Consider the following 72,089-nt stretch of genomic DNA (forward strand, 5'->3'; position numbering starts at 1 on the left):
GTTGAAGAAGTAATTAATATGTCTCGATGCTGATTTTTCTCTCCTTCCAATCCGTCCATATACCATTCCTAAATTTTCTGACTAATTATGCAATTTCTTATGTATGTCCATGCTATATCAATTTGTATTTCAATGTATGTGTTTTGTATAGAGTCAATATGACATGTTATTACTTTAACCAGCCGTTTTCTGAGAAAAGCCTTTGTGGCCGAAACATGTGTGAAGCCGAGAAGGGGACAATCTTTTAACCATTATATGTTTTTATGAAATCACCCAGATCTATGACATTTTCGTTAAAAGTTCTAAAAAATTGATGAGAACAAAATTGGAAATAAAAACGAAATAATTCTAACAGAAATGATTGTTTTATCTTTTTCTGCCTGGCGCACCTACTGCGTACATTGTATATCATTTATAATGATGGCATCATGGACTGGCTCATGCAAGAAGAAAATGTAAAGAACTTGTAAATCAAGGCGTTATTCCATGAGCACAACCAAGATAGACAAGTGATGGCTGCACCTTTGGCATTGCTCCGGTTCTTCACCCTGCAGAAGGGAAAAGACCATATGCACATTTACCAGATTCCATCCTGCCCAAACCGTGAATTTGCATCTCTTCTGCATGAGATCACAGTGAACCACAGACAAGTTTCAGCCTCATTGGGAGGGACATCATTTGGAGGTTGCCAGGGGTCGCACCTGCAACTACTGAGGTCTCCCTTGCTAGTCCTATGGTTTTCCTTGCTACCAGGCTTTGACTGGCTTGTAGGGCAATAAGTCCATGGCCAAACCAAAAACGCAAAATGCTTGTGTGGGCCAGTTCTTTGGGTCAAAGTGGGGCACGTTTTTAGCCAATCTGGGCCAGTTTGATGAGTTACTTCACTCTGCGGCTAATAGTTTTGACCAGTGCTGCTGAATAAATATTCTTTAAAATGTACATTTTACCACATTTATCAAAAACCTCCCCCCTTGGGTACTATTCAAACAGTGTCACAAACGGAATGAATTCTCATTTGCAACTGTGGGCCACTTTTTCATAGGTGCCTGAGACAATGTTATGCCCCAGTCCGACCCTGCTTGCTACCCCTAGTAAAAATGCATACATTAAAAAAACAAATGCTATTGACTCTCCTGGGCTGTGGCCAACGCCATGTGGGTCTTATTTTTCTGGAGTGGTTGACTTTCTTGTTCAGGCCCCTTAAAAGCAGCAAGTGTAACACTGTGAGCGGTCACCCTAATAAGAGAGAACAGGAATAACAAAATGTTTCTTTCTGGAATTCTATTTTAGGCACACTTCAGGGGGTGAGTCACTGATTTAGTCTCTTCTTAAACACCTCAAACACACAATGCAGATACAAGTTGCCAAAAAGCATTTAGAGTAGAATAAGCATCCATTTCGGACAATGTATTTTGCTTTTCGCAAGTTGTATAGCATGTTTTTTTTCTACCGTTGTCTCTCTTATGGTCATCACAAGACATTCCATATCGGTGTCCTCTGACACTTTCCAAACTCCTTGTGCCTTAAAGCTTGCGTAGAAATGTTGGACCATAGCACATAAAGTGGCCCTTTCATTTCATTGTGCCACAATGATTGCTTTGTTGTAACGTTTCTATCTTTCCGATCTCCATGGCATGTTGTTCAGGATGTTTTATTGCATGTATGAGCTAATGAGCGCCCAGAGTATGGGATGCCGTGTGAGTGTGCTGCTTTCTCTGAGCCACTATAAATTCTTTAATACAAAGTTAAGAACCCTCCCACTGGTATGTATTTTTCCAATCTCTGAAGCCTAAGAAGTAGATCCATGCACTTTAAACCAGACCTGCAAATGAACTAGCCTGTTGTTAAATCTCAGTTACCAGTTTAATAGTATCCACTAAAGAATGTTATTTGCTTTCTGACTTTGAGAACATTCAGACATGTAATTGCTCATTTTACTTTAGCTGGTAAAATAGCTATAGCCAGTAAGATAGCTCAGTGGGTTGATCACTTGCTGCTGCAATGTGTGTGTGATCTGCAGGTTGCAATATGAATCCTGGCAAAGCCAACTCAACCTTTCATCCTTCCGAGGTTAATGAATGACTACCAACACAGGTTGAGTGACATTGTATGTATATTTGTTCTATAATGAAGTGCTTAAGTGTAATTGCTATTTAATAACACATTATTATCATTTAGCCTCGGACGTCTACTTGCATTCACAGTAATTTGGTAATATGGGTCTATACACACTGATATTAACGATACATATGGTCATCCATTCTTTCACGAGATGTCTATCACATTACAGTGATATCGTAACCATATTTTTCGTACTGTACTTAGGAACAATACCATGTGATGCCACTTCCTGGTGTGTCAAGGGGTGAAAGGTTGTGTTCCATCGCTTCAAGTGATGTCACTTCTGGGAGAGGTCACATGACATCACTTTCTGTAATGTCATCAGAGGTCAAGGGGCTTGTGATGTCACTTCCGCTACCCCAGGCATTTTGGTGAATTTACGTCCTTGTTCATTGGGCATCATCAGTGACTTGCAGCTTGGGTTTCTAAACATGACAATCTTGGGACCAATGTCTGGGGATACCCACTGTGACAAATCAACTTCCAGGGCACTAGTGGTCCAGGGATGAATAACGGTTTCTAAACCATCACTCAGACTCCCCCCCCCCCCCTCTAGTAAACCAGAAGGGATCCAAACAGGTTGGAAGCAATTGTAAACCTCCTTGTCCGAAAGGTCATGGATCATTGGTTAGTTGCAACACAGTCAAAATACAATTATTACCCAATGATAAAGTGGACCAGTCAAGGTTGTATACAAATATTTTCTTTATTATTATCACAACAGAGTGTTCTAGCATACTACAAAATACAACCCACCCTGTAAAGGAATGCAGAGGATAGACAGTTTCAAGAACAAACAGGAATGCACTCGGGATACTGACAGGAGGGTAGTCTGTAAAGTAATTAATCACAATAGTTCAAGGACACTTGGCTTAAACACAAAGGGAGCAGTGTGTCGTACAATATCAATAGGAGCCTTTGGAGAAGGACCAGGGAGTCAGAACCACAATGTACCTTGTGCTTGTAGAGGTTCGTTGTCGACGGTGTAGATTTGATTTCAGAGTGCTTTGCACCTTCTGCGACATAGTTTAAGATGGGAGACACCTACAGTATCAGTCAGTTCTGCGAGAGAGGCTTGTCAGACGGCTGCAGGCTGGCCTTCATGGTGGCTCAACATCAGGAATCGTGTCAGTGACGGTCAGCGCCTCTAAAATTCTGGTCAATGTGTCTTGGATGGCATGAGTGACCGCAGCCTAACAACAATCAGTGGTGCAGTCGTTTGAAGCTCGAGGAGCTTGACTGGTTCAAAAATGTCCTATAAGGCAGATGTTGGTTGATGTTTGTCGATAAACTCCTTCTAGCTTCTTCAGTGGGCTCATGACGTCCTTCATGGTGGATGGCCCAAACCTGAGGGAGTGTTGCAGGCAATGAATGGCCTTGTCCTTTGTTTGGTTTAGAGACTCTCTACCACTTTCCACCTAGGAAGCGTACTTGCAGAGCCCAGCAGGGCATGCTGTGTGCTGTCTAGTTAGCGGTTATGGAGAAGCTGGACGGTCCTCTGGATTCAAGATCTCCCTCTTTTCTCAGGGAGATGTTTAGGGGAGGGATATTGCTTCCCTCATTGGAAATCCTGGCCTTCCTTCACTGGCGGAAGCTGTAAGGCAGACTGTACCATCAGCCAGGGTCCAAATGAGTTCTTCTTGCTACTCCTTGCGAGGTCTTCGGATGATCTGCCCAAAAGAGGAGCTCAACACTCTTTTAAAGCCAAATGGGTGCCAGTGATTGGTGCAGACTAAGACTACCCTAATGAACCAATCCAGGGTCCCCACCAAAAATCTCCTGTATGCTTGAGGTCATAACCATAGTGCTTTGCAACATAAAAGGTAAAGAGGGAAAACATGTAACACTAATTCCCACCCATCTTCCTCTCTGTTGTAGATCAAAGGGCAGGTTTCCCTTGAAGCTGTGACAAGACCAGACATTTGTTTGCTGTCAATCCACAAACTCATGCCTTCTGAATTGGGTCCCCCAGAGGAGATGACTAGTGTAAATACATTGTGCCAGACATGGCAGATCACTGCCCTTGATACTGAGAGACGGGAGCTGGCTTCAGGTTCACAAAGTGCATATCAAATGTTGTTTTGGTTTTCTGTCTCCTTTGTTTTAGCCACTTAGAAGTATATTCTATTAGTATTTTCATTATGTTAATTGATGCCACTCTCTGCAGAGGTAAACAAAAGGGCAGGGTGGATCCATGGAGCCTTTGATAGTTAATTAGGCTGGACATGATAGGTGGATGGTGTTGGCCCTCCCCCTTTTGATATGCTTTGTTAACTCCACCTCTCAATTCCCAACTAAATATGACAGCGAGGACTGCACCTGTATCCACCTAGAGAACACAGGTCTATGTGTATGTCTTTTGGTGAGCATAGGAAAATGTGTGGATTAGCCCCACACATTTTCCAGAGGTTGATCTACCATCTCTCAATTTCATATACAATTTCAAAAAAGCCCAGGTGAGTGCACACACACCGTGCAAATGGTCGAATTCCTCATTTGCCCCCCAACCTCGACATGTGAACCAGCACCCTACTGTGGGTCTAGGTCATCATCAAGGTGAAAGTACTGCCTGAGGCCATCTGCATTCTCATGCTGGTAGCCCGGCTTGTGCTGGATGTCCATAGCTAATTCCTGTAGGGAGATGGCCCAACACAAAAGCTTAGGGTTCTCCCATTGCATGGATATTAACCATGGTAGAGGCTGGTGGTCTGTCTGGATCGTAAAGTGTGACCCAAAGATGTAGGGTTTCAGCTTCTTTATGGCCCACAAGACTCATAAGCTTCTTTTTTACTTTTTTGTCAACCGCCTGCTAATGTAGGCGACAGGTTGCTCTACCCCTTTAGAGTTCAGCTGCGATAACACTGCTGGTATACCAAAATCACATGCGTCAGTATGTTTGACAGGCGGGGGTCCAAGTTACCTTCTTCGGCATCTTCTTGGAAGTTACATCATTCAGGACATGGAAATTGTCCCATACCCCTGTTTGAATGACTGGTAGTACCCAGTGAGACTTAGAAAGGCCCTTACCTGTTTCTATGTGGTGGGGATGTCCCAATCCACAATCTGAACCTTCGCTTTGAGAGCTTGTTTCTTACTCCACCAACCAGGTGGACTGGGTAAGTCGTGGTACCCTGCGCTATCTGGCACTACATGGCATTGATAGTCAGGCCTGCATTCTACAGCAGCTGAAGCTCTTGTTTTGGGTGGTATAAGTGATCCTCCATGGTGTGGCAGAGCACAGCAATGTCCAAATAGGTGACACTGAAGTTTCACAGACCAGACAAAACCTGGTTAACCATGCGCTGAAGAGTGGCAGGGGCATTCTTCAATACGAAGGGCATCATAGTGAACTGATAATGTCCTTTGGTGGTTGAGAATGCTGACCTCTCTCTTGCTCAATCTGTCAAGCCAACCTGCCAATACCCTGCCGTTAGGTCAAAGGTAATCATGTACTTGGCAGCGCTGTGTTTGTCAATGAGCTCATCTGCCCGAGGAGTGGGGTGAGCATCTGTCTTTGTGCCAGAATTGAGCCTCCTGTAGTCCACACAAAAGTGAACTTTAGACTTTCCACCTTTGGTCATTTTACCAGTACGACTGGGCTAGCACAGGGGCTGTAGAATGGCTCTATTACTCCTAGGGACAACATCTTGGAAACGTCCTCCTTCATCTCATGTAGGGGATGAGGGGTTGCCCTCCCATCCCTCTTTCACGAGACTGCAGAGACATCGCACAGAGTGGCCAAATAGAAACGAAAAGGGGCTAAACCCTACTCTATTCTGCGTCACCACCCTGTAGACGAACAGGAGGCATGGCAGGAGAATATCCCTGAGCTTTGTTATGGGGTTTTGGATTAATCCAGAACCCTCCAGAAGTCATTGATTTGTGTTGTGTAAATCCAGTGGAACATCATTATTGCAATACCAGAACAAGAAAGATGTCAGGGCATATGCACCATTGATGTTCTTATACAAGGGTACTTAGGAGAGCTTTAGACTGGCAAGTGTACTCATATTTCAAAATCCCTTCATCCCCACAGGTCACCTCGAGGGAAAGACCTCACAAATAAATCTGTCATCTGATTGTTTGGCATCCTATGATTTAGCAGCACTCTTCTCCCCACAGTATCGGACCAGAACCATCAGATGTTCAGGTGGTTTGTGGTTGAGGCACAGCATTTCCAGTACCAAGCCATTCTCATTCGGCTAACCACTGTTTTGTCATCAGCGTGAATCAAGGTCTTTGAAACTCTAATAGGTCTTCTTAACAAGAAGGCCAGGTTAGCATTTCCATGCCTGGGCGACTGGCTCATAGTGTCTCCCAGATTGTCTCTCGTTAGCTTCCTGTAAGGAGTCCACCACAGTCAGTGTGCCCAGATATACAGAGGCATAGTTTAGCTGTAAAGTGGACAAACGCTCATCTCATGCTTTGCTTTCTCTGGAACTATTGACGTTCACGTGAGGCGGGAGGTCGTCATGTGGTTCTTCTGAAATTAGATATTCTATTGGTAAAGTTTGGTCTTTCATGTCTACGCATGAAGTGCTCCTCAGACCCTTGCATCAGGTGGTACAGGTGACCAATCCTTATAGCCTGGACCCTAATCCAGGTTCCCCTTCCATGAGGGATTCAGGGGAGATCTACAAGGGTTAAGGGTGCCTATTGGATTGAGACTCTGGGCGCTCCACTAATAGCCATCTGCATGGCGGCAATGTGAGCCGCTCCCATATATCACAAATCTTTCTACACTATGGCATCACTGTATGTATCCAACTCTATAAACCTAAGTAATCTCCACTCGGCCCCCTCGTCTACCCTTGTGGCTCCTTCCCCTCCATGTGTTTCCACTTGCTTCCGCTCTTTCTATCTACTTGCTCCACTTGCATTGAATTCTCTTCCCCTGGACATCAGAGAAACAGTCCACATGGATTTCTTCACAACCAAATTAAGAGCCTACCTCCTTGCCTCTGAGGTACCCGTTAAAATAGTCTGCCTGCTAGCAAACATTTTTCCCTCGCCTCTAACTTGCCTCTGTACCTCACTTCCTTTGGCTTCATTCTAGTACTTCACCCATCATGGTCACATCCCGAGCAGAGCTTGCCATGCCTCCTACCTGCACTTCAAAATGTCCAATATTGCTTGTCCTTAATCTATGGATGCTCACTTATGTATTGTCTCTGGTGATTGTCCCATTTACTCCCCTCCACATCCTGGTCAGATTGTCCCTCAACTCACCCCATTGTAAGAAGCTCACCGTTCCCCGTCAAATCTGATTTCCTATCTGTTGTATGTTCTTTTGTGATCAAAAGAGCTTTGTTCCTCCTGTTAAAAATATTATCATCACAGCCTTAATGCCCTACCCACCCTCAAATCATAAAATTAGCTTTTTGAAACTTGAGAACTAGAAAACTAGACTCAAGGTTTCAGGGTTAACATTTCCCCTTCTGGGTTATGAAAGAATGCCCGGCAACCGATCATAGAAGATGCAGTTGGCTATTTTAGAGTTTGAAAATGGGACTGGGCATTTCAGGGTTCAGGCTTCCCCTTATGGGGTATGAGGCAGTGGGGGAAAGGGTCTTAGTCTAGTTGAGCAGGACTGTGACCAAGAAGATGGGGCAAGGAAGCATGAGGATTATAGGTATGTGAAGGAATCCACTACTTTCTCATCCGTTTACCCCCAGTGGTGCATTGCTTCCTCATCAACATGTTCCTCCTGTAATAATGTATTCATCCCTCCCCCACCCATGCAATCCTCCCCCCACCTCTAACCCCACCTATGCAATGCTCGCTGGTCCAGTAAGTATTCCGGGTGCACGTCATCCATGGCCATGCAACACCCCTCGCTCATCTATTCATTCATCCATCCGTTTATGCATTCATCTCCTGCCAATCAATGCATAGCTCGTGGATGCATTTACTGATCGGCCAAGGCATCGTTTGGCCACTCACCTTTTCGCTCACTGCTCAGTCACCCAGTCATACCTCAAGTTTCCCAGTGGTCCCCGCACAGGGGCCATATATTGCCAAGCAGTGCAGTGCACACTGGGCCGGCAGCCACAGCACGACAGGCTACTTGAAGGCAGCAATAAAGGCTTGTAACAGAGAAGCAATGGACCCGCAGCCATAACATGACAACAGCAAACATTTGCTGTAAAACAATCAAAAACCCGCGGTGGAAAAGAGACGTCCTGCAGCTACTGCATTGCCAACGACTAACCGAAGCTGTGATGGCTTTCATGGGAGAACAGCTGGACCTGAAGCTGCTTGGAATAAGCAATAACCAGTGAGCCACAAGGCACCCTAAGACCCAGCAGGATGTGAGTCTTACTGAAAGCAGTAACGACGTGCAAAGGGAGCTCGCAGCCACAGAGTTGCAAAATCGCACACACAATATGTTGAGTCTACTGTCCTTCTTTGGTTGCGGTTTCAGTATCACTCACATTTAATTCAAATGTAAGTATTCCCAAACCTACACAATAAAAGGAGAACACCTTTTATTCGGAATGAAGATCTACAATTAGAAAATACACGTGGATGTCATTTTCCAGTGTTTATGATCCGCCCCGGGAGAACTTATTTGCTCAAACCCTGAATCCTCTGAGCTTTGGACGATTCCACCAGGTAAAACATGAGTACAAATTGAATTGGCAAGACATTCAACAAAGTTCAACCTCATAGGCTATAGGATGGCCCGTGTGGTTGGTTGCAGTTCATTTTAATTCAACCTCATGGGCTATATAATTGCACAGGCAATTGGTTGAAATTCACTTTAGTTCAACCTCATGGGCTATAAAAGGTAACACATGCTTGGAGTTTGTTTTTAGTCGAAGGCAGCCATCAGAGATGTAGGCAATTCTTGCAAGGGGCAGCCCCAGGACATTTGGGACAAATTAAACCAAGTGGAGTTGAAATGGAGTTGTCAGATAGCAGATGGGCAAGGGGAGGTAGTGAGGGACTGGTGACACTGAGAGGTAGATTTAGGGTAGCTTTCGTATAAGCTTCGTGACATATGCAGTGATTTGAAGTGGTTGAACAATGCAAGTGCCATCTGGTTAGTCTTGGACGAGGCAGGAGAAGGTAGCACCCATTCTGCGGCTGTAAGTGGCTTTCAGCAAAACAAGCGGCACAAGAAAATGGTCCTGTTTTAGCTTGACATTTGTGAGTGTTCGAAGAAGCAGAAAATCACTGGGAGCAGTTACAACAAAGGTCACACTCGTGAGAGGTGGGCAGTGTCATACTGTTTCATACCTAAATTGAATAAACAAGAAATGTTCTATTAGATGATTCTTGGGAAGAGCAACAGTGGAAGTCCAGAATCATTAAGGGCAGCTCTTTGATAATTAATCTTGCATGGGATTTGTGGGAGAAATTATCAGATATTCAGAAGCGTGGGAATCTGAGTTCTTGTCTTGAAGTGAGATGATACACGTGCCTTTGGCAGACACTTGACCTTTCTGATGCTTTCAACACTGTCGATCACTCTTCACTCCTCTCCATTCTCCAGGATCTTGAGTTTCTAAAAGCTGCTCTTGCCTGCATCACCTACTACCTGGAAGATCAATCCCTTGAAATCTTCTGGAACTCAGAAGCCACTGACCCCACCCCTCTCCTTATCGGAGTTCCATAAGGATCAAGCTCTTCTCCCTCCGTGGCTCTGCCATAGGAAGACTTTGCTCATCCTTTCGCTTTCACTATGACTTTTTTGTTGATGACATTCAAATATGTTTCTCCTTGCTTTTCTCCCCAGCCATCTCAGAACAGATCATGAGGTGTCTCGCTGGATGGCTTTCTGCTGCCTCAAACTGAACATTTCGAAAACAAAAGTCCTCTTTCTCCTGGTTTCCAATGCCATCCCTACCCTCCTGTAACCTATCGACTTCATGCCTCCCCTTCTTGCTCCCTCACCAAATGCTCTCAATATTGAGGGCCCTCTTTCTTAGCGACTTCTGACTGCAACAATTCATCGCTATTACTGCCTCTTCTGCTCGCATTAACCTCTTCAACATTCATACAATATGTCCTTTTCTTACTATTCACTCTATAAAAATTGTAATATCCACTCTCACATTCAGAAAACTTGACTACTGCTCAATCCTATTCCTTGGCCATCCTATCTACTCCTTCCTCCCTCAAGACAAAGTCCCCAACTTTGCTACCCGCACTCTCCACAACCTACCCATATCTGCCCCCACTTCAACCTACTGACACAATGCTAGTTAACTCTCCATGCACAAACACTGTTTTCAAGTTCCTTCGCCCTGTCTACAAATCTATCAATGGTCTTGCTCCTCAATACCTGTCTGATTGTATCTCAGTTTACTCAAAATCTCATTTTCTCCAATTCTCCTCTGCAAAATCTAACCATCCCATACCCTGCTTGTGCCTTCATTAACTTCTGCTTGTTCTACTCAGTTCCCCAGTTCCACTGGAACCCACAGCCCATAACAATCACTTACCCTGTGGCTCCTTGCCCTCCCTGTGTTTCCTCTCACTTCTGTTCTTTCTATTTACTTGCTCCACTTGCATGGAATTCTCTTCCCCTGGACATCCAAGAAACAGTCCAAATGGATTTGTTCAAAACCAGTCTAAAAGCCTACCTCTTTGCCGCTGAGTTACCGTCTTAACGTTAACCTCGTCTGCCTGCTAGCTAACATTTTTCCCTCACATGTAACTTGCATCTGTCACTCACTACCTCTGCCTTCATTCTAGTACTTCACCCATCATGGTCACACCCCGAGCACAGCTGGCTGTGCTGCCTACCTGCACTTAAAAATGTCCAAGGTTGCTTGTCCTTAATCAATGGATGGCCACTTATGTATTGTCCCTGGTGACTGTTCCATTTACTCCCCTCAACATCCTGGTCAAAATGTCCCTCAAACTCATTTCATTATAAGAAACTCACTGCTTCCTGTGAAATCTGATTTCTTGTCTCGTGTACGTACATTTGTGATTAAAAGAGCTTTGTTCCTCCTGTATATAAATACAATATATAAAATAATATAAATATATGTTTATTTCATAACGGCCCATAACCTCCTGCTCACCCTCAAATCATAAAATGTCCTTTTTGTAACTTGAGAACTTGAAAACTGAACTCAAAGTTAACACTTCCGCTTCTGGGTTGTGAGAGAATTTCCGCCAACCAATCATAGAACATGCCTCTGTCTATTTCAGAGTTTGAAAATGGGACTGGGTGTTTCAGGGTTCAAGCTTCCCGTTATGGGGCACAAGGCAATGGGGGAAAGGGTCTTAGTCTAGTTGAGCAGGACTGTGACCAAGAAGATGGGGCAAAGAAGCATGGAGATTATATGTATGTGTAGGGATGCACTACTTTCTCATCCGTTTCTTCTCAGTGGTGCATTGCATACTCGTCAATATATTCCTCCTGTAATAATGTATTCATCCCTCCCCCACCCATCCAAGCCTCCCCCACATCTTACCCTGCCTATGCATTGCTGCCTGGTCCAGTAAGTATTCCGGGTGCTCGTCATCCATGGTCATGCAACACTCTTCGCTCATCTTTTTATTCATCCATCTGTTTATGAATTCACTGTCCGGCAATTAATTCATAGCTTGTGAATGCATTAACTAATTGGCCAAGGCATCTATTGGCCACTCGCCTTTTCATTCACTGCTCAGTCACCCATTCATACCTCAAGTTGTCCAGTGGTCCCCATGGAAGGGTCATACATTGTAGTAATAGGTTTTATATATTTATGTGGCAAGTTATTACGTATACGTGCAGTGCTGTATTATATAGATATTTATTAATTATGAACATTAAGTTAATTATTGGGATAGGAGGGAGCTTGTCTGAGCGCTGCCTGGCTCTGGCTCAACTGCTTTGTGTCCGCTCAACTTGTGTTCTCTGTTCGATCACGTAGTCCTGTTAGACCTTCTCGAGCTGTCACGATCGATTAGCAGCTCGCAGCGTAGATGAAATACTACACATCTTCCCTCCTTCACTTTAAACATGAAAACAAAAACATGAAAAAAAACAAATTGAACAATTGACTGTAAAGTTCTCATGAGGTCCACAGCTGGAACACATTTACACAAAGTCTTCCATATGTCGTGGTTTGTGACAGACTCTTCCCCATCTTGACTTGTGAGGAACATCTGGGGTGACATCTGGCAAGGAACATTCTGGTCCCTTCTTTGCATACCTCTCTTTTTCTCACTTGGCAAAGAAGCTCTTGTGACATTCTCCATTCCAGATACTCTCTTCACACATCCTCTTTCGCTTACAGCATTACCGTTCATTTGTCTACCAGTAACTTTAATGCTATTGTTATGTGGCTTCACAACACACACTCTCTCTATATTCCATATTCTCCCATCTAATGTTTTAATGGCATGTTTGAACACCTCAATGACTTTAATAGGTGTTGACCACTTTCCCAAACCACTTCTCAAAACAGGTGGAAGTTTAATTCTTACCTCATTACCTACTATAGGTTCTGTGACTCTCCTACCCACAGAGAAACGTTTGTCATAAGCACATTTGTTCTTCAACTGAATTTTCCTGATATTCTCAAACACTGACTCATAATATCCCTGTACATCGGTTTCTTTATCCATCCATGCTTGTACTAATTTAGTGCTAGCTTTTCTCCCCCTGCTTAACTCAAATGGAGACAGGCCTGTGTAAGTGTGTGGAGTGAAATGATGTGAAACCACCTTCTCTCTTACAGCTTCCTCCCAGTCTAAACCATTCAACCACGTCCACCCAATGGTCTCCTTAAGCACTTTGTTACATTGTTCCACCACTCCATTAGTTTGTGGGTGAAAAATCACATTCCTTCTATGCTCTATGGATTTCTTGCCACAGAATTCCTCCAATTCTTTTGAGTGAAATTTGGTACCATTATCAGTCATGACGATCTTCGGAAACCCCCTCTCTCTCACAGACTTCTAGCAGAAAATTGGTAACTGTTTTTGCAGTGATACAAGGACTAATCAGTATTTCCACCCACCTGGTCAAAAGAACAATCACAACTAAACAGAACTTTTGCACTCCATTACTACACAGGACCAAGTACATCCTTACCTAATTCATCCCATGCTTTCTTAGGAATTCTTGTTACAACCATTGGGTGTCTTACACCCACACACCCTTTCTCACTTTCATTACAAATAATGCAATCACAAATAAATCTCTCTATTTGGAGGTCGGAGCCAGGCCACCAGAAGTCATTTTGTATTATCTGCTTTGTTTTCACTATTCCCTGGTGACCTTCATGTCCCAAATCAATCAGTCTTTGACACACTTTTGACAGTGGAATTATTCTGTCAACTCTCATGAGCATGTTTCCTCGAACATAAAGTTCATCTGCAACCTTCCAATAATTTGCTAGATTAAATTCTTCAAATTTCGCTTTCGCCAAAGGACTTTGACTTCTAATGAGTTGTTTTAGATGTGTTATAGAACAGTCTTCTGCATCTGCTTCATTCCATTCATCCTATGGAATGGATGTTGTCACTATGTTTAAAACTACTTCCAAGTCATTTTCACCATCATCTCCGACTTCAGACACACTGGTGAGACAAGATAAACAATCAGCGGCAGTGTTTTTAGCTCCTGGAACATATCGAACAGTGCAATTAAATTCTTGTAAAAGTATTACCCATCTCTTAATGTGATTAGATACTTTGTCTAACCCTTTATTCATGATGACATTGACCAATGGTTTGTGGTCCATCCGAAATTCAACCTTGACACCCCAGATGAAACTTCCAAACTTTTCCGCTGCCCATTTTATGGCTAGGGCTTCTTTTTCTATTGCAGCATACGATTTTTCAACTCCTTTTAGTAATCTCGAAGCAAAAGCAATTACAACTTTCCATTGGTTTCTTGGGTGACTACAGCCCCCAAACCCACATTGCTTGCATCAGTAGTGATGATTGTCTTCCTGTCACTTCTGAAATCTTTCAACGCTGGGGCTTTAGACAGGGCAGACTTAATGAACTCAAATTCCTCGTCATATTCATTGTTCCATTCAAATGCTTTCTTCTTAAAAAGCTCCCTCATAGGACCAGTGTGAATCGCAAAGTTGCGTATAAACCTAGATTAATATTCTGCCATACCAATGAAAGTGCATACTTCCTCCTTAGAATTTGACTTAGGCATCCTTTAGATGGTGTCTACTAACTGTTTCCTTGGTGATATCCCATTGGCTGAAATTGTGTGACCAAGGTATTCAATTTCTGAACAATTGATCTTACATTTGTCTTTGCTCAGAGTCATACCTGCGTCATTGAGTTTATTGAATTCTTGTGTCAATCTTTCATCATGTGTTTTTTGATTATTCACATATATTAATATGTCGTCCTGGAAACTGTTACGAAGATGTCAATATGCACAGTTAAGTCTTCATATATGAGTTTATTTAAGTTAGACAGGGAAAAGACCCCCGACAACAACAGAGGCTCCTTACACAAACACAGAACAGGATCAACTGACAAACTTGGAATACTGAAAGCAGTGTAATTAAATACAGCCTCTATGACTTCATCAGAACCTGATGTAAAGAACATTCCATGTCACCTAGCTTTACCATCATAACACATCTCCCCTTTTTTTTTTAAAACCCCTTCACAAACAACACATTTCACACATCACCTCTTTTCACTGTGGCAACTCTATTTTTATTCCAAACTTGGCCACCAGCCACACGCACTGCACCCTTCAACACAGCAACGACCCTAACTGGGTCGGAGTATAACAGATCTTCCATCTTTCTCACCACTCCTTTCTTTATCCTTACCCAGTCACCACACTCCACACGCAATTCCTTACTTCTTCTCCTCTTGTTTTCCCGCATGACCCATTCACTCTTCTTCTTCTTGAGGGACCTTCTCACCTTGTCAACAACCACATCAGACTCCCTGCTCCTGCCTAACCATGGCGGACACGCCATGGAATAAGGTTTTCGACCTCTCATGAGCTCAAACGGACACAAACTGGTGGTAGCGTGAGGTGCCATGCGCAACGCCCACATCCTATTTTGAATAGTTGCCAATTTGTCAAATCCACACTCTTCTCCCATGCAAATGCTTTCCATCACACATCTATTGAGTCTCTCAACTACTCCATTTGTTTCAGGATGGTAAAGGGCTGCTCTCTTATGACTCACACCACATTTTTCTAAATACTTGGGAAAACACCCACCGGTAAATTGCGTGCCATTGTCTGTGAGGACACTTCCTGGGAGACCCTCACTCGCGAAAACCTCTTGCAGTACCTTAACCATGCTTTCTCCCGATATTTCTCTCACAATTCCAAAATCTGCCTAGCTGGAAAATAGATCAGCTACCACAACAACAAATCTCCCCGACCATATCCCAAATCGACAGGTGCCAGTATGTCCATGGCTACATCACTCCAAACCCTGGACGGAACTCCAACATCAACCAGGGGTTGCTTCTTAGCTTCGACTCCCTTCCCGCTTCTCATGCAAAATTGGCACTCACTCAAACGAGCTTCAACTTCCTTGTCAAATCCTGGCCACCAGTAATCTGTTCTCAATACCCCCTTTGTCTTTGCAATACCAATATGACCACTGTGCGCCAGATCAATAATCCTTCCTCGAATTGCCACTGGAGCCACTGCCCTTTCCCATCTAAATAATATTTCATCAGCAACTGACAGTTCATCTTTCACCTCCCAAAAAGGTTTTTCTTCCTCTAGTAACGCATATTTATTTGGCCAAACTGTGGAGACAACATACAAGATCACCTTACTCAATACTGCATCCTTCCTTATCTCATCCAACCACTCTTGCTTGGATACAATGCCTTCTGTACTCACAAACACCATCTCCATGTTATCACCCTCTATCCTGTCCTGAGAATGAACCTTTTCCCTTGACAAACTATCTGCTAAGGTGTTCTCTTTCCCAGGGATCACTTCCATAACAAATTTGTGGGCTTGCATCCTGGTAACCCATCCAGCCAATTCTACACCCCAGACAAAGTTTTTAAAACTCTCTACCGCCCAATAACATGCGAGGGCTTCCTTTTCAAGAACCGAATAACGTACTTCCGCACCTTTCAAAGCACGTGATGCATGAGCTATTATAACTTCTGAACCATCATCTTGCTTCTGAGCCAGAACAGCTCCCAGGCCGCCCTCACTAGCATCTACCGTAATAATAGTCAACTTCCTCGTATCAAAACATCCCAGAGGTTTAGCCATATCTATTTCCTCTTTGATTCTGGCAAACTCTACATCACATTCACAAGTCCATACAAAATCTGCACCTTTCCTCAATATTTTCCTCATCTCCATAACCGTAGCTGCATAGTTCTCTACAAACTTTTGATAAAACTCTGTCATACCTAAACATTTTTAATAAAAAATTTGGTTGTCGGCCTCTCAATTTCTTTTATGGAGTTAATAATGCTTTCCTTGGGTTTCACCCCTTCAGATGATACCTCGTGACCCAGGTAATCTACTTTGGATACTGCAAATTTACACTTCTCTTCCCTCAAAGTAATGCCTCTCTCTTCAAAAATCCTCAGCACAGCATTCAGACTTCTGTCATGCTCCTCCAATGTCTCACCACATATTAGCACATCGTCTTGGAAACAAAACACTCCCTTTACACATCAAAGCAACCAATCCATAATCTTTTGAAATACTGACGAAGCTGACGCTAACCCGAACGGCATTCTTCTGAATTGAAACACGCCCTCATGAGTTATGAAAGCTGTAACCTTCCCACATTCTTCCGTCAGCTCGACCTGATGATATGCAGACGCCATATCAAGTTTTGAGAAAATCTTCCCCTTGCCCACCATAGTTAACATCTCACCCATGTTTGGCAAAGGATGCCTATCAACCATCACACACTTGTTGAGCTTGCGCATGTCTATGCACAACCTCAGATCACCAGAACTTTTTTTTACTACAACAACCAGTGATACCCACTCGACGCCTCCTGCTCTTTCAATCACACCCATTTGTAGTAATTGCTTAAGCTCATCTCTCACCCCTTCTCTTAAAGAGAATGGTACAGGCCTAAGTTTCACAGCAACGGGCAAGCTACCCCTTTTTAGAACAATCTGGCGTTGAAACCCTTTCACTATCCCCAAACTTTTCTCAAAAACTCCTTTATGCTTTATCAAATACTTGCTTGACTCAGTGCACGGCAACAACACCTCGAGCACTTGTTCGGGATGATTGGGATCTAATTGGATACCCAGGCTCTTCTGTTCTGTCCACCCCAGCAATGATTGCCCCTTCTTAGTAACATATACTTTGCCTTTACACCTCCTTCCCTTGAACTCAAATTCACTCCACACATAACGCAGCAATTCAATTCTGTCCTGATTGTACCCCCCGGGATTGATATCCGGGTCTGTCAAACGATCTACCGCTCCACTCATTTCCTTCTCAAACCCACTTCTAGACACTAAAGTGATCTTTGAGCCCAAATCCGCCATCATGGAAACAGCATGACCATTCACGTTCACAATCGCATACGGTCGCTCACAGTCGTCTCCATCACCGTCCATCACAACATTAATGGTATTGATGATGACATTCTTCATTGGAAGCATCACTTCCTCGTCTGACGATCTGCCATCCTCTTCTTCATTGACGTAAAGAACTTTCCTTTGACTGGACTGTCCAAACTGGTAGTTCTTACAGCAGTTCGCAAAATGACCTCTCCTTTTGCACTTTGCACATGTCGCTTTACGGCCCGGACACACGATGGATGAAGAAAAATGTGTGCTACTCGCACATTGAAAACACAGTCTATCCTCTCTTCTTTCAGTTCTCTGCACTGGCTCTTGGTTTTTCTTCTCCTCCCCGCCAACTTTATTCGACTGCTTGCTCTTTCCCCTTCTTCTGCTCTTGTCATCTCCCACATTTAATACTTCACTCTTGACTTCCTTAGAATCATTTGTTTCACTCTTTGACAACTTCGCGACAAACTCTAATGAGTGTTCCACGCATTTCGCCAGATCCAAAACTTCATCCAGGTTGGGGTCATCCCTCAGCCATAGTTCTTCATGTATCTTATTAGATCTACAGTGCGTCATAAATTGGTCACGAATATGTTCGTCGAATGTTCCTTGAAACTTGCAAGTTAATGCTAAATGTCGCAGGACTGTCACATATTCTTCAACCGACTCACCCTGAGCTTGCACCCGCAAATGCAAAAATTATATCGTTCCAATATTGTGCTGGTCTTGGGATTGAAATGCTTGTCCAGCTTCAACAGAGCCACATCAAATTTATTTCCAGCATCACCATCACTACCATCTCCTGCTGGTTGGGGAAGAGTCTCATAAATTCTTTGCCCTTCATATCCTAAAAAATGCAACAGTAGTGCTAACTTCCTTTCGCTAGAATATGATGTTCCGCCGGCAGCCTTTATATAATGTGCAAATCCTTTGCGCCACTGAGCCCATGGTATCTTTGCAGCTCCCGGTATCGGCATACATATCGGTGGTCCAGCTATCCCCGGTAAACCCGCCATGCCTCGTCTCCTGGGTGAGCACTCTTCTTGCTCTTCTTGCTTGGGCACACCTAAGACTGGCCTTTAGGCTAGTGCTCACCCGCTTTTTAGCTTCTGTTCGCCTTCCCCGCTGTTGAGCTGGTGAAGATTCTCCCTTTCTGTGCACAAGGTCTCACTTCTTGACCAGTGCTTTTCGCTTTTCTACGTTGCAGCTTCTATGCACTCTGTCCTCTGTGTGACTGCAGGCTGATGCTGTGTTTCTTGACAGTTCAAAATGGACTGGCACACAATGGAACGAATGGCTCTATGCTATTTATCTTGTCCGCAGATTTCTTTGCAATAATTCCTTGTCTGGGGTGTGGAATCCACTTCTAGAAATTCAGATGCACATTGCCAGGGTTTGTCATGCGCATCAACCAGCCGCTGTGTGGTAACTTCCACTTCTAGCAATTCAGATGTGCCTCTACTTAGGGTTATACGGTAGCCTTTCCTTCACTGTGCTTCTCCCGTCCTTTCAGGAACTCTGCATCCGGGCTGGGGAAAGCATCAGCATAAACGCCGCGGATTCTTGCAGCGGATCCTTGTCACCACATCATCGGTGCCAACAAAAGAGTTTTTCCCACTAGCAACGTTACGGCAGCAGCGGGCTGGATGCGAGCGGCGAGCGCCTCGCGAACGTTGCGACAACGGGGCGAGTCTGGATGCGAGCGAAGGCAGGGCCTCGGGCTTGTATAGTGCGGCGTAAACACTTACTTGGTGAATAGGCTGCCGGACTTGGTGGCCACTCGACGCTAGGGGGGATAGCGGAGTGGCCAGCGCAGGGTGGAGCTTCTGTCCAAACTGCCACTACTACGCTTGGGAGGTAGCGGAGCGGCGGTGTCCTCAGGATCCTTGCTGGGGGTCTTCTGTCAACATCCCATCCTCGTCGCCATTGTTACGAAGACGTCAATAGGCACAGGTAAGTCTTCATATATGAGTTTATTTAAGTTAGACAGGGAAAAGACCCCCGACAACAACAGAGGCTCCTTACACAAACACAGAACAGGATCAACTGACAAACTTGGAATACTGAAAGCAGTGTAATCAAATACAGCCTCTATGACCTCATCAGAACCTGATGTAAAGAACATTCCATGTCACCTAGCTTTACCATGCTAGGTGGCTCAGGCAGCTATGTAATAAGCAACATCATAACAGAAACATACAACGCCTGAGTCCCGTTCAAATAGTGCATTATTTTTTGAAATACAGATGCAGCAGACACCAACCCAAAAGGCATCCTTTTATATTGATATAATCCATCAGGTGTGATGAAAGCTGTTAGGTGTTTTGAATTTTTGTGCAGTTTCACTTGATGGTATGCTGATGTTAAATCTAATGTACAAAAGAATTTAGATGGACCAAGAGTAGAGATAATTTCCAGAATATTTGGAAGCAGATGCCTATCTGGGACAACACATTTGTTTAGTTCTCGCATGTCTACACATATCCTGAGCTTACCAGATTTCTTCCTAAGTACTACTAATGGCGAAACCCACTCGCTGGCATCAATACTTTCAATAATGCATTGGTCTTCTAAAGCCTTGATATCTTTCCCTACCTCGTCTCTCATTGATAATGGTATTCCTCATAATGTTTGTGCTACAGGAATATGAACAGGTTTCATTTTGATTTCATGGACATAATTTTGGAGACATCCAATTCCTTTGCGAAATACTGCTTTCATGATATCACACATATTTTCTGATTTGATGGTATCACCCCCTATTGCTAGAACAGATTCATTAGCAGTAGAATCTAATTTCATTTGGAGTTTGCTCTGATGTGTCCAACTTAAAAGGGGTTCCTATGCTTGTGATGTATATTTTCCCGTTGGCTTTTCTGTCTTTGAATTTTAATGTGCCCCAAAACCAGCCAATTATGTCAATTTTGACACCTCCATATGCTCTGGGGTTAATGTCATATTCATGTAGATACTCATGTTTCTTTTTATCCCACAGATTCTGTGGTACCAGGGTATATTTAGCGCCAGAGTCTATTATCATGTGCATATGTGTACCATCAACACACACAGTTGCTTTAGGACTCTCCATGACTTCTTCATCTTCATCATCTATTATCATAAACAGACATTCTTCTTCTTCATCTTCACTGTGACCATTATTGATGCTATCCCCTATCCAATTTGTGGATGTATTGTGAAATCTACAACACCTTGAGTAGTGTCCTTTACCTTTACATCTGCTGCATATTATTTTTAGCGCAGGGCAATCTGGATCATCTGCCCAATGGTCGCTACTGTCACATCTGTAAGATCTGCCTTGCCTCCTTCTCCTTGGGCTGATTCTTTGCCTATCTGGACTTCCTTTCTTTGTATAGTTATTACTTTGCCCTTTAAAACTTGTTCTACTCTTCCTTTCTTAATTCCATGACGTCTTGTGTACTCCATTCGTCAATGATCTGCGTCTGGTAACGCTTCCACTTACCGCTGCTTCAGATTCATTAGCATCATTGGAATTCAGTGGAATGCCATTCGGTTTAGTAGTGTCAAGTCTGATTTGGACAGATTTTACTCTGTTTTCTAGTTCCTTAACACGTTCTTCGGTGTTCCACCTCTTTAGCCACACGTAATACAGTGTCTAAGGGCGGATCATCCTCAGACCATATGTTTTCTCTCACTTTGGCACTCCTGCACTCTAACATAAACTCAACCCTCAGTCTTTCATCCAGTTGTTCATTAAAATTGCAGGTTTTAGCTAATTTCCTCAACCCAGTAATATATTACTCAACACTTTCTCCCTCCTCTTGCACCCTTTTCCCGAATTTGTAGCGTTCCAGTATGGTGCTTAATTTCTTTTCATAGTGTTTACTAATGTTCTTAACAGTGCGTTCATATTCATTGAGATTGTTATCTTCACCATCAGGGAGTTCTGGTAGGTTCTCAATTTTTCTTGGCCAGCAGGGCCTAGACAATGCAGTAATAATGATGTTTTTCTTTCTACACTACAATTTTGACCACACACCACACCAGCATAATGCTAAAACGATCTGAGTCACTACAGTTGCCTTTGAATCGCTGTGATTTTTGTTTTCCTCATGCAAAAAATCTGGTTAAACTGTACTTGTAGGTGCGTCTTTATATTTTATGTGTATAAATCCACAGGTGAGACTGGTGGGGTTGGGCTTTAAATAAAGTTCACTGTTGTATGTGGGTTTGAAATTAATGAGTGTCTCCTTAACACTGTATGCTGGTCACAATTCAGCTAGCATGTGGTTCTAAAAGTTATCACTTCCTTATATCTGTAATGCGTACATCTCTTTAAATACAGGATACTAGTCACGATTTAACGTGTGTACCTGCATCTTTACGAGCTTTTACATCCTTGTATCTGTATTGTGCACATCTCTTTAAATCTAGTATGGCTGTCGCAATTCAACATGCATGCGTGTAACTTTAAAAGCATTTACTTAATCATATCCGCAATACGCATGTGCGGAACTGTAGAAAATGGTTTGGAAACTCCGTGACTTCGTAAAAGCAGTGGGCGTTTGCGAGAAAGGACATCAGCATCGAAGGATAAAGCTCTGTGTTCATAATGAAGATTTCACCTTGTTGTCAGACGTGGATTTATTCGAGCATCCAGGAGCCGCTACCACGCCCGGGGAAAGGCAGAGCGGCCTCTCTGCAACGAGTCAGTGACACCGAGCAGCTCGACGCAGTTCGTGAAGAAGGAGAGGCCAGGTATATATTTAAGTGGCAAGTTATTACGTATACGCACAGTGCTGTATTATATAGATATTTATTAATTATGGACATTAAGCTAATTAGTGGAATAGGAGGGAGCTTGTCTGAGCGCTGCCTGATCTTTGGCTCAACTGCTCTGTGCCCGCTCAACCTGCGTTCTCTGTTCTATCACGTAGTCATGTTAGACCTTCACGAGCTGTCACCATCGAATAGCAGCTCGCAGCGTAGATGAAATACTACACTTGTGTATGCATTAACTAATTGGCCAAGGCATCTATTGGGCGCTCCCCTTTTCATTCACTGCTCAGTCACCCATTCATATTCAAGTTGCCCAGTTGCCCAGGTTGCCCAGTGGTCCCCACACAGGGGCCATATATTGCCAAGCAGTGCAGTGCACACTGGGCCGGCAGCCACAGCACGACAGGCTACTTGAAGGCAGCAATAAAGGCTTGTAACAGAGAAGCAATGGACCCGCAGCCATAATATGACAACAGCAAACATTTGCTGTAAAACAATCAAAAACCTGCAGTGGAAAAGAGACGTCCTGCAGCTTCTGCATCACCTACGACTAACCGAAGCTGTGATGGCTTTCATGGGAGAACAGCTGGACCTGCAGCTGCTTGGAATAAGCAATAACCAGTGAGCCACAAGGCACCCTAAGACCCAGCAGGATGTGAGTCTTACTGAAAGCAGTAACGACGTGCAAAGGGAGCTCGCAGCCACAGAGTTGCAAAATCACACATACAATATGTTGAGTCTACTGTCCTTCTTTGATTGCGGTTTCAGTATCACTCACATTTAATTCAAATGTAAGTATTCCCAAACCGGAAAAACAAAGGAATGGAGTCAAAAGCTACCCTGACCCAAGGCGGGAAAAGGGGGTCACAACATTTGCAGCGAAGCTAGGTAATGGCTAGCTTGGGAAAACAAACACCTTGAAGGCGGCGAAAATGTCGAAAAAAGGTTTATTTCACACTTGCACAATAGACATTTTTGAAAACGAGACATATTTTTAAAAGGGTGCCATTGCACTCAGGGTGTGTAACATTGAGTACATAAATATCTGCTATTTTGTGGGTTAGTAGGCAGGGTGAAAGCTTGCTACATGTATTGTTTAGAATCACAATACGATCGTTTTGTCGACACAAAGACTGGTGTTTCTGGTTCGGTGTCTTCGATGATGTGTTGCAGTGGCTGTACGAGTTGGAGCTGCACTGCTTGAATGTACCGAACGGTCTTCAGGACTATACGTTGTAGTTGGAGCCATGATGGTGAAGTGCGTCCATCTAAATATTGTGAGAAAGGACTATGTTAATTAAGGGGCGGTGTTGTCTGTGATTGTATGGTTTAAAGGAAAAAAACGCTGCAAATAAAGGGACCTACCATGTTCGGATAATTATGCGTCTGGGTTGAGATCCAAGTAAATTGGTGGGCATCTGCGGTCTGCGTCAGATGTCTGGAGCTGTAAGTCAACAATTGAATGAGAAAGAAGGTGATTACCTTAATGGGCCACAAAAGTTAGCAAGTGCCTGCAAAGTGATTCGGTGCAGCAGGGAGAACCGCCTGTGTTTGATACAAGTGGTTGTGTACAAATTTGGTACAAAGGACTTAACCGGTGGTGCAGAGTGCCTAGTCATGGTATGTGAACCATGAAAAACTATTAACGCAGGTCAAAATGCGTTTGGATGAGAAAGAGCTTAGAACCCTGGCGGGTTGTGTCTCAGAGAGCATGGCGGAGTGAACATACATGGTTGAGGAGAGATGGCATAGGGCAGATGACTCTGCAAAACATAGGTACCTGGTGTGAGTCGGTTGTGGAGCTGTGTTGCGTCCTACGCTCGGTCCAGTGGTCCCGTAGATAGTGAGCTGCACTCTCCGTGAAAGAACAGATAAAGCGCCTGCGCGATGGCGGGTCGTGTTTTCTTTTAAAAAACTGCAGTGCGCATGTCATAGGCGTTCATTTGGTGTACAGGCGCATGGGTCGGTGTATAGTGTACCGGCGCATGAGTCGGTGTGGACTGGGTGTCACTGCGTCCGTCACAAATTAAGAGTGGGTGTTGTATAAGGGTTGTCAAAGCTCTTCAATGTACATGTGGATTTACTTTTGATACATTATTTAAATACTGGGTTGGTTGGTATTTGACGAGTAAGTAATCATACAGTACATTTAGTGCAATATTGCTGTTTATACACATAGTTTTGTGCTTGTGAAGTAGTAAAATTGAACAATTGTGACAATTTTAGGAAAAACATCAAATGTGACATTTCTTTGGAAGGAAACATTAGAATAGATATATTCATACAGACATGAGTATTTTTTGTTAACAAGTACACTTGTGTTGGCTGCTTTGGTTTTTAGGTAGTCAAAGTGGACAAATGTGACAATTGTAGAAAAAACGATTGTTGCATTTCTTTGGAAGGAACATTAAGCATACAGGCATGAGCATTTCGCTGTTAACAAAAACACTTTAGTTCACTGCTAGGAAAAACTAAAAAACATGTTTCATAGCTGATGTTCTGTGGTGAGGATCGTTTTTATTTGTTGAAAAAAAGATTCCATTCTATAGAAATGTTTAAACCCTGTTTAGCAGAGTCTAGGCGGTAAATCCATTTCTGTTCTAGTTTGCGCAGGGCCAGGTCCCTATTGCCTCCGCGAAAGGGGTTGCCCACTATTTGCAGTACTGCCCAGAAGATATCATTATGGGTATGATTCTTGGCTTTGAAATGTGCTACTAGGGGTTTGTCGTCTACTTGGTTGCGTACACAGGAGCGATGTTCGCATATACGTTGCCTAATCTCTCTTTTTGATTTGCCAACGTAGATGAGGTCGCAGGGACATTTGATTATGTAAACCGACCATTTGGTTTTACAATTCGAGAAAGAATTGAGGGTCCACTGTTTGCCCTTCAGGTCAATTGTTTTGAGGTTGTCTGTCAAGGAGCAGACCGAACAATTGCCGCATTTGAAGTGTCCTTTTACTGGCGGGAGGTGCCAGAGAGTGGTTTGTTGGTTTCTTGAGGTCTCAACTTCAGAATAAGTATGAACCAGGTGATCTTTTAGGTTGCTACTGCGTTTAAAGGCAAATCTCGGTTTCTCTGGTTTGAAAGAGTCAGTTTGGAGTATGTCCCAATGTTTAAGGATCACCTTTCTGATGGTGTTGCTTAGTGGCGTAAAGGTGGTTACGCAAGTCATCTTGGTCGCCAGTTGGTCTCTTTTAGTTGGAGTGAGACATGATTCTCGGTTTGTGTGTTTTACACGCTTGCGAGCTTGTCTGACAATGTGTTTCGGATAACCTCTTTCTTGTAGTCGGGTTGCTAGTTCTTTGCTTTTTGATTCGTACTCGCTCATCGTGGAGCAGTTTCTCCTTATGCGTAGAAATTGGCCATATGGAAGATTGATTTTGAGGCCTGAAGGGTGGAAACTCGAGTAGTCCAAAAGTGTGTTCTTTGATGTGGGTTTTCGGTACAAAGTTGTACTTAAAGTCTTATCTGGGTTTTTATAAATTTCTAGATCCAAAAATGGTATTTTGTTCTTGTTGTGATCCATGGTGAATTTTATACAGTGGTTGCATGAGTTCAGCCATTGTAGAAAACAGAGGAGGTCATCTTCCGTTCCTTGCCATATCATGAATACGTCGTCTATATATCGTAACCAACACTTGATCGACTGTTTAAAAGTGTTCTGTTCGTTGTAAATAGAGTCCTTCTCAAAGGCGTCCATAAAGAGATTGGCTACATCAGGGGCAAATGTGGCCCCCATGCTCGTTCCATGGCATTGTTGATAGAAGGTCTGTTTATAGATGAAGTAATTCTCCATAAGGGCTATTCTTGTACATTCAAGGAGAAACGCTGTCGGTGGTTCCACTTTAGATCTTCTATCTAGGTATGTCTTGAGGACTTGCAAACACTCCATTTGTGGGATGCTTGTGTACAAAGATTCTACATCTAGAGTGACTAGTAGGTCTTCTGGTTCTACTTGTATGGTGTCCAACTTCCTGATCATCGCTGTGGTATCCTGGATGTAGGAGGGCATCTTGCAGATAAAAGGTCTCAAGAAGTAGTCGATGTAGATGGACAAAGGTTCTAGAACTGAGCCTATTCCGGCTACAATGGGTCTGCCAGGAGGTGTTTGTTGGTTTTTGTGGATTTTCGGAAGCAAATATAAAGCTGGGATGACCGGATGTTGGTTGACTAAGAATAATTTCTCGTCGTCATCTATCCAGCCTTCATCATGTGCGTGGTTCATGAGATTTGTTATTTCTGACAATATCCTGGACGTCGGATTGATGATAAGCTTTCTGTAGAACAATGTGTTGGAAAGTTGTCTGGTGACTTCTGTGTCGTATAGGGTGTTGCTCCACAGTACTATACCTCCACCTTTGTCGGCTGGTTTGATTACGAAGGTCTTGTTGTTTTCTAAAGCCTTTAGAGCTAGTCTTTCGGGTGATGACAGATTATTTTTGAAAAAAGTTTTCTGCTCGAAAATTTTTTGTACTTCACAGAGAATGCGGTTCTCAAAAGATAGTATTTCAGGACATATCATAGATGATAGAGGGGTAAAGGTGGATGCGGGTCTTAGTCCTGTAGTTTCAGGAGTTTCTTTTTCCGGGCTGTCCCTGAAGAAATATCGCAACCGGATGGTACGGAAGAATTTTCGAAGTTCGACTTCCGTGTCGAAGATATTGGCAGTGGTACTTGGGATGAAACTGAGACCTTTACTTAGTACATTTATTTCGCTTGAAGATAGAATGTGTTCACTAAGGTTAAAGATGGGGATCACCATGTTTGCTGAGGGCGTGGAATCCACTGTCGTGTCCTCATGGGGTGCTGGCCTTGGTATCGTGACCTGCCGCGTTGTCCCCTCCCTTGAAAACTTGATGCCTGTTGTGGATTAGTTGATCCGCTGGTTGTTGAATCCGAGTCACTGCTGTTAGAACTGTTGGAAAACGTTACAAATTTTTTCTTTTGTTGTCTCCGTGGGTTTTGTCTTGATGCGTTTCTCCTTGAATGTACAAGAATAGCCCTTATGGAGAATTACTTCATCTATAAACAGACCTTCTATCAACAATGCCATGGAACGAGCATGGGGGCCACATTTGCCCCTGATGTAGCCAATCTCTTTATGGACGCCTTTGAGAAGGACTCTATTTACAACGAACAGAACACTTTTAAACAGTCGATCAAGTGTTGGTTACGATATATAGACGACGTATTCATGATATGGCAAGGAACGGAAGATGACCTCCTCTGTTTTCTACAATGGCTGAACTCATGCAACCACTGTATAAAATTCACCATGGATCACAACAAGAACAAAATACCATTTTTGGATCTAGAAATTTATAAAAACCCAGATAAGACTTTAAGTACAACTTTGTACCGAAAACCCACATCAAAGAACACACTTTTGGACTACTCGAGTTTCCACCCTTCAGGCCTCAAAATCAATCTTCCATATGGCCAATTTCTACGCATAAGGAGAAACTGCTCCACGATGAGCGAGTACGAATCAAAAAGCAAAGAACTAGCAACCCGACTACAAGAAAGAGGTTATCCGAAACACATTGTCAGACAAGCTCGCAAGCGTGTAAAACACACAAACCGAGAATCATGTCTCACTCCAACTAAAAGAGACCAACTGGCGACCAAGATGACTTGCGTAACCACCTTTACGCCACTAAGCAACACCATCAGAAAGGTGATCCTTAAACATTGGGACATACTCCAAACTGACTCTTTCAAACCAGAGAAACCGAGATTTGCCTTTAAACGCAGTAGCAACCTAAAAGATCACCTGGTTCATACTTATTCTGAAGTTGAGACCTCAAGAAACCAACAAACCACTCTCTGGCACCTCCCGCCAGTAAAAGGACACTTCAAATGCGGCAATTGTTCGGTCTGCTCCTTGACAGACAACCTCAAAACAATTGACCTGAAGGGCAAACAGTGGACCCTCAATTCTTTCTCGAATTGTAAAACCAAATGGTCGGTTTACATAATCAAATGTCCCTGCGACCTCATCTACGTTGGCAAATCAAAAAGAGAGATTAGGCAACGTATATGCGAACATCGCTCCTGTGTACGCAACCAAGTAGACGACAAACCCCTAGTAGCACATTTCAAAGCCAAGAATCATACCCATAATGATATCTTCTGGGCAGTACTGCAAATAGTGGGCAACCCCTTTCGCGGAGGCAATAGGGACCTGGCCCTGCGCAAACTAGAACAGAAATGGATTTACCGCCTAGACTCTGCTAAACAGGGTTTAAACATTTCTATAGAATGGAATCTTTTTTTCAACAAATAAAAACGATCCTCACCACAGAACATCAGCTATGAAACATGTGTTTTAGTTTTTCCTAGCAGTGAACTAAAGTGTTTTTGTTAACAGCGAAATGCTCATGCCTGTATGCTTAATGTTCCTTCCAAAGAAATGCAACAATCGTTTTTTCTACAATTGTCACATTTGTCCACTTTGACTACCTAAAAACCAAAGCAGCCAACACAAGTGTACTTGTTAACAAAAAATACTCATGTCTGTATGAATATATCTATTCTAATGTTTCCTTCCAAAGAAATGTCACATTTGATGTTTTTCCTAAAATTGTCACAATTGTTCAATTTTACTACTTCACAAGCACAAAACTATGTGTATAAACAGCAATATTGCACTAAATGTACTGTATGATTACTTACTCGTCAAATACCAACCAACCCAGTATTTAAATAATGTATCAAAAGTAAATCCACATGTACATTGAAGAGCTTTGACAACCCTTATACAACACCCACTCTTAATTTGTGACGGACGCAGTGACACCCAGTCCACACCGACTCATGCGCCGGTACACTATACACCGACCCATGCGCCTGTACACCAAATGAACGCCTATGACATGCGCACTGCAGTTTTTTAAAAGAAAACACGACCCGCCATCGCGCAGGCGCTTTATCTGTTCTTTCACGGAGAGTGCAGCTCACTATCTACGGGACCACTGGACCGAGCGTAGGACGCAACACAGCTCCACAACCGACTCACACCAGGTACCTATGTTTTGCAGAGTCATCTGCCCTATGCCATCTCTCCTCAACCATGTATGTTCACTCCGCCATGCTCTCTGAGACACAACCCGCCAGGGTTCTAAGCCCATTCTTTCTCATCCAAACGCATTTTGACCTGCGTTAATAGTTTTTCATGGTTCACATACCATGACTAGGCACTCTGCACCACCGGTTAAGTCCTTTGTACCAAATTTGTACACAACCACTTGTATCAAACACAGGCGGTTCTCCCTGCTGCACCGAATCACTTTGCAGGCACTTGCTAACTTTTGTGGCCCATTAAGGTAATCACCTTCTTTCTCATTCAATTGTTGACTTACAGCTCCAGACATCTGACGCAGACCGCAGATGCCCACCAATTTACTTGGATCTCAACCCAGACGCATAATTATCCGAACATGGTAGGTCCCTTTATTTGCAGCGTTTTTTTCCTTTAAACCATACAATCACAGACAACACCGCCCCTTAATTAACATAGTCCTTTCTCACAATATTTAGATGGACGCACTTCACCATCATGGCTCCAACTACAACGTATAGTCCTGAAGACCGTTCGGTACATTCAAGCAGTGCAGCTCCAACTCGTACAGCCACTGCAACACATCATCGAAGACACCGAACCAGAAACACCAGTCTTTGTGTCGACAAAACGATCGTATTGTGATTCTAAACAATACATGTAGCAAGCTTTCACCCTGCCTACTAACCCACAAAATAGCAGATATTTATGTACTCAATGTTACACACCCTGAGTGCAATGGCACCCTTTTAAAAATATGTCTCGTTTTCAAAAATGTCTATTGTGCAAGTGTGAAATAAACCTTTTTTCGACATTTTCGCCGCCTTCAAGGTGTTTGTTTTCCCAAGCTAGCCATTACCTAGCTTCGCTGCAAATGTTGTGACCCCCTTTTCCCGCCTTGGGTCAGGGTAGCTTTTGACTCCATTCCTTTGTTTTTCCAGTATACCCACCCTCAGGAGTCAGGCCCCCGTTACAAAAAAGAGGGTTCCGCCCAATTTTTTCTCTCAGTATTCCCAAACCTACACAATAAAAGCAGAACACCTTTTATTCGGAATGAAGAACTACAATTAGAAAATACACGTGGATGTCATTTTCCAGTGTTTATGATCCGGCCCCGGAGAACTTATTTGCTCGAACCCTGAATCCTCTGAGATTTGGACGATTCCACCGGGTAAAACATCAGTACAAATTGAATTGGCAAGACATTCAACAAAGGTCAACCTCATAGGCTATACGAGGGCCCGTGTGGTTGGTTGCAGTTCATTTTAATTCAACCTCATGGGCTATACAATTGCAAAGGCAATTGGTTGAAATTCACTTTAATTAAACCTTATGGGCTAAAAAACGGAAACACATGCTTGAAGTTTGTTTTCAGTCATAGGCAGCCATCAGAGAGGTAGGCAATTCTTGCAAGGGGCAGACCCAGGACATTTGGGACAAATTAAATCAAGTGGAGTTGAAATGGAGTTGTCAGATAGCAGATGGGCAAGGGGAGGTAGTGAGGGACTGGTGACACTCAGAGGTAGATTTAGGGTAGCTTTCGTATAAGCTGCGTGACATATGCAGTGATTTGAAGTGGTTGAACAAAGCAAGTGCCATCTGGTTAGTCTCATACGAGGCAGGAGAAGATAGCACCCATTCTGCGGCTGTAAGTGGCTTTCAGCAAAACAAGCGGCACAGAAAATTGGCATGTTTTAGCTTGAAATTTGTGAGTGTTAGAAGAAGCAGAGAATCACTGGGAGCAGTTACAACAAAGGTCACACTCGTGGGAGGTGGGCAATGTCATACTGTTTCATACCTAAATTGAATAAACAAGAAATGTGTTATTGGGTGATTTTTGGGAAGAGCAACAGTGGAAGTCGAGAATCATTTAGGGCAGCTGTTTGATCATTAATCTTGCATGGGATTTGTGGGAGAAATTAGCAGATATTCAGTAGGTTGGGAATAAGAGTTCTTGTCTTGAAGTGAGATGATACACGTGCCTTTGGCAGACACTTGACCTTTCTGACGCTTTCAACACTGTCGATCACTCTTCACTCCTCTCCATTCTCCAGGATCTTGAGTTTCTAAAAGCTGCTCTTGCCTGCATCACCTACTACCTGGAAGATCAATCCCCTGAAATCTTCTGGCACTCACAAGCCTCTGACCCCCACCCCTCTCCTTATCTGTGTTCCACAAGGATCACGCTCTTCACCCTCAATGGCTCAGCCATAGGAAGACTTTGCTCATCCTTTCGCTTTCACTATCATCGTTTTGTTGATGACATTCAAGTATGTTTCTCCTTGACTTTCTCCCCAGCCATCTCAGAACAGATTACGAAGTGTCTCGCTGGATGGCTTTCCGCTGCCTCATATTGAACACTTCAAAAAACAGAAGTCCTGTTTCACCTGGTTTCCAATGCCATCCCTACCCTCCTGTAACCTATCTCCTTCATGCCTCCCCTTCTTGCTCCCTCACCAAATGCTCTCAATATTGAGGGCCCTCTTTCTTAGCGACTTCTGACTGCAACAATTCATCGCTATTACTGCCTCTTCTGCTCGCATTAACCTCTTCAACATTCATAAAATATGTCCTTTTCTTACTATTCACTCTATAAAAATTGTAATCTCCACTCTCACATTCAGAAAACCTGACTACTGCTCAATCCTATTCCTTGGCCACCCTATCTACTCCTTCCTCCCTCTAGACAAAGTCCCCAACTTTGCTATCCTCACCCTTCACAACCTACCCAAATCTACCCCAACTTCAACCTACTGACAAAATGCTAGTTAGCTCTCCATGCACAACCACTCTTTTCAAGTTCCATCTCCCTGTCTACAAATCTATCAATGGTCTTGCTCCTCAATACCTGTCTGATTGTATCTCAGTTTACTCAAAATCTATTTTTCTTCAATTCTTCTCTGCACAACCGAACCATCCCATACCCTTCTTGTGCCTTCTCTCACTTCTGCTCGTTCTCCTCACTTCCCCAGCTCCAATGGAACCTACAACCCATAATAATCAAAGCAGGGAGTCACTGATGGACTCCAGTCATACTCCAGTCAGCAGCAGGAGCAGAACGTTGGACTAGTGTTTTCCCTTTGTTTTGGAAAGGTAGTCTGCACCTTTAACAAACAAACTCCTCCTATAAGAACTCACTTCAGGCTCTGACCGCAGCGCGTAAGTCTGTGTTGGAGTCCAGTCATACTCCAGTCTGAATCAAGGAGGAATGGAGGCAGAAGGTGTTCATCGGCCGAGCACCAGAGCAAAGCTCCACCTTGGGACCCCACGAGAACAGTGGAAGAAGACCACGACAGTACCATACCTCCTGACGCCATTGCCACTGCCACTGCCGGTGAAGTAAAGCAACATACAAGGCATCCGATGGCGTTTGTTAAGTGCATCAACAATTGATACATGTATCAATCGAATTTCTTGAATTCACGATGTGCTGCCAGCGATAGTATACATGCGAGAAATGCAAAATGCTGAGAAAGCCTCTGCATGACCCACAGTCAAGAGAGCCTCGATGTAACAGATGCCGAGTTGACTGAGATCGGTTCTTTTACCGATTCCAGCCTGATTTGAGCAGTGTCAGGACAGGATGCCGTTCAATCGGCTGTACAAACTCTCGCTGAAAAAGTACTTAAGGAATCAAAGGCATCACAGATAGGAAAACCCTCTCAACAGACTTCATCAACTAATCTGATTAATGGTCATTTGAAACCTTTGGAACGTAATGCCTTGACAATAAATGGAGATGGAACAGCAGGAGAAAACACGGTGAGGTTTGCGCAGGAATTGGTTGACGCATCAACAAAGGTCAGAGGCCTGAACCCTAAACAAAGCATATTGATCCATGGAGCAACCTATACGAACAGCTATCAAGAGAAACATGAGACAAAAGAGAGACTTAATCTTGAGGCGGTAGTGGAACTTGAAGCCAATAACAACAGCAATGCCACCACCTCTTACATGACAAAGATGGCAACTATCAATGTCAGTGACGATCGCGATGCAAATGAGGGAGGCCATGAACGGCAGTATAACCATTCCCTAAAGTCAATCGAAAAGAACACACCGAACGACAGGCCTTGCAGTATGTAGACAAACCAGAGTCACCTGCCGCATTGGCCCCAAATGCCGAGGGTACTAACTTGCCTGAGAATCAAACGACAAATGAGGACCAACTAAACACCAAAAAAAATGAAAAATCCAAGACAGCCGATACGACTGCTGATAACGACGCGTGACAATTGGACCAACTTGATCAAAATGTATCATCAGAAGCAAATGACACAAACAATTCCCTAGACAGACGAAATATGGGAAAGCACAAAAAGTTGCAAGAAGAGACTGAATTTTCGGGTGACGATGAAGACATATGGACAGAAGAAATATGGATAGAAGAAAGTTTGCAAGCTAAAGACTCTCACCTGATCCCGTTATCAACCAATTTAAACATTGTTTCTTCTTGCAATCAGGATGCTTTAACTCACTTTCATCTGGAGAATAAAAACTCTCGGAATGAAATGTCAATCCCGTTGGTTGGAAAAAAGACGAAAGAACGATGTACCAGTCTACATGAAACATCTATAGCAGATGAAAGACGGGAGCAGGAGTGGCGCCAAAGATTCATAAAATAGATGAATGCAAGAGACAATCAACCAACGTGTAAACATCAAAGTCCAATGGGCAAACATCAAAGTCCAAAAGCAAAGATTTATTCAAACAAAGATCATCCAGAAGATCGGCAAAGTGGCTACAACTCTCGAACCATAAATGGAAATTATTTGAAATAAAAGAAGGTCAGTTAGCCGTGCATACAGGAAAAAGTGCATTGTTGGCTGGAAAAAGTGATGAGCTGGCTATTAAAGGAGGTCGGAAATGTGACAACTCTCAGAGACCTACTGTGGAAAGAGAGACAAAGGCACCCTATGTAGAAGATCATGTAATTCAAAATGAAAGACATGAAAATCTCTGTAGCAAATTAATCAGGTCTGTTATTATCATCAAAGGACACGTCAGTGCCAATACACCAGAGGAACAGGGATTCAAACATAATAATCGTTGGAGATGACATCAACGAGATTACAAAAACACTTCCTAACAAATCTCGGCGTGGGTTCCAGTGACAACAAAGTATGGGAAACATTTCACCAAACAACAGAGAAAAATCACCTGTCAATAGCTGCGGGAATACAGACACACAACAATGTAAAGGCAGCACTAGCAATTTCTCTAGCTCCCTACACCAAGCTATATGAAAGGATAAATGAGAATGTGAAAGATAATACAACAATGCTCGCACTACTCCATTTAAAACTATTATACCTCAAAACATTTTCCTTAAAAGTAGAGGAACATCTAAACTACGAGGCAGAAACATCAGGCACATGGAAAAGCAGACTATGCGACCTAGCCAGTGGAAACCAGGAAAACAAAAACAACTATAACACATGCTCTTCTAGATTCAATCACATGGATGAGAAAACTGGTAGAAAGAAATTAAAGGGACTATCAAAGAAACATTCAAATAGTTAGCAAGCAACTTTCTAGAGGCAACAGACCCATGTTACAAGGACCAGAAGGCCACTCTTCATCCAAAATGCAACCAACGTTAGAATCCATATGAATAAATGATCGAGAAACAAAAACAAAATCAGCTCATCAACCAAAGCCAAAAACAGATTGACTTGGGTTAGAGGCTGAATATGTAAAAAACCCAACAAATCCCCTGAAAACACAAGCCCCTGAAAAACCAACATAAATGAAGATGACGGATGTAAAACACGAGATAAGGCTTCAGTGCGCGGACCGGATACAAGAGAGACAATACGGTTAAAACCATCACCACTCAAACAAGACAAATGGAACAAAAAATAAACTTGGAGAGGATGATAGCACGTACCTAGTGTTTCATACAAAACATGGACAGCTTGATGAAAAAACTAAACCTGAGAAGAAACGTGAGCAACCCCAAGGTGAAAAAAACAAGCCGGTAGACAACAAACAAACGGAAGCGAAATAAAATAAAAATATTAAAAGCGGTCTGAAAATGAAAACGACTGGGTCGAGGGCATTTCTAAGCAACAGCCAAACGCTGCCATGCCTTAAACCCACTTGCTGGCCAAAACCGCAAAAAGACAAGGGGCAAGGAACAACGTCTATTGAATCAAGAAAAATCTCAATAATCCTGAACTCATCGGAGGATGAAAGGGAAAACAACACATCCATTGAGGAGATGGAAGAGTCACACAACTTAATAGACGTTGCCTCCTTTTACATCAAAGAAAATAAAATGGTAGGAAATAATGAAATAAGCAATCTTGTGGAAAAGGAGCCAAAAGTCGATGAACTGAACAACTCCTGTTCAATCTCAATTACGGATTCCCTCTCAAATGACAATGAAAAAGACACACGCAAAGAATGTTTGCATACTGAGTGGTTCAGTCCAACAAATAAACCAAGTGTGAAGACTGAAAATATTCTGAAAGAAGAAAATGCTACAAACCTGAATTGGAAAAACGTGCTTCACTTGTTGCATTGTGTACAATCTCTAAAGAGTGTCCGTACAGACGACATCATTGTGGTTGAATACACAGACGAGAACAGAGTAGACAAAGTGATCCTTTATCTCAACTCTCTTAAAGTAAAACATGCATTGCTGAAAGCCGTCCCAAATCTATTGTAACTTGGATATGAGCTTGGAGAGTATAAGGGGGAACTCTATAGATACTTCTGTATTCCAAACCAAAAAGAATTACACTGACAAAGTTGGAAGTCCAAGACATCGAAAGGAATTTTATAAAAACGACTCCTCACAAAGAAAGAACACACAGATCACATTTGAGAATAATAATCTAGGGAAATCTCTTGACAATCAAAAGAAAACTCAAATGCATATGTCCCGAGACGTGGAAGACTGGTCATGGGTGGCAAAGTCAATAATCAACTCGAAACAGGTTTAGCAAAAAAAGGAGGCCACTTACCAAAAAGATTTTGTACTTTCATGGAACACGAAGGGGGTTCAGGCACCTCTTTAATAACCCAGATAAGAACTTGAAGAATGCCTCAATAATATGTTTGAAAGAGACCTGGCTATAGAACCCAGAACAAAAATGGAAAAATGGAAGAACATATGGTGGTCTTCTACTGTTGATAAAACCAAACAAGCGAACAGGTATAAATAAAAAAGGAAACCTGAGTACATTTGGACAATGAACAATAATTGAAACAAGAGACCAAGGCCTCCCTACAAATTCAATAATCTTGATTATAATCATCTACTGGAATCAAGCAAAAACTAACACAGTAAACATGCTTCAAAGAATTGCCGAGATACTACAGAAGGAACTGCCACTCAACCCCCTCTTGAACATACTTATATCTGGGGATTTGAATATAAAATGCATAAACCAATTTGGTTTGCCAAATTTAGACAATAAGAACAGAGGTGATACAGATACAGCTACATGGCTCCAAATGATGAAAGATAATCTCATGTTGATTTTAAATGGCCACATGTCTTGAAATCCATAATAGATTATATGTGGATATTAAAAAAAATCATTTGTAGAAAGTTGATCGCTCTGAAATACTACCACAAACAGATAGTGATCACAATATATTAAGATTTGCCTCGCGGGAAGAACAAAAAGAAGAAATAGTCAATGACAACACAGCCCCCCTAGAAGTAACTCAAGGAGTAAATTACCTATGACTAAGAAAAAGTGACATTTTGGCAATGACCGATAAGTTCAACAACCAACTACTACTTGATGTTGATAAGTGTGGTCCCTCATATGCTCCCCTACTGAAGGCTTGAAAAATCCAAAAATACTGGATTTAAACTTCCGCTCCTAGTGCCAAAACATTAGTACAGCTCAAAAGTAGTATCAAAGAGAAAACAAATGAGACAACATATAAAACAAATCAAGAGAAACTTGAACCTCGGTAATCCACTTAAACTAATCAAACTGGCAAAGGAACACTACAAAAATGGGCTCATTGGGTTTAGGCTGATGCGAGATCAGGAACAAGGGGAACGGATGCTATGAGTTCTAGCTAAAACAATAACAAGAGACTTGTGGTCAATAATCAATAACCAAACCTTAAACCAACAAAGTCAGCTCTCAAGCGGTGTATCCGAGAAAGTCTGGACAAATCACTATTCTAAGGTATTTGGGAGCCTGGATATTGTGGAAAGGACATTCTGGAAAATAAAAATCTTCTGTGGAAAGTTATGATGGATGAAGATCAAATAAGGCTGACAATACTTAAATTGAAAGATTCCTCAGGAGTTGGCCCGGATGAGCTTACAAACCTCCATCTTAAAAAAGATTGATTAACACGATATTTAAAAACATCAAGAAACATAAACAACTACCAGAACCATGGACAAGGAGTATGATGGTTCCTATTTTTATGAAAGGAAAGAGAGATGATCCAGGAAACTACCAGCCCTAAGCCCTGATTGATACCATTGGGAAGTTGTTTGCAGGTGACCTACAGAAAAACTTAACTGAATGGGCAGACAGGAATCAAATCATCAGCCCTCGTCAGACGGGCTTCACAAAACAAACAGGTACGGAACTAAACCTGTTTATTCTTTCTCTACTGAAACTGAACTCCATCAAATCAAACCAGAAATGAAATCTGGCCTTTATCGATTTAAGGCAGGCCATTGATGGAGTGAGCAGGCCCAAATTATGGTCTAAACTAAAGACCTGGAAGTGTCTGGATGACATATTACAGCCAATAATGGCCCTACATGCAAACACATCCACGGAAATCAGGATAAACAAAAAGGGGTCAAACAAGGCTGCCCCTTAGCAGCCACCCTCTTTAATCTCTATATCGCTAACCTCCCAGATGCCTTAAGACACATAAGAAATGTTCCCCCGAAAGTAAACAACAGAGAGATTCCAATGATTTGTTACGCAGATGACATTGTTCTTATAGACCAGACTCGAATCGGTCTACAACATCTGTTGAACAATCTGCCAGCCTACATGGAGAAGAACAACTTTGATATTAACATTGGTAAATCTAAAATGCAAACTATCGGAGGAACCAAAAAGATGAGTGACAAGCGATTCAACTGGAAAATTGGTAACGCAATTTTAGAAAAAGTTAAAGAAATCTCGACCTAACAATCAGATTGAATCACTCAATAGCGGAAACAAACTGGGAACAAGATCTAATTATGAAAGCAAAAAGGTTAAGTTGGCAAGGATCAATCCTGAAGGTGTGATTCGTAAAATTCTCAATATTACCTGTGAGAGCCTTCTACGTGCAAAAAGTGATACCAATTCTGATACACGGAGGAGAAGCAGGGCTGAACTTATCTTGGAATCTATGGGAAAAACTTGAAAGCCAATTTTTGAGGCCAATACTGAAACTCCCGAGATGCACCCCAATTGCTGCAATAATAGCTGAGCCAGGGCTTCAGTCCCTCTACTCAGTAATAACATGGAAATCAATAGCCTTTTTAACAAAAACATATACTGCCAGAGCCAGCAATAGGCTATAAATGGCTAGTAACGCATGAGCATGGAAAACCTGCTGTCCTGCTTAATAGTTGGAAAGATATGTGGATGCAAGAACTATGCGATTAAGGCTTCTCACAGGAAGAATTAATTGTGAACCCAAATCGAGTAAAAAGAAAGTAAAAATACAAGACTGGATAAACACAAGAGAACAAAGGTTGTCCTATAAAAAGCAAAAAAGATGTTGCCCATGAAAACCGGAAAAGTAACACTATGCCATCATCCTGAGCAATTTAGAAATCAGCAATGCTTCATTCTGAAAATCTCCACACCGCTGCCTAAATTGACGAAATTGCGCATCCCGCCGTAAGAAGCTGTCCCTGTGAGCATCAGGCGTCTTCAGCAATAGGATTGGGCATTTCTCCATTGCTCACCACGAGGCTTAGCCACTAAAAAATGGCCGCCCGTGATCTTGCCTACACCCTGCAAGCCTAATTTCCTCATGTTGCCATGAGCACGACGTGATTGGCCTTCACCCTGTATTTCTGAGCCTATCACATAGCCGGCAGGCTAGTTCTGGCCCACCAGCAAAGGCACACCTCTAAGGCTACGACCCCTGTCGTGAGCCTGTCTGGAGCCAGAGGAGCCGTTGCCTGTTGTTCTCCCGACTTTTCGTATCCAGTTCCAGGCCTCAAGGGTAAGCCCTCCACTATTGCGCACATATCCTGCTCTGTATTGTTGGTCCCTATCCCGTGCCTTACCACGCGCAAGGCCTGCCTGCCCTCCCTAACTGTGACCCATATCTCCTCCTGCCGCCACCGGCCCTACTAGTGCACCGGCTTTGCGCTCGACCTCACACTTGAACATCTGCTTCAGCCGTAACCTATCCCCACTCCCATATGCACTGCCTGTAGTGCCTGGGCCCGCTGCCGATGCAGACAAAGATCCTGGTGCATGTGCCTCTACGCACTACACCACCGCACCATGGGGATCCACAAAGGGACACTCATCCTACGCCTTCGCCCGACTACATGATCTTCACCTCCACCAGACTGTGCCTTAATAACACTGCCTACTGCCATGCTTACTACATGTCACTAACTCCTAACTATTACTGCTAGTTTTCGACTATGCTACTAACTTTGCTTTCCATTATTATAACTACTCTGCCCCAGCCACCCATGATTGGCTGTGCTGTTACAACTCTAGGGAAGACATCTCACACAGTAGCCACACTGTTCTAACATGCCGCCAGCCATGCTGTAACCAGACCCGCAACACTTATGCAACACTCATTATCTTGTGCCACACATGTCTTGCTATTTGATTGCAGCACTTAATACTTACCTGTGTTGCCATTTGCTTTATGCACTCTGCACTAACTTTGTTGCATCCTGAATGTTTGTATTGCCTTTTGATTGTTGCTTTCTGCACTAGCTGCTCCGCCAATTGATTGTTGATACTTGCACCCAGTTGTACTGCCATCTGATAGTTGCATCTAGCACCCAGCTGCTCCCCATTTGACTTTTGCTTTATGCACCTATTTGTACTGCCATTTGATAGTTGCATCTAGCACCCAGCTGATCCCCATTTGACTGTTGCCCTCTGCACCTAGTTGCCCCGCCTCTTCACTGCTGCCCCTAGCTACTAGCTGCTTTGCCATCCGATCGCGGCACTCTATACACATACTCAACATGCAACACCCTCAACCAACCAACACATCAGCTGCCTTCCACACCTTCCCCTCCAACATCCCCCCACCTACTTCCTACCCTCATTCTTCATAAAAAGCAACATCACTGCACACTCTCCTACACCCACTATAGCATCACGCACCAGACCCACTATCATCAGGAACCAACTTCTGGGACTCCATTCTAGGTACCCCAACACCTCCCCTCAAGTTCCACCTAACCCATCCAAGACCACAGAAATGCCTACTCACACAGCCAAACCAACTGCACCGACACTAGTCCCGATGCACCCTAACCCTGCCTCACTTGTTCCACATAACACCACCCCTTCCACATCCCAGCCACCACACAACCTACAGTGTGCCCTCATCAACTCTAGATCCATCCCTGCTCATGCCACTGAAATCCACAAAATCCTAATCAACCTGGACCTCGACATACTAGCCATCACTGAGACCTGGCTACATAGCGCCGCAGGGCCAGCCCTCAAACTTGCCATCCCACAGGGATACTCCATCATCAGGCAAGACCGCCTTTCCTCAGTAGGAGGTGGGGTAGCACTCATTCTGAAAGACCACCTAGAGGCCATACAAATCACATCCAATTTAGGTGATAACACAGACTACCTTGCTATAAAATTCTCCATCTCCCCCAACTCCACCATCACCATCAACCTCATCTACTGCCCACCCGGCTCACTATCGAAATTCCAGGAGAACCTCCTACATTGCCTTACAGAAAACCTAAAAACCTCCTCCAAAACCATCTTTTTGGTGATATCAACCTTGGGTTCAATGACAAAAAGGACAAGCCAGCCAAATCCCTCTCACTAGCACTAACGGAACTAGGCTTCAACCAAATAATAAGCTTGCCCACACATGACAAAGGCTGCATCCTTGATTGGATAGCCGACCACAACTGTCAGATTCACATTAGGTCCATTACCCCCATTCCTTGGTCAGCCCACCACCTCATTCACTTCCTCATCCCCAACGCATCTAAGACCAAAAAGCCTAACCCTATGCCCCCAGCCTTGGCAAGATGCGCCAAAAAATCTTACTAAAGATAACATCATACCACACCTCAGCACCCTCACAACAGACCTCAAGTCCTCTGACCCATCAATGCTAGCAGATATTTATAAGCACACCATAAGCACTGCCATAGACACCATTGCGCCTCTACAGATTAAAAAAGCCAAAACAGTGAAACATTTAAACACCTGGTTCTCAGTGGAACTAAAAGAGCTACGCTCTCAGAAGAGGAAAGCTCTGAATACCTGGCAGAAACTACCCTCCTCAGCCACCTTATCCTCCTACAAAAAAATCAACTCGCAATACAAGAAAGCTATAATTACAGCCAAGTCAGCTTCCTACAATGAAAGAATCACTAATGCAAGCTCTGAATCCAAAGAGCGCTTCACCATTTTCAAAGAACTCACCATACCAGTTACCAAATTCCAAGATATTATTAAAGACCAAACTTGGTGTAACTCTATACAATCTGCCCTATTGAACAAAATTGAACTCCTACAAGAAAAAGTTAAGGAACACCACAAAAACGTATCTCAGCACACTAAATCTACCACCAGCACTGACCACCCGCTCACCTCCAGCCCAGTGCACCCATCCGCCAAAGCCCCCATAACCCCTTTCAAATTCAGGGAAGTAACAGAACAGGAAGTCATCGAGATTATGAACAGGATTAAACCATCCAATTGCAAAGGAGACCCTTGCCCAGCCAGTCTCATCAAAGACTGCACTGAAACACTTGCCCCCTTTCTCAAATCCGTCATCAACGCCTCCTTCAACTCCAACACAGTTCCAGACAGTCTAAAAGTGGGTATGCCCCCTTTAAAAAAAAAAATTATGACCCAGAAATGGCTAATAACTATAGGTCCATTACCACAGTGCCTTTCCTGCTCAAGATCCTGGATAAAGTTGCCTATATACAAATCCAGGAATACCTAGAAACCAACCATATCTTAGGCAAAAGACAGTCAGGTTTCCGTCCAGGTCACGGGACAGAGTCAGCCCTACTCGACTTAAAAATACAACTTGGTGACATCATGGACAAAGGCACACCTGCACTCCTCTTACTGGATCTGTCCGTCGCCTTTGACCTTGTCAACTGCGATATCTTAGGTATGCACCTAAAAAATGAAGCCCACTTCTCCCCAGAAGCCATTGCCTGGGTGGCCTCATTTCTAAATGGAAGACCCATGAAGGTCTTCTCGGACACTGCCTCGGCATCCCCTACTATCATCCACTGTGGCGTTCCTCAGGGCTCCTGCACCGTCCCCACACTCTACAATATATTTACCCTCCCACTCTTCAATGATCTTGACTGTCGCAACATAGCAGACACCAACTACGCGGACGGCACGCAGGTCCTACTCCCACTAACTGAGACCTATGAAGAAGAGGCGACAGCCCTAACCAAAATGTACACAGCCATCCAAACCTGGATGGCTGCCAACGGCCTTTGCCTAAACGGGGACAAAACTGAAATCCTTATAGTAGGCACTACCGAAACTCTCAACAAACTCCCCTCGCAATATAAAACCTTCAACATCGACAATTCCATCATTACAGTTTCCAAGACTGTCAAAGCCCTAGGTGTCCACCTAGATGCCTCATTATCCGTTTCTCACCAGGTCAACGCCATTGCATCCTCCTCTGCGCTCACCACCAAGATGATCAACACAGTCAAGCCCTTTTTCTCCACCAAAAACTGCCTATCCATCGCCAGAGCCACAATAGGTACTAAACTTGACTACTGCAATGCCCTATTCCTAGGCACCTCTGCCAACAATCTAAAAAAACTCCAAATCACGCAAAACAACGCGCTCCGGGCAGCGCTGTCCATTCCCAAAAGGAAAAACATCTCTCAAGCAAGGAAAGAGGCCCATCGGCTACCGGTTAAGGAATGCATACTCTTTAAAACCATGGCCATCACACACAGATGCCTTACATCTGATGCCCCACCCTACCTCTCGGAAAGAATCACCCTCAACTCCTCTAACAGACCCACTAGAGCCCACCGCGTCAACCAGATCTTTGTTCCAACATTCAAAAAAACCAAAGCCGGAGGGTCTAGCTTCCAACACCTCCCTCCCAAAAATTGGAATGCCCTGCCAACCTCACTAATGAATGAAAAATCATACACCACCTTTCGTAAAAACCTAAAAACCTTCCTGTTCCGCTAATGTTCTATTACCAGCATGTATAATTACGCTATTGCACTGTAACCACAGCAAAGCATAATACTTGACCCGCTCTGTCCTCTACTACTTGTCATTCTCAATGCTGCACTATGAGTTTTGTAATCTGCTTTACCACTGCAACTGACTAAGTTTAAATCTTACCTGTGTCAAGTTCAAGCTCGCTGTAACAGCACCACGATGCCTCAGGGCAGTTTCTGTGCGCTTTATAAATGCAAATAAATAAATAAAATAAATAAAAAATCGTACTTGTCGAAATTTCCTGCAAAACATCTCTGAGAGAGACTGACACAAATTAGATTGGGAGTGTATCCAACAAATGCATTTAAGCACAACACTGGTAAATGTGGTATGGAGAAGGGGAAATGCTGATTCTGTAAAAAACAAGACAACTTGGAAACAACGAGACATGTCCTACTAGAATGCATTGCAGTACTGTCCAAAAGAAAAAGTTGCTTGCAAACCTATCTGATGCCACTTAAAACTTATGAGCAAGATGACTGGTGGAATTATTTTGTTCAAGGAAGAAACCTGCGATTCACAGCAGCTGGAATAGACTTATTAGACAAACTATTGAAAGAGCAAGAAACAGAAGCCGGAAAAGAACATGTGTTAAGAATCGAAGAGTGAAATATCAGTGCCCTAGGGAATAAACGAAGATGGGTCGGACGGATAAGCAAATAGTCTGGTGGGCACATGAAACTTGGAAATTACTGACATTGAGGAAAAAATGGTCATAGACCTTGGGACTTGATTGAGAGATGCGTGAAAAGTTTATTTTAAGCTATAATCACAATAATAAAAATAAAAGCAGCCCAACCATGGATCTCTAATACGTTTTCCTTAAACTTTACTTACTTGACAAAGAGGGAGCACTCACTGCCCTTACCTTTGTCCTTCATAGCTGATTACCACTGTCTCCAGTGATGCTTAATAATGTAATTGTGTATATGTAAATAGTACTCTCTTTAGATTGGAGTACTTGCTACCTTAGGCTCATGTAACTCTTGCAACTCAATTGTTTTCTTATGTATAATATTTTCTTTTTTTCCTTTTTTATGCCCCTAGTGTATGTCCTAGCTATTTACATCCTCATAACCTGTCCCCCATCTTGTTCTCACCTTACTGCTGTTGTGCAGACAACCTTCATGAGAATGCCACCACCACCTGTAAATGAATTATTGTAAGTCAATTCTGATCAAGTCTGATATCCCTGTTCTTCAAATAAATACAAAAATACAAATACTTGGGAGGTGGAGCAAAGAGAACACGAAGGGCAGCTAGCTCGAGACTCACACTCAAGTGCTTTTTGTGGGTAAAGTAGTAGTGACTCAGGGAGACCGGGGACATCAGCCATTGCTCATGTCTTGATGTGAGTGAATGGGACCCGTGCCACTGTGTGCAACTTTGGAGGAGGATCAGGAGGTACAAAGAATCCCTGAGGACAGACTCACACTTGCATGATTGTTGTAGGAGAAAGTAAAAGAGACTCGGGGAGGCTGGAAATGCCAGTCAGTGCCCATCTCTTGAAGTGCTTTATTGAGGTACACGGTGTCAGGTGACACTTGAGGGATGATTTCTGTAGGAGAAAGTAGCACACTTTCAGGAAAGTGGGAGATGATGGTCAGGGACTGTGGGCCTCATTACAACCCAGGCGGTAAGTTCCCTACTTTACCACCATGGTGTAAACTCTGTTTACACCATGGTGGATGGCGGATTTACAGCCCCATTCCAAGGTGAGTGGGGCGGTAAATCCCCATTCCCCATTTACCCTTCCCCATTCCCATTTTTGCCACATAGGGCATAATGGGAGTGGGGAAGGCGCTAATTACGGCACCGTAAATTACGGTGCCGTAATTAGCACCAAGGCGGGTTAGCGCCTTGCATTTTAACGGCGGCTAAAAGCAGGCGTTAAAATGGTAATCAGGCATTAAGTGTTAACGATGCCGACGGCGCCGTTAAACCCTTAACGCCTGGGTTGTAATGAGGCTGTGTCTCTTGATTTGAGAGAACCAGGCAGATGCCATCAGATATTACTTGGACAGAGGAGCAGGGGTAGCAGAGGCCCAGAGAGCAGCTTCTCCGAGTCTCACATTCACATAACGTTTGTCCGACAAAGTAGTCTAGCTTCAGGGAGGTTGGATATACCAGTAGTGAGTGAATGACACATTTGGACAATATTCCTGGAGCAGGCAAACAAGCCTGGGGCAGAAGGAGAAGTTCTGCACGTGGTATTTCCACATCTGCAGCAGCACCTGCTGTGCACACTGGAGATGCCAGAAATGAAGGTGCTCCTTTTTGAAGTTATCACCAAACTCAAATTAAACACCCCCATCACAAAAAAGTATCATAGATTCAAGGAGGTTTGATATAGCAGTCAGTGTCCATCTCTTGAAGTTGAGAGAACAAGGAGGGATCTTTCATGATGCTTCTTGTTGGGAAACAGATAACTGCATTAGTTACTGAGAGGCCACAACCAGTTTTGGACTTGTGTCAAGGGTTTTGATTGACGTGTCAATGGGCGCTATTGTCCGTCCTCTTTCTCTCTCGCTCGTCTCGAAACCCACTGCCTCCCTCACCAAGGCATACCTAGCCCTAGGCTAGTAGATACTGAGTGTTCACTCTTATGTGTCTAAGATCTGAGTTGGACTGGAATCAAAGACCTAAATGCAGGATGCCTTTTCTCTCTAACCTTGCCCATGGACTTCATAAGGGGTTCGTGTTCTCCAGGGGTATTGAATTGGCATTACAGACTCTCTGTCCAACTCAGTGTTTGATCTATCATGCCCATATATGTCTTTCCCTCTCAATGACAGGTGTCACTTCGATCCTCCTTCAACTCCACCCACCACTATTCTTTCTACTCCCTTCATCCTCTTACTCTGTCCCCCAATGCCTTGTACTCTTTCTTGGCCTCGGCTCCACCCTTTGATGTTTCTACTATCTCCACGGCACTAGTAATCCATTCGTAACACTGAAAATCTCTCGTCTACACTACAAATCCATCCTTCACACTAAAAAGTACTGCTCCATACTGCAACTCCCTCCTCGACAATACAATTACCACTCCACCACAAATCCTATCCTTCCACTCACACAAACACTTCACAGAGACTCCCTACACGTGTTCTCCTAGCGACACAAGTTACCCTCTCATGCACACTTACAAAGAAGTGCCACTTCCACTCACAAACCAATATTGCACCTTATCCAGAAATCACCCTCACATTCCACTTATACTTCCTTTATCTGGCTGGTCTCTTTGCCTACCACCCTCTCCTCTGATTGCACCCAAACAACCCACACCTTCTTACTTCTAATGCCCTTGTTATGCTCCTCCTCCTGCCCCTACCGTTGGATCACTTACCCTGGCCGATCTTGTCCTGTCTTTCCCACATGGTAGGTGTTAGAAGCAGCAAAGGTGTTATAAAGATGGTTACGCCTCCATGTGGGCTTGCCGTTGAATAGTAATTTCCAAAACTGTGTTAGGGAGCCATGGTAGGGGCACCCTGAATGTAAGTGCAGTCTGTACAGGAGCCTGTGCCCCTTGATTTAGTCCTGAGTGGTCTAGGAAGTTTGCCACTGCTGAGTGTGTGTGTACTGACGAGGGTGGGGAGAATTGCACAGACTGACTTCCAGATGCATAGGCATAGCAATGCTTCCTGACCTTCTCTCTCAGGATTTTGGAACCACTCAACTGCTGCCATCCTCCTCATGGGCAGGAGTGGCTCTGGATTGCTTCCTCGTATGCCTCCCACTCCAGGCTCAGAGGGATTCCACCCCCTCCTGAGAAGTTCAGGCTAGTGGCCTTCTTACACTTGCTGAAAACTGCCCTTGCCTTGTGTGCAAGTATAGTTTATGTGCCCTACTATTGTCATGGATTATGATTGCAACCACCTCGTGTCAAATGGTCTTGGGCTCTCCTCAGAAAGCTCCCAACCCCCAATATTCACAGGCTCTCTGCCAGAGGGCAGAAACTGCCCAATGTTATTCACAGGTGTTTCCAAAGAGTGCTGCCAACTCTTAACGTTTCCAAACTTTCTCACCAAGTACTACCAACCCCATGAATGTTATGGGCTCTACAAAAGAGTGCTGTCAACCTCTAACGTTCACGGGATTTCCCAGAGAGTGCTTGTACACTCCCAAAGTACAAAGGCCCTCCATAAGAGCGCTTTCACCACCCCATATTTCACAGGCTCCCCGACAATGTGCTGCCAACCCTTAAAGTTTACAGGCTTATCTCAGGGCACTACCAACCCCATGCAGGTTACGGGCTCTACAAAAAGAGTGCTGCCAACCTCCAAGGTTCATGGGATTTCCCACAGAGTGCTTGTACACTCCCAAAGTACAAAGGCTCTCCTTCATAGCGCTTTCACCACCCCATATTTCTCAGGCTCCCCGACAAAGTGCTGCCAACCCTTAAGGTTTGCAGACTAATCTCTGAGCACTAGCAACCCCATGAAGTTAACGGGCTCTACAAAAGAGTGCTGGCAACCTTAAAGTTCATGGACTTCCCCACCGAGTGATTCTACCCTCCCGATGTCCATGGACTCTCCCTCATAGCACATTCACCCCCCCAAAAATTCACAGGCGCTCCCACAAGATGCGACAACCACTCATATTGTCACAAGCCCGCCCCCCCCTGCCCCCCCCAGACTGCTGCCCCTCACAGGCATGTGGACTCCTCCTGTGAGGAACATTACTTCCCCATTCATTATTTCTTTTACAGCCACTAAAGGATGGAAGATTAATGTAGCAGCAAAAGCTTCTCCATGGCACCCCCAGTTGCGGAGTAGTCCATATCCCCCCTCCCCTCCTCCTTTTCCTTAGGCCACCTCCAATACCTCAGCCTCACCCACTGACTCAGCAATGTTTTGTGGCCCGTGTTGGTGAACGGCTAAATACCAGCTAGAGGATTGAACCCTTCTCATCAGTCCAAGAGGACTCCTCCTCCTCATCCTGTGAGGAGAACGATGGTTCCTCCTCTCTACCGCCAACCGATTTGTTTCCCAGCACCATAAGAATACTCTTTCTCAACCTACTAACACACTAGTTTGTGGGCACTAGAGAAGCAACAAAGTTCCATAGAACCTTGCTAAAGGAACAAGACACAACACAAAAGAAAGGGAGCCGTTTCCACAGATAGACACACCAGGAATGATAAACATGCTGGGAGATGATGACAGAAACAAACGTGCAGGCGGGGCCTGGGATGGGGTCAGCACTTTTGTTTTGTATTGTTTTCTTTTTAGATAATACTTTCGCCTGTAACCTAGCAAAACCCACAAAGAAACAGGAAGTGAGCTCGGCCTTTTATAGAGCCTTTAGCTGCCTACAGGAGGCTTGAATGATCTGATTGGCTGAACAGACTCGACAAATCAGTTCAAGAGGGCTGCAACTGGCTGAACACGCAATTATATGTCATTTCCTCAACGGGTGCAATTTCAATGTTTTTTTACGAGTGCATTTTACCAAAAAAAAAACTCATCGAAATTGTTTTTTAAAATGTTTGTGGGGGTTCCCCCCAATTACCCATCCCTGTTTTTTTACCGATTCCCAGACCCTCTACCCTTTATATATACTTTCCTAACCCCCTATATATTTCGATTAGCTTTTTCAGTAAAATGTACTCGTAAAAAAAAAAAAACATCGAAGTTGCACCCGACAATGAAAGAACAATTTACTGAACAAGTTCAAAGAATCAGTGGCAGAGGTCTCTACTTGGCTCGTTGAGCCCGATGAATCAGCCTAAGATGTGTGACCCGACATCTGAGGCTCCTGATTAAAGCACAAATCAATTCAAGGATCATGGACACCCGCTGTTCGTTGCGCCTGCGATTGCACTGTGCAAAAGTCTCCTCTCATGCGTGCACTTGCATCTGTGAAGTGTATGCAGGCTCATGTATCATGGCTGTGTTTGCATCTCATATTGCCAACTTTCATAGAGCAACACAACGCGCAGATGTACCGAACCCCGAAGTGTCTGGAAGGGATGAACCCGGAAGTGGGGAAGCCAGAGAACTCGTGGTTGCAACTAAGATGACGAGTCATGGGGTCAGGCTTGGTGCCCACTCCAGTCAAGCTAGCAATAGTTTCATGAGTGCTTTGAAACACTTGCCTGTGTATAGGCGCTATATAAATAAACAATACCATAGTATGATCAGGAACATTTAGTAGCATGCCTGGCACCCTGCTTCCCCCACCCACAAAAGAAATCCCAGCACCAGCCTTTATGCCTTTCCGCACCCCACACATCTCCATCACCTTACCTGGCATCCTTCCTTCTCATCAAACAAATCCCTTGGCAGGCATCCTGGCTTCCCACAGCCCAAACTCATTACCCGGCACCCTGCAACCTCACAACACAAACCACAATCCATGCAGCGCTCCATCGCATCACTAAGCACACCAACTCCATTCCTGGCGTTATCCTTAACCAAAGCCTCACAACAGAAACTTCAGACCTGCAGCTCTGCTTCCCCCCCCCCCAACACGTACCCTCTTTTTGGATCCCACCTACCCACACCATAACCCCCTTATCGGGTGCCCTGCCTTCCCACCCGCACAACACACATTCCTTACCCGGTGCCCAACCTCCCAACCCCCACAACACAATCTCCCTACCTGAGTTTAGATTACATTAACCTTGCAGCTCAAGTGCAGTTTTGAAAGCTATTTGCACTAAGGCAAACATTATCAAGTGCAAAAAAGAAGAAAAAACCTCTTTCACTGTATGTTTGCAACAGGAATCCATGTTGCTAATATGATTATGATATATGATTGGTTGTTTATAACGTGCTTAATAGCCAGACGTTTCTCAGCGCAGACCCGGGAATCGAATCTGTATTGCTCTGTGTCCTCTTGCTTCCAAGGCGAGTGCGTTGCCCCTGAGCTATCCCCCCAAGACGAGCAGGTAGCACTGGGACAGCTTTGCCCTGGTGCAAATATGCATTAAAAGAATAGATTTTGCACTATGGCAATTGTGGCCCTATTCCTAATATTGCTGAAAGTAGATCTTGCTCAGATGTGAAGCTCCTTTAAGAGAGTCCCGGGACATTTTTCTATGCATAGTCTGTAACGTAATGTAAAATTAAGGTAAGGCGGGTAGTTTAGATGTCCTATTGGACACTCTCAAGCACTCAGGTATTGCTAGCCCAGCCAGAATTCAAAGCACATTTTTTCAACTCGATGTAGATAGCAAAGCAAAATCTGGGATCTTCAAGACTGTGCTCCCTGCAAGACCTAAAAACGGCCTCACTTCATGAGATTTCCATGATACTCCCCTCCATATCATAATTAAAGTGAATCTGTGAATTTATCCACGGGAGAGCAGATTGCCCATGCCAGGTCTGGATTCCCGCCCATTGGACACCCAGAACTGACCATAGATCGGGGTGACCACAGAGAAGGTCTTCCGCTCGAGCTCTGCAAATCAAATGCCCAAACTGCAGGCTCCACCAGAACAGCCCAGCAACAGACTTGGAAACACAATAAACTGAATGGACCCGTAGTCCTGCAAAACAAAAGAGGTGATGGCTGGAAGGTTTAGAATGAATCTGAACCTGTGGCATTGCTCTGGGCAAACCTCCCGACCATTGTTCTTCACATACCAAGCCATTACAGAATGGAGTACCATATGGAAATCAGGCTTTGTCCAACCTCGAAAGGAGTAGTGCAGCCCAAACTGCTTGGCCACATCCTGCCTGCATGAGACCATAAACATCCCCAAGCATGTTTCGGCCTTAATGGGCCTCATCAGTGAGGAGAGATTCGGGTCTATACTCTCAGCAGGCACGGGACCCACGTCTGGGCACACCCCCCCCCTTCTTGGTGATTGCATCAAAACAAAAGAGGTGATGGCCAGAAGGTTTAGAATTAATCTGAACCTCCGGCATTGCTCTGGGAATCCATCCAGACCATGGTTCTTCTTCTACCAAGGTCCAGACCTCCTCAGAGCTTCACGTGTGCTCGGCGTCCACGAGTGCTGTGGGCGAGCTCCACAGGAAGGCTGAGTATCAGGCCAGCGAAAAAAAGGAGAACAAAAAAAAACACACTGAGAGAGCCAAGGGGAGCTCAAGGAAAAAAAGGGACACTTGAAGTCGCTGAAGCAGAAGCTGATGGATACCGGGCAAAAGCTGAGGCGTAAAACAGAGAGGCTGAGTAGGTCTGACAGAGTCAGTGATGAGTGCTAGAGCACTAATGGAGCACAGAGAAATACGTTTGAGTAGAGTCTACTAAGACAATGATGGCTAGGGCGTGCCGAAAGGATCTGACTATGACTCCGAGAGTAGGATCTGTGTCAGCCTCTTTGGAAGGGAAGTCCATGCAGAACAAATGAGAGTACAGTGGAAGGACTGCCTGGTACTCAAGGAATGAGATCTGGATGTGGCACATGAAGCATACTCTGTTCTGGCCCTGCACAACTGAGCCCAAGAAATGAGCCTATTGAAAAGACAGGGGCGTGGGCCAGGGTGAGAGATTGTGAAGAGAGTGGACTGCTTGGAAGAGAGCAGTGAGTAAGTCTTTAAATATTCAGAGTGTGAGAGACAAGAGAGAATGTCAGGTTGACCAAAGGAGATATTTTAGTCTATTTATAATATGCGTTCCACAGGCAGTGCCTCACTCCTTCCTGCCTCCCTTCATGAATATATCTGTAAGAGTCTTCTGTGCCCCCACCACCTCCAGACACTCGCATTGACACAACACTCAGCGTGTTGCCTTGTGCCTCGTAGTGATGAGATAATCGAGACCATGTGTTCTGTGCTGAATAGACGCGCATTAACCTCTCATTAAACCGAATATGATTTCTGGCAGGGACAGTTTGTGAAAGCGTTCATTTTAAACCCAAAATGAAAGCTTGTCCATTCAGCTGGCAGCCCCGCACTGCGGCGCTTTTTGGCCTTAATTGGCACCCGTAGACAGAGTTGCTGCAGGCGGAGCACGCTGACATCTTGTCCAGCATTCCGTGTCCGGGTTGCAGCCAGTCTTCATTAGAGAAGTGCGGTTTTGATTGGCGCCGGGGCGCGCAGTGGCAGACATTTTGGGAGAAGCAACGCTGACTTTCATTCCTGGACTCAGTGGTAAACCTGGCAAGATGGCAGCAGTCTGGGAAGTTGGCACTGGAAGAGTTTGGGCCTCCTTTCACTTTTAGGGACAAAAGAGGTAAGTTGTCCTTTAAGTGTGCACATTGTCATGATGGCTTTCGCAGTGCTTGTGCTAATTGAGTCAAGTCAATGAAAGCAATTGCTTTGCAGTCTTTGCTTGTCACTGCCAGCTGCTAGTGCCTTGCTAAAGGGGACATGCCACTGAGATAGTGGGTCATCTTGCCTTCAGTGTGCCAACTGTCAGACCATGTTGGCGGGTGGCAGATGCATTGGATTGGCATTGTTCAGAGTGGCCAGCACTCTACAGCTCTAAGTGAGTGAGAAGACACGCATAGGGCAGAAACATAAAAGTGTCTCTAGTGCTTTCCAGCCTGTTTCTCTAAGCACTGTAATTGTTGGCTTTTAGGCGAGCTGAAGCAGGAGTGGACGAGTCCACAGGTATTCAACACTTCCTACTTCACTAGTTGTGGTCCCCAAAGGACACAATCCACCCCTTTATTCAGGGACACACCTCTCTTCTTGTATGCTCAAGATGATCGTGTGAGTTTTATAACTAATCTCATCTCGTTACATAGCACAGCTTGTTCTGCTCCTGAACATGAAACATTAAATATATATCAATACCATTGCTGTCTCCTCTCTCATGACCTATCTGTGGAATATATATTCCTTTCTATTGCTTCGTTTTACAGAGACATATTGGTTTATAAAACCCACCAGCATGACAACCCTGCCTCAACATCTGGATGAAAAATAATGTTGCATTTAATCTGAATATCCTGCTTTTTTAAATTAATAAATCAAGTAATAAAAGATGTCCACATATTTTGAGTAGTTTTTTGATTTTCAAATATAAATATGTCCCTTTGCCCTTTAAGCATTTATCGAGCTGAATGAATACTGAGGTCTCTGCATTTCTGGTTTGCAAGAAAGCTGATACCTGCACAAACATATAGTTTCAGAGTACAAACTAAGTTGACACATTTGATGTTACATGCAAAAGGAACATGTATTTATATTGTGTTTACTGTTAATGACAATATCATGAGGTGTAGGCATAGCAACATAGGTAAGTCATTGTAGCCAATTTACTTGTAACAAATTCTGTGTATGATTGCCTTAATAAAACACTCAAATACACGTTGCACAGTTTATTATATTCTCCTATTTCATGGCAGTGCTACTGCAAAGGTTCCCTTGAATTCGTTAATTTAATGTTCAGTAAAGCAGTTTCTTTTGATGTTTTAACATCAAATATATGATATTTCAGTCTAAAGCCATTCTTTGTTTTAACAGTATTAAATGAAGAACAATATATTTAATCAGACAATTTGTAACAAATGGATGGCAATGGTGTGGTGGTCCAGTGCATAACCTACTCCACCAGTGTCAACACAGTTGAGGGTTATTGTTTTATTGAATTCAAGACATGCTTATTTATTTATGTATTTATTTATTTATTTATTTATTTACACATGCATTTTGAAATATTATAAATTGCCAAAAAGTGTAGTGCAAGTGCTTTGGTGTGCAGTTGCTAGTTTGTCTTTTTCAAACTGGTGACCTTTATTTTCTGAAAGCGAAATGGGGGATAGTGGTTTTGTTTTGTGATGATTTTTTTCTGAAATGTTTTAGCACAGCAAGGGTACATCAACCTCTTTTGGATATGGGTGTAGGCATCCTTAATCTTTGTGTACTGCCTTTCACAAGATTCTCATTGAAACTCAAGAATTAAACAACTGTGCTATTGCTTATAATATATCTTCAAAAACACGGTTCGGTCTCGTCCTATACATTATGTTGTCTTAAAAGGCATGTATACTCCATCCATCACCAATGTGGTGATACCAAACTTGTTTAGGGTTTGGGGATGACTATGGGCCTCATTACACGGGTGGCGGAGAACCATGGTGCTATTAGCGCCATGGTTCATGCCGGTAAAATACCGGCATCGCCTTGGCGGAAAGGGGAATTACCGCCCCATTCCAAGGTTGGCGGGGCGGTAATTCCCCCTTCCACCATTGCCCTTCCCCATTCCCATTTTTGCCCCATAGGGCATAATGGGAATGGGGAAGGCGCTAATTGCGGTACCGCAAATTGCGGTACCGTAATTAGCTCCCTGGGTCCCTTTGCGGGTTGGTTTTTAACGCCTGCAAAAAGCAGGCGTTAAATACCCCAACCCGCAAAGGGACCTCGTAGTAAGGCGGTAAGGATTTACCGGTACAGGTATTTTACCGGTGCCGGTAAATCCTTACCGCCATCCGTGTAATGAGGCCCTATATGCGTGAGGGATTCAGTTGGGAAAGTATTGCTGTGAAACAAACCGGGGCCCGTGCCCTTACCTGCTCTTTTACAGAAATGTACCATTTGAGAACTGTTACTAAGTCAAGGGGTTAGAGGGGAATTTACCCCCAGTCTGACCCTGGCGAGGTCATCACTGTGACCAGCACCTCTAACTTCCAGCCTTCTCCTTGCCAGTTTCTGGGACTCCAGGACAAGGAGGGTTGAGAATGATCTGGGGGAAAAAAATGAACACCATCATAGAGAGCTTATCTCCTGTTGTCTCCTCCCCAATTTCTTGAAGCACTGGGGAGCGGAATTCCAAAATGGTGGATTAAGGGGAATAAAGAGTGCATGCCACTACATGTATCTCATTTCTTCCTAAGGTGTTGGGTTTTAGGAAGAAATCTTAGACATCTGGGGCCTTACAACAGAGCAGTCCTAGAACTCTGCTTGAAATGCCATAGTAAACATGGGCCATATGGAGAGGCTAATAATGGCCTGCAGTAGTTATTAACCACAAACCCCACTTGTCACAGATCACCCCTAAGAATAGCAATACTGAGCAAGATGGTTCAAGAATGTTAATTTTAGAAATGTGAAATGAGGGTGAAACGTGATGGTGTTCAGGGAGACTGGGACACTCTAAAGCCCGTCGCTTGCTTGACTCCCAGGGGCATTCCACCACCCTAGCCCAGACTTCCCTATCCCCATGGTTGACAGCCAGAGATGGGTAACCCCTACTTTCTGGAACATTGACTGTTGTGTTGGCCTAAAGGCCTCATACTTCACAATCTGTCTCCCACCAGGGCTCTTCTCGGTGGAACTCATCCTAATCCCAGGGAATGTTTGGCTTACACAGCGGGAACTTGGGGATTCTCAGCTGCTCAGTTTCACTTGCTCTCTCCTTTACGGCCTTCTGTACCTGTCGCTGGTGTTCATACCTGTCCTCTCTTCTCCTCCTCCTTCGATCTAACATCCTCCTCCTTCCTCTCTCTCTGCCTCTGTTGTTCTCCCTCTATTTCTCCCTCTGCCTCTGTCTCTCTCTCTCTGTCCCTCTGATGGTCATATATCTGCCACCTACTCTCTTCCTTGCAATCATCTAATCTCCTCTGCTCTTGCCTCTCCTCTGTCTTCCACTCCACACTACTCACCCCTCTCCACTACTCTGACCTCTGCCCTACTCTCCCCCTCGACTACTCTCCAATATCCAGTACTCAATACTCTCCTCTCCCACTTACGTTCACCACACTTTCACCATCTCATCCATACATCTCACTCACTTATTCTTCTAATGTTGTACTAACCCTCATTTACAGCTCACAGTCACCACACACAAACTCTCACACCCAAGTGCCACTTGCTCTCACTTTCTGTAACTCACCTATAATAAACATTATTTCAATCACTGCATTCACTGTCTATCCTCCAACTGGTCTCTTGGTCGACTCTTTTCCACCTGACCTCACCTAAACAATCCTTTCCTCTCGCTTCTTCTATTAGTTTCCTTCTGGTGATTTAACCTCCTGCCATTTCCATTGTCTCACATGATGACCTGGTTCCCCAAGTCAATCTCTACCTTGCTGATTTCCAGTGGGCGGGCTGCACAGGCTCACTGGTGTTTGGTGATGGCGACTCGGGTTAATCAGTGTTGGATTCTGAATTTGTTTTGTGCTGCTGTGAAGCTTCTTGGTTGCCAGTCCAAAGAAAGTGATGTTCTGTCAGCCATCTTGTGAGGGGTCCTTCCACCGCTTTTACAGAATGTGGTTCCTGACCCTGTTTCATACCTCCACCCTTTCATCTAAGTCCTCCTCTTCCACAGGGCCCCTGGATACCTGGATACATCTAGAGATGAAGCCTACGTTTGATTCCTTGGATACAGGCCGGTGCCCCACTGAAAATGTATATGGTTGGCGGGCTAGAAATAATTGTAAGATATAGGATTGGCATCCTTATTCCTGGCCATGGATGCACTACAAAGAAAGTGGTAAGGTCCATGATTAACTTGAATTGTCATCACGTCTTGTAGTTGTGGAAACTGTGGCCAGCCCATTTTACTGCTAAGGATCCATCTCAACCATTGTAGTGTCATTTCTTTCCATAGGGAAGAGTTTCCTGCTGATGTACAATGTGAACTTCTCTTTGCCATTTTGGATCTGAGATAAGATTTCTCCAAGGCCCAAAAAAAAGTGACTCTTTGTAGGAGATACTCCTGCGAGAATCTGGGCATGGCCCAACGCCAGACTCTGCTAAAGTGGACTTTTCGTATTTTCATAGAATAATTGTGCCTCTTGGTCCCAGAAACAAACCATAAGGTGGGTCTTTGCGAGTTTATCTTTTAGTGACGCTGCTAATTCTGAGAAGTTAGGTATGAACACCTATAATATCCCACCAGCCGCAGCAGGGCCTGTGGTGTCTCTTGTGGTGTCTTCCACTTTGCTGGAATGTAGAACCCCAGACCACTCCCCACATCGAACTCAAGGTACTTCACTGAGGTTTGGGCTAAGTGGCATTTAGCGGATTTAGAGGTGAGGGTGGCATCAATGTTGGCGAGGTGCTTTAAGTGATCTACCCAATTCCTGCCATAAATGACTATTTCATCAAGGTAGACTCCAGCGACGGTCTGACAAGTGGCTACAGCTGGGTCCATTAGTCTCTGGAGAGTGGCCGTCGCCCCATGTTGGCCAAAGAATAAGGTTGTGAGCTGAAGAAGCATTCTGGCATGGACAAAAAACTGCTTTTCTCTTGGTATCCTCATCCATAGGGATCTACCGATAGCCAACTGGGAGATCTATGATCGAGATAATTTTGCATTAATCGAAATCTCTACCAATTTGTCTATGAGCGGCATGCGGCATGCGTCAAATTTTGCTATATCATTCTGTCTTCAGAAGTCAATGTAAAAGTTCCAGCTATTATCAGGTTTCGATACAACCCCTCTCGGAGAAGACCACCCTGTGTAAGACTTCTTGACTTCTTGATAATTCTGAGGTCAGAATTAAGCTCTTCCCTGCTGATCTTTTTCCATGCCGTGGGTAATCAGTTGGCTTTCATCTGAATCACACTTCTGTGTGGACTTTGGGTTTTATGAAATACCCCTTGCACACATCCCGGTTGTGTGCACAATACGTCCCATCCAAACAGACTTCCAGAAGCTTGCCAGTTCCTTGTAGATGGATGGCAAAAGTTGTGGACGATTGGTAATCCAATGGGTGTGAGTCAATACAGGAGTTTCCTATATAGCATTATCATATAGGGCCAACAGATCTGAGTTACTTTTTTCTCAGCAGACTTTTACTTTGTTAATGGAATACAAATGGGATGGCTTCCTTCTAACAGCTTGTTATAATTGTACATGATGTTGAACATGACCTCCATGGTGACATGTGGTCCTTGCCATCTGGCCAGTAGTTTGTTCTGGGTGGTGAACTATCACTTTATCGTCTTCTTGAAAAATTCATAATTTTGCTACTTTGTTGTAGGCATTCTGCATGCGGGCCTGTTCAGCTTGGAAAATTATTTCTGACCAAATGTTGAACCTCCTCCAGGTACTCCCTGATATTCTATATGTATTGACAGCAAGAAAGCTCATTGGGTTGAGCACTCACTGCTGCGATCCGTGTGTGAGCTACAGGTTGCAGGTTTGAATGCCGGCAAGGCCAACTCAGACTTTCATTCTTCAGAGATCGATGACTGAGTGCCAAGTTTGGTTGGTTTAAATTGTATGTGAATATGTTCAATGTTAGGTTCTATATAAATAACACACCATTATCACTATGGGGTCGAACAGGTCTGTTAGCTATCCGGATACTCCCATGTTTCTCTTGGGGTGTCCAATATATCCCAGCCTGAATCCCAGGGATTCAGGCTGTACACCAGTTTGAAATGGGAAGCCCCAATGGATGCCTGAGGTTTCTTCCATGCAATAAGCCTCAAGTCCAGAGACTTCCTCTCTCTTGCCCTTCAAAGTCTCCACTGGCTCCCGATCACAACGTGGATTGAATTCAAATCCCTCTGCATCATTCACAAGGCTGTCTGAGGTTGGGTACCACTCTATCTGCAACTCGTTCGGAACAAATACTCCCCCTCTAGACACCTGCATTGCTCTGGCACCAGCTCCTTGCATGTGAAGCAGTTTGCTAATCAGAGAGCAGGTGGTTGTTCGCTTTCCTCGGCAGGCTCCCTTCTTTGGACTAGCCTCCACCTCCCTCTTCATCTTGAACTGGACCTCCTTAAGTTTCGGAAAAGCCTCAAGACCTTCCTCTTCTCTTCTTTCACTTCATCTCTCACCTGCTAATCACACAGTATCATGACTGAAGTGCAAGGCCCTTATGCATCCTCAGGGCCCTGACCTCCACTTCTTATCCTCTCAGTTGCTGTCCATCCTCTGCACTTGCTTCGGCTCACCCTCCCCTTGAAGGTTGCACTTACCCTTTCTTCATAGCACTTCACCTGTTGCTCACCATGAGCACCCCAGCACATATCCCATACCCCTCCTCCCTCTGCACTTGCATGTTCTGAACACTCACAAGGCATAGTAGGTTTGTCTTCCCCTCCCCACTATCCTCTTTGGTTTTATGTGTTTAATTAATTAATTATTTGTTATTATTGTAATTACATTTTCTTTATTCCCTTGTCCCCTTCCTGTTGCCCTGTGGGTGCTTTGAAACAGTATTTGCTTCCTGTATACACGCCTAACAAGTGAACAATACATACATAAATACAAATAAATAAAAAGAGACCACAGTATTACATCACTTCCGTTTTTCCCATCCTCAGCTACCAGTTTTTTAAGAGTTTGATTAAACCTCTCACCCACTCCATCCATCTAAGCATGATACACTGTCATTCTGAGTGTCTTGATTGTCCTCAGGTCTCTCATTTCACCCATCAGTTTGGACATAAAGCCGATTCCCTGGTCTGTTAACTATTATGTAGGGAAGCCAACAGTATAAGTACTTTGAGAATGGACATGGAGGTTTTTCCTGTTATATCTCTTGCTGTAGTTTATGTACAAGAGATCAAAAGTATTTCTTGCTCTGCAGGATTAAAGGGGTCTAAAATATCCGTACCAATAAGCAAATATGGTATGCCAATATTGGGCAACGTCTGTAGAAGGACTATTTTTTTAAAAAAAAATATGTATTTGTGTTTTGAATCCCAACAGTTTACATAGCTAAATATATAAACATGTAAGAGATTCTTTCACAATTATTCAAAAAGAAACAGACAAACTATATAAAACGATATACATAGTTGAGAAATATAACTGTTCTTTTACATTTGTTACACACATAAAAATATAAATTCTAAGAGAGGAGAAAAGAAAATAAGAATAATATTGGCAAAAAGGAAGACACTAAGGAGAAAACACACAACTGACGTTACAGCATTGCAAGCAAAGCCAGTTTGAGGGTTTCCTCTTCCACTGCTGCCTTTCCTATCTTCTCCAAACTTTTGTAGAGGGAATCACACAGTGCTAGGATGAGACTCTGTGCTTGTCCAAGTATCTAAGTAACTTAACCTTTCTCAGCAGTACCACATAGGCTACTGCTTCTATTTGCTGTGCCCCCTTTCCAATTTCCTACTCTCTCAAGGGTGGGCATTTTATTTAATCGAAAACGGAGGTATAGTGGTCTCCTTCTTGAGCATGTGAAAATTAGCAGATATTTCAAAACCTGCTCCCTTTTATACACCAATTTTGAATATTCCCTATAAAAACTGTACTTTGCCAATTCTTCTGATGTTTTCCCCCAGTCATGTTGAAACAGCTTTCTCTTTACTTTGGCTTGGTTATTTGTCAGCTCCTCTCTTGATTAGCCAATTTCACTTAGTAGTATGCTCATCTCAGACTTCAGTGTGTTAATTGAAGTTCCCGAAGTACGTGTTTGCACTTTGCCCCATTTTGCGTACAGGGAATCCAGAGGAGGATTTAGCAATTTTGCATAGCTGATTAGTTTCCTCCAAGTTGCCATAGTGGCAAGTGATAGTGTAAGAGGATTCAATTCAACACTACAGCTAAGTCAATGCCTAGTCTGGGATACTGAATGGAAACCCTTATTGATATATCTTTATGTCCAGTTCATGAGTTCTGGATGACTACCCCTATATAACACCCCTCTCTTGGAATCCCCCTGACCCCACTGAGCCAAGAAGTAGTTCTGTTTTGCAAGTTTAAAAGGTTTATTTGAGAATGCAAACAATATATATATATCACACTTTATAATAAATTAATAATTAATATCACACTTCAGAACATGAGCAGTTAACAACAATGGGTAATGTTCTACTAACAAACTGATTGGGTTACTCAGAAGTAGTATAAAGGATGAGGTAGCACGTTTGGGAATAGGAACAGAAGAATAAAGTGGTAGAGAATGCTTTATCTAGTTTCAGATGGATGCAATGTTGAATGAAAATGCAATACAGAAAATACTCAATATGATTTCAACAAAACAATGTAATCACTTTTCTCTGGCAATCCACTCCCCCCCCCCCCCGTATGCAATGTAAGGAAATGAAGAGGAGAGCACACAGTTCTTAGAAATGCAATTAAATGTAATTCAGTTCACCCAGCAAGCTTAGACTACAGAAGTTTGAAACACAGGCCCAAAATGCTTTTATATGTGCTGGCAATGAAGTGAGGAATATGCTGAAAATTGTTTAATTCCCTTCAGGAGGTTCGGGGTGAGTGGTATCTAGTTAATATGAGTTCAGGCTCACTCTAGCAATGTTTCAGGGATGGTTCATAAGAGGCAAACGAAATTTAGCAGTTCAGTCAAAAACAGCTATCTTTTTACAAGTAAAGAAATCGGGCCCAATCGCAAATCGCGGAAAAATTCGCGCATGCGTGAATCGTGATTGCGGAGAAAGTAGGAAGTCGGTTCTAGGCTTGATGGAAAGGTAAGATTCTAAGATTTCAGAGGGAAGTTAAACCAAGTTCCTAGCCCAAACGGTTACGGAGTTATGAACGATTTTGTGAAGGTTGTTTTTCGGATTTGAAATTTTAAAATTCAAAGCGACAGGTTACAGCTTGCAGCTAGAAAATGACAGGTGACAGTTAGGAGGCAGTTCTGGTTAGATTAAAATAGTTTGGATTAGATTATTTTAACTAAGAGATTGGTTCTGCACAGTTCTGCTAGGTACTCACAATATATTTTTGAAATAGGCCTCGCCACGGATCTGGTCAGGTTTTGGACTGGACTCTGTTCTGGTCTCGGCACTTCACAGTGGTCTGGGTCAGCTCTCTGGTTCTGCTAACAGCGGTCTGGGTCACTCTGGATCTCTGGCCTCTGGTTCTGGATACTGCTCTGCTTTCTTTGGGTACAGCACTGCTTCTGGATCTTTCTGGCACAGGGTTTTAGGCCAGAATCAACAGCTGGGTCCGGCTATGAATAGTCTGCACATGATTTTTTTGCCTGCTGACAAATACTTTTGCTTGCAGTGGGCCTTCTTGGTTCAAGGTTCTGTAGTCTCTGTTTAGCTTGGAAGTCTAAGTGTAGGATCTCTGGATGTGAAGTCGTCGGTCAGCATGCTCCGCAGCAAATGGAATTGCATGTCTCTACCTGTCCCAGCAGTCTCTTTTTATGTGTTTTGAAAGTGGGTGTGTGTGCAGCATCACTAGCCAGCCCCTCTCTCAACTGCCCATTGGTCAAGCTTTCCGCACTGCTTTGATTGGGGGAAGGAAATGTGTGTCATGGTGATGTTGTTTTATGGTCTGCAGAAAGGATACTCCCCTGTCAAATTGCACACAAATCTATATTTGATCAAAATACACATTTCTCAAATACATAGTGGTTTGTCATTGCATGTACATATTACCCATCACATGAGGTATACTCTGTTCAAACTCTGCTCTTCCTGGGGGCTTGCATTCAGGAATGGCAACTTATTTTCGATTTTAGTGGGTTATGCAACCTTGGTTCTTCATTAAAAGTTATACACATATACACAGGCTGTCCATACCTACTCCAGTAAATTCCCATATCTCTAGCTTAAACACAGAGCATGTGGTGTCAATAAATAGCGGGGTTTTGCCCCAGAACATCACACAGATTGGAGTTTGGGCTTGAATCGAAGGTACATTTTTTAAATTAAGGCTCTCAAAGTTATACATTCCTGTCATTTGATTACAAAGAGTTATCAGTGTTTCTGTAAAATATATATTTTGCTTTCAATTCAGTTCTCAGAGTGTTGGAGTCCGCCTCCAAGACTTGGGTGGGTCAGTGACCATGCCTCTGCTGGCAGGCAGGCCTTTGTTGACAGGAAACAGTCAAAATCAACATATTCTATTCAAGTGCAAGAGCCTATTGTGTGGTCTCCAGGAGGCTGAGGTCAGCAGACCAGGGGGTCACTTTGCATTTGGTTATTATGACCATGTGATATCCTGGGCTGTGGTGTGAATCTCTTGAGGTGAGAGGGTTTCCCAGGCTTCTGGCCTCTGGGAACAGCAGGTGGCTAAGATTTTAATTAACTCCCAGCCTTTGATGTAAAGGCCTCTCCTGCAACTCCTGACATGCAGTTTCCCTGTCAGAGTTTAGACCGCTAGCGCCGCCCTCAGTCAAAAGCGGGTACTGCATGCATTTTTTTTTGGATCAGTCTTGAATTAATGCATTCTAAAAAGAAATGGTTCTTACATGGTAGTAAATAATCCTTGCTTAACATTGTTATGATGGGGCTCCTTACAGTAAAATGGTTATGTGGAACCCCACAAAAGGGTTGAATCTTTAAAGTGGTCCGATGAGCCACGATTTCAGCAACTTTTTGACATCAGTACAGTGGATTTTGTTAACAAAGATCTTTCTTCACACTGGTGGGTGGCAAGTTAGGTAACCATTTTGGTGTGCGCACAAACTGCGTGGTTCTCCTGGATTCTGGCGCACATGTGGGCTTTTTGATCATCTTGGATTTTCTAAGCCCACAGCACCAAATGTTGCAGCATGATAGCTCAAACGTGGGTCAGGACACCCAACAATAGTAACCCAAACTCGTGCTATATCACCGCATTTGAAACTGATTTTGCCAACCTCAAGGTCTATTTCCACAGTTTACCTTCGATTATGTTTAAATGTTTTCCTAGGTTGTTTAGGTCGATGTCCAGCCGGTACAAAATCATCAGCTCCACTTGCATCAGGTAAAACCTAATAAGGGGAGTCTGCGAAAAAGCACATAAATGGCAGTATACAAGCCTAATTTTTGCCAATAGCGGACCAAATTTAATGGTTAGATATTTTGGCCCTCCCTCTAGGGATGTGGAGTTTTTGACTTCATATCCCAAGTAGGTCAGGGTGGATATTCCCTCCAATGGCTTATCCCCCACTTGCCATTTCATTGTTTTTGGGTTTCTCCTTGTTGAGAATATGCTCACTCTAGATTGGATCTATTTACCGTAAGACTGTTCTCTACTGCATATACATGGAACAGTGACAGTTTCCGTTTTGTAGTCCCAGTGGGAAAAGATCACTACATCATTGGCAAACGCTATCCATTCAAGTGTTTCCGATCCTAGTCTCACTCGGTTAGTGCCTCCCAGATCTCTGCTACATCTGCCATGTACAAATTATACAAAGTGGGAGCCACAATGCATCCCTGTCTTAACCCAACATGTGTCTGAACAGGGTCCGTTGTGGCCCCTCCCCTTTCCAGCCTCACTCTTACCAAGGTATTTGTGTGTAACAGAGCCAGCCTTTTTACCAGGGTAACTGAGACCCCTGCTTGTTGGTGCTTTGCCCACAATCGACCACGACTAACGGTGTCAAATGTATTAGTCATGTAGATTGGGGCCATGTATACCGTGCCAATTGACTTTTTTTTACAGCTGCTCTCATGTTAGCCAAGGTAAAGGCCTTAAGAGGAGTTCCCATTCCTGCTCGGAAACCTATTTCAGAGTCAGATAATAGACACAGTTGACTAATCTCTCTTTTGAGGTCCCTTAACACAAAGGTTCCAAAGATCTTGCTCGAGGAGTTTAATAATGCGATGGGCCTAAAGTTTTTTGGGCTCAAATTATCCCCTTTCTTGTAGAATGGAACAATTATTGATTGTTTCCACATCTTTGGGGTACCTCCCAGAGAGTAAACGTGTTAAAACAGGTTCCACAGCGGGGTCAACCATATCTCAGCATTCTCTTTAATACCCACTGGAGGGATGTTGTCTGGGCTTGGGGCCTTAGAGGCCTTTGCTCTTTCTATTGCCCATATCACGCCACTCCGGCCCCATCGGCATTGTTTCCTATGTTGTCACCTTTACGACCTAGATCTATTGGTGGTTCATTGTTTGGGGCTACATATGTTTTGCTTCCAGGCATGTTTCCCAAGTGTGTGCTGATATGTGGCATTCTACTGGGGGACTGCTGCTTATTTTGTGGGTCCTCCCACAATGGATCGGAATTTAGCTGCATCTTTTTTAACCAGTGTTTCCAGGGCCGGTCTTTGCGTCAGGCGCCCAGGCGGCTGCCTGACGTCAGTCAGCCTCTAGGGGGCGCTGCACCAGCAGTTCACAGTGCTAGATAGAATACACGTGTAACACGTTAGTTTCCTAACATTTTAAAAATGAATGTGCCTGATCATTTTTATAATGTTAGGAAACAAATGTGTTACATGTGTATTCTACCACTGGCACTGCTGCAGGCTGCAGCCTCGGCCCTCAGGCAGGGCAGTGCTAGAATACACGTGTAACATGTTAATTTCCTAACATTATAAAAGTGAATGTGCCTGTTCATTTTTATAATGTTAGGAAACTAACGTTTTACACGTGTATTCTGCCACTGGCACTGCTGCAGGCTGTGACCTTGGCAGTTTCTAGTCCATTTGGTGCCCAGGGCGTAACATTAGGAATGCGCCCCGCCACACCCCATCCCATGCGCCACTCCCACCGCACCCCGCGCTCCACTCCCGCCGCACCCCACGCACCACTCCCACTGCACCCTGAGCACCATTCCCAAACTACACCGTTAAGGAACTCCTACCCAAAGTCAAACAGTCTGTCACACAAGGAATGAATTGCCATTTGCAACGCTGGGCCACTTTTTCACTGGTGCCCAAGACAATTTTATGCCCCAGGCCCACTTACGCTGCAGATAAGGAGGACTGGGCACACCAACCAAGAGACCATGAATATGGCACAGGATGCAGTATATACAGCCAACAAACAACACAAGATGCTGAAGGGGGTTTGGAGGCAACCTAAGCCAAAAGGGAAATGACAAGGAGACACCTGAACCCAATAAACAATCACTTTAAAATTCTTGGAATGGGAATCAAGGGTTATGGTTTGATACAGTAAAGTCTTGACTGTTGTCATTTTTTTAATTATGTTTTTTTTTCGAAATGGGGGGTTTCCTCCCCAACCCCCCCTTTTTTTTGTTACTTTTTTTTACATGCTAGTGCCAAAAAATACATGTAAATAAAAAAATTAATTATTCCACTTTTTTTTTCGACGTTATTTATTCGAGATTTTGACTTTCGATTTTTTGTTTTCGATATTATGACTGCACACCATGCAAAAGTGGTCAGAGGGAGCCTCTGACTTCTGTAATGTCACGTAGTACTTTTGTACTACGTGACATTAGTCGGAAGGGGCAGCGCCAGCACCTGACCTGCGGAACTATCCCCACGTCAAACTAGGGAATTCCATCCCCTCCAGAGGCTCCAGGGACCGGGGCAATAGCGTCCCATGGGGCTATTGCGACCTGGGCAGTTGCCCGTCTCGTCCGGGCCAAGAAACAGGCCTGGCTATGGCCCTCAGGCAGGGCAGGGCAATTGGCAAATCCATTAGCAACATTTGTTGCTTTATTACCTTCCCCCGGCCCCGGGTGGTATCGGCGCTGCTGGCGCCAGCCAGGCCCATGGGCGCACATGCGGTGTGCCCTCCTCCAGGCTATGGGTGCGCACTGACACTGAAGTGTGGATCGATTAGGGCTGGCTGGTGTTGTCGGCCCCGGCCATTACAGAAAAGAGGAGCGAGTGGGTCACTAAATCCTGAAGTTGTTCCCATCACAAGCACACACTGCCAAGCAGCAGCAGAATCAGCAAATACAAACAGTTGCTGCATCCTGCCCTCGCTGATTGGCCTTGTTTCAGGAAACCCGGCAGTAACTTCAGCCTGCTGAGGCAAGCACACTTCTTTACTCCTGCTCCCGTCCTCACAGGTGAGGCCTATTGCTGCATAGGCGTTTTATTAATTTTAAAATGGTATTGCGGAGATGACTGGGCCATCCAAGAACAGCCTCTGGAGGCCACAAAGCTAGACACTTTTGTCAAGGCTCAAGTAGTCATGAAAAAGGAAGGGAGCACTGGTGGTGGACTCTCCTCAGGAGATCAAAAGGCCGGTTCTCGGAAGACCTGGGCAGACTGTCACCGTCAGCAGATCTTAGACAGTTGCACGTTCCAGCGGTGTTGGATTGGTCGGTCCGTTGGCTGGGCCAAAATCACTTCGAGGGTGAGGCCTTGGGGGCCGGTACCACGCTTGGGCTGGTTTGGATGCTTACTACGCCCCCAAGTTCCCACTCCCGAGCATATTGTTCATCGTTCCCTCTTTCCTGGGCATGCACTGCTGACTTTATTTTAGTGCAAAAGTTTCATACATTTCACTGTTCGCTCAGACTTGTCTTATACTCTTCTTTGTCGTTGTGCTTCTTTTGTTTGGAATAGCAATCACGCTAGTCTAACGAGATAAACAAACACCTACACGAACGCGCCTTGTGAATGATGGTGTGAAGGATGGATGCAGGCGCTGGACCAAAAGCTGAGCGAAGTCTGCACAGCAGCTGGCTTGGGAAAGCGACTCAGCAACTACAGTAGAAACCGTCTCCGTGGACAGTTGGCGCATCTTTCATATAATGCAAATACCCAGACTTGTAGGATGCATGCTTCACTTTCTTTGTTCCATTGGGGGCGACATGCTGTAGCATCAATTAATGGCCTTTACAATACCCTGAACGGTGCAGCTTCCGATCTCCTTTAACACAAATGCTGGGAAATGGCCATGACTATCTAACGCCACATTAATCAAAGCCAGGTCTCTAAAGAAGGGTTCAAGTGTTGGGGAATCACTTGCTCACACTGTCGTGTGACAAACCAGTGTGCAAAAGATGTTTCAGAGTGTGGGGCTCTTGATGCCACCCATTTCTGCATTTGATACACCAGCAGCTAAACACACCCTGGGGAGGCAGTTCCTTCTGCATAGTCCATTTCTCTCCCAAGCTCGGGACAATGTTCTTTACTATAATGGAGAATGTGAAAAAGCGCAGGGCTGCAAGGCTGGGGGGTGAGGGTGGAGGGCAAAGCGCATTACGCTTGGGGTACACTGGAGATGCTTCCCCTGATACCCGCAGTAATCCAAGTCCCTTGAAATGAAATTAGTCTATACATTGCACAATGCGCAAGGGCCGCTGTTATTCAAGCAGCACGCGACTAGTAATTTGCAAAAAGTAAACTTAACTAGTCCCAAGAAAAGGCCATCTTCCACCCTTTAAGAATGTTATTGTTTTTGTTTTTATGTTGGGATGGTAGACATCGTTTTTCTTTGCGATCTTACAGTTTCATGGTGCTGTCGGGAGCTAAAATTAGTGATCACGAAGGAAACATTTAAGAATTTTGAGAGTTCACAAGCATGAGAAAAACAAACCCCAATACTCGAACTGCCATTTCTCTGCCGCGGTAATGCACTGCAGTGTGTTTCAATGTAAAGTCCACATTGTAATGTCATAATTTTAGAACGCCACCTCTCCAACATTAACATTGGGAGCTTTGTTGAATTGTACATGCATGTTAACTGTCTGCATATGTTTAAAGTAGGCTTTACCACTCACATGGAGTAGTGATATTGTTTACGTGTGTCCCTCCTAAATATATTTAACTTCCCGTGAAATATTTGATGCAATACATATTGCATAAATGCATGTATTTTAATGCTGAGATAGACGGGCTTATACAGCTATCGGTGGGTATGTTGCTGGTGCTTGTTCTTGGAGGTTTGAGTAACACTGTTCAAGACCAGTTCATCGCCTTTTAAGAGTGGCTAAATGTTTGAGGTCATACGAATGACATTAGTGTAGATCTGAAATTGTTGATTCTCTGACCTAAGTCACAGCAGCAAACTGGTCATTGTTACTAAAAATTAAGAGCAAAAGCAGACTAACATAACCAGGCTTGTTCAGGTTTGACCCTCTTATTGCTGTTTTCTGAGGTTGATGAAATTCGGCAGATGCCAGCATTGACAATTTTGTTAACTCATAGTCTCCACTCCCGCTGCTCAGCCCATGACACATGCATGAGATCACAGGTCAGGGGAGGGGGGACGCCAACGATGTGTCCTGCCTGGGGTGCAATATGTTGTAAGACCGGCCCTGATTGTTTCCACTCGATCTTGGTTTCGCCTAATCTTGGTTTCTCTTTTAATTAACTGTAATTCCCTTTTATATTGTGCAATGATCTTTCTCTTTTCTTTGTGATATGGTGTGTCCAAGTGGAATTTTTCCCTACAGAGGCCAATTTGTATACCTTTTGTTCTTTTTAGTTTCCTTATTCTAATGTTAGAGGGATTTTTTTGTAAGTTAATCGAGTGCCATTTTACTTTAAGGATAATTGTTCCAGACATGCGTTTAGCTTAATATTTTAGTTCCACACTGTGAGCTGTACCTCCCTGTTCTCCATTCATGCCAGTTCTTGGGACCAGATCTCTGTAATGACGTGGGGCCAGTTTACAGAAACATTGCACTGGTGCACGTGCAAAGTTGCACGGTATTAGCACTAGGGCATAGTTTGCCATATTTTTTAAAACACTGGGACATGTAAGAAAACGATTGCACCATGACAAGTGCAGTTTGGCATGCTATAGGCATGAGGGCAAAAATTGCCCTTGGGTAAAAAAAGATCGATTTTCACTGCATTATTGCAACAGGGCAAAGTTTTCCCTAGTGCTAATACCCGATGGTAGTAGCACTAGGGCAGACTTTGCCCTGGGGAAAAAACGCATCCAAAATGTATCTTTCTTGCACTAGGGCAATTTTTGTCCAGGTGCTTATACAATGCCAATGTGGAATTGTCATGGTGCAATAGTTTTCTAATATGACCTAGCGTTTTTAAAAATAGGGCAAACTTTGCCCTAGTGCTAATACCATGCAACTTTGCCCTGGCACTGGTGCAAAGTTTCTGTAATCTGGCCCATGGTTTACTGTTGTGTTCTATCTAATAGTCGTTCCCCCTTTAGCTAACTCAGTGTGAGCCAAAGCGGGATCCATGTGGTGCTTTCGCATTTGCATGGATATTTTGTACTTAATTTGCAGATGATCACTTCCCCGCCCCTCGTGTTAGATTATTTCCAATTTATTTCTATGGTGGTAAAGATGTGGTCACTCTATGAGGTTCGTTCTCCACTCTTCCATGTGTAGAGGTCCATTGGTTCTTGTTTTCCAGGGGTACAAGGCCAAAATTCCCACTCTGCCATGAAAGAGTTCCCAAGGCCCCCCAACTGTTCACTTCTGGTTTTGGTGTTTCCTCCTTGAAGTCTATGCTTTTTCCCCTTCTGCTACCCACACGCTGTGTTAAAATCCCCAGCTACTAGTAGATTTGTGTTCCTGACTTTTCCTAGCCATTCCTCAAAGAGTTTGCAGCTTGACAATGTGGCTATTTGACTGGTTTCCATAAATGTTTACAATCAGGAGGTTTAGTCTGGGTGAGAGCCTTTCGATATGTATCCATTATATCCAACGAAGATAACCCGATTTTGTGATGACTGCAGTCCCATCCTAAATCAACCGCCACTGCCAAACCCCCATTTTGGTCTACCTTGGACACCCCGAGTAGCATGTTTACAGTATGTTCTGAATCCTGACAACTCACAATCCTCCAATGCCATTGTCTCTTGTAAAATCACATGTTTTTTTATCTTTAAAAGGCATGGAGGGGATGTTTATTAACTTGAGGTATCCACTGATGTTCCACGATACTAGGTTCACTTCATCTATTTCAAAGGTACTGCTGACTTTGTTTGACCTTCCTAAACATTTCATTGGCCCCTTCCAGCCACACCCATTCGACCCCAGTCCTGGATAATCCTTGTAAACCCTGGATTGTGTCTGTTGAACTTTGGAGACTCTGTGTTGGTTGAATAGGGTTTAGGAAAGTATCCGCTTGCTCCTGCGTCAGCAGTTCCTCTAGGGTAAATCCAGCGTCTTCAGGGCTTCTCGGTTGCTCCAGATCAACTGTGCAGTAGGATTTGAGGCAAATGTGCATACAGATCTTTCCACCGACTTTTTTGGGAAGGCCACTCTCACAATGACCTCTGAGCGCAATGCTCTTAATTGTAGAACAGACTGGAAACCTTTTATTATGTTCCCCCTGTTCATGTTTTCATTTCTGTCTACACTTGACCCCAACTCGGTGCCTTGACATATTTAATTTGTCTTTTTTTTCCCTCTGCAAGGCTACCTCTCCTCTGTTCTTATTAGGATGTTGTTTGCACCCTCTCTGCTGATTTCATAGATGCTGATGTCTCCTGTAGAGTTTGTTCCCCAGCCCCATATCCGTTTTATGTTCATCAAGGACTGGGTTAGATTGGTCACTTTTATCCTTCTCTTGTGAGTCCACCTAAGTAGTGATATTAGACTGTTTTTTTCTTCTTCTCAGTCCTATTTCCGTTCCTTGGCACTCCGCTCCATTTTTTGGGGGACTTTGCGTTTGGGTTGTTACATGTATCTTTTTCAGCCAGCGAGAGAGCACCCACAAATTGTTTTGGTTTATTGTTTCTGTTAGAGTTTGGTGCCGGCATGTTCATAGATTTCTTTTTATTTTTTTTAAAGTTTTGTTTTTCTTTTGTTTGGTTTGTTCTGCCCTCCCCCCTTCTCCTTCATGATTAGCTGTCTCCAGTTCTTCCCTTCCTTGTAGGGGTGTCTCTTGTGTTGACTGTT

The sequence above is a fragment of the Ambystoma mexicanum genome, chromosome 11 (genome assembly GCF_040938575.1).
Source record: "Ambystoma mexicanum isolate Mex_15411 chromosome 11, UKY_AmexF1_1, whole genome shotgun sequence".
In the NCBI taxonomy this organism is placed as follows: Eukaryota; Metazoa; Chordata; class Amphibia; order Caudata; family Ambystomatidae; genus Ambystoma; species Ambystoma mexicanum.